The 60,948-nt window shown below is 53.7% G+C and overlaps 1 protein-coding gene across 1 annotated transcript; it reads right to left on the reverse strand.

Annotated features, from left to right (window-relative positions):
* Positions 1 to 30,721: 30,721 nt before the first annotated feature.
* On the reverse strand, positions 30,722 to 57,765 carry SUDS3 (SDS3 homolog, SIN3A corepressor complex component). Its single transcript, XM_056131032.1, has 12 exons — positions 57,571 to 57,765; positions 55,944 to 56,013; positions 49,974 to 50,029; positions 47,782 to 47,853; positions 47,140 to 47,159; positions 44,764 to 44,920; positions 40,481 to 40,576; positions 39,302 to 39,363; positions 39,118 to 39,139; positions 38,206 to 38,311; positions 34,123 to 34,207; positions 30,722 to 31,028 (listed from the first exon to the last, which is right to left on the reverse strand). Exons 1-12 carry the CDS (start codon positions 57,710 to 57,712, stop codon positions 30,930 to 30,932), a joined length of 987 nt encoding a protein of 328 aa, XP_055987007.1. The 5' UTR covers positions 57,713 to 57,765; the 3' UTR covers positions 30,722 to 30,929.
* Between the last annotated feature and the right edge of the window lie 3,183 nt (positions 57,766 to 60,948).

Genomic DNA, 60,948 nt, shown 5'->3' on the forward strand with positions numbered 1-60,948 from the left:
TCCTCTGCATAAGACGTGTTAGCAAAAACGTCTTCTCGGAAAAATAAATCCAGTGGGATTCACCAGCACAAAGACGTGCCTTAGAAGAGAATCGCTTTCCACTTCCTGCCAGTAGCTGAACCCCATGACTTAAAACACCACCCCTCAGGGCTGGAGTGATAGCACAGCGGGTAGGGTGTTTGCCTTGCATGCGGCCAACCCAGGTTCAATTCCCAGCATCCTATATGGTCTCCCGAGCACCACCAGAAGTGGTTCCTGAGTGCATGAGCCAGGAGTAACCCCTGTGCATCGCCAGGTGTGACTCAAAAAGAAAAAAAAAAACACCTCTCAATCACCCAATCTGAGTGCAGGTCTCCCCACTCAATTTATTACCCCCCTCCTTTAGAAGCCCCCAGATGCTCCTTCCTGCTTTCCCTCACGCTGCAACGATGAGATTTCCAGGGGCTCAACTGCCACACGGTTCCTGGTTTGCAGCAATGGGGCATCAAGCATTGCTGAACTCTTCTACAAGGCACCAACCATTTCTCCAACAGCACTTACACAGGCAAGAAGGATTATTATTGGGAAGTTTAATTAATATTTATCAGAGTTAATGCATTCGTTTTATGGTAAATTTAAGATGGAATTGTGTTTTTATGTGCTGCAGATATACTTTCACAGTACATTGAGAACCTTTTATAATTAATGGGTCCAATATATCTTGACTAGGGCCCGAAGAATGGTTTGTTAACTTATGTCTCCCTCTGAACACTCGCAACTGGTGGAACTCTGCCTTGAATCCATCTCTGATGGTCCCTTCTCTTCACAGTCCTCACCTGCTCTGGTCATTGACTTGGGGACACTCAGAGCATCCAAGGCCTTTGGTACCTTGACTGTCATGTCCTCACAGCGTAGCTCATGTACCACTCCTCACTTGGCAGACAGTTCCAAAGAATTCATCAAAACTACCTGTGTTCTTCGCTTTTTGTCTCAGCAAGTCTACTAGGAAAAACAGATCCAAAGGAATTTACAGGCATGAAAATCTGAAGATACCACAACATTCATGACTTTATTGGGAACAACAACAGAACTGGAATCAACCCAGATTTCCATTAGTCATCAGCTAGCTCGTGAATCTGAATCCAATGACGGGGAGCCATGACTGCTGGTGTTACAGGAATGGGTTTAGAATGATGCCTGTAGTCTATTGAGGAAGAAATGTTACAGAACAATACTACCCGAGATGAATACAGATACACTGATCGTTTTGGTTGGCTTCTTATTGCTGTTACTGTGTATGAGCCACATCTAGTGGCACAAAAGGGCCACGTGATCCCAGCAACTGAACTCAAGGCCTCCCCCAGGAGAGTCCTCTACCAGTTGGGCGACATCCCTAACCCCCTCCCCCTGCCAACACACACACACACACACACACACATACAGTTGTTTTGGTTTCCATGTTTGGCGTGTCTGGGGATTACTCCCCACTCAGCATCCATCATTTCTAGCCATGTTCAGATGACCAGATGGGACCTGGGGTCCAACCCAGGTCTCTTGCATGCAAACCATGTACTCCAACCCATTGAGGTATTAAGAATTAATATCTGAGATTTAAATGGGCTCTCTGGAGGGCTGCTACTAGAGAATTTTACTCCATCTGCCACGTTCAAGTTCATGCCGCCTTATTTTTTCTGTTTAAAAAGCTCTTTTCCTGGGCGGGAGTGATAGCACAGCGGGTAGGGCGTTTGCCTTGCATGCGGCAGACCCGGGTTCAATTACCAGCATCCCATATGGTCCCCCGAGCATGGCCAGGAGTAATTCCTGAGTGCATGAACCAGGAGTAACCCCTGTGCATCGCTGGGTGTGACCCCAAAAAGCAAAAAAAAAATAAAAGCTCTTTTCCAATTGGCTCCATTTGCCGCACTCCTTTTCCAGGTTCACCATCAATTCCCATCTAAGCACTCACCTCCTCTCTGCCCTTTCCCCAAATCCTTTTCCACCAGGCCAGGTTTTTCTACCTCTGAAGGGTTTCTCAACTCCTCCGCTGTTGCCCCTCTGGTCAAGGTAGTCTCCCCCACAGGCGACTCTGCCTCTCCTTCCACACAATGCCACGGATTTTCTTTCAATTCTTTCAATTTTCCTAGGATTTTCTTTCAATACTCAAGGCTCTGCACTCAGGAATCACTCCTTGCAGTGCTCAGAAGACCCTCTGGGATGCCAGGGATCAAACCCAGGTCAACCGCATGCAAGGCAAACGCCCTCCCCGCTGTACTATCGCTCCAGCTCCAACCACCAGGACTTCTCTACCATATGAAACCAAAGTATCTTCCTCCCTCAGCCCCAAACCTCAGATTTCCCAGACCCAAAAAGGCAAGTCTCAAACTCTCACCATGGACTCTGACTACAATTGGCCCTGAAGCTTTACGACACCTTAAGTTCAGGCTTAAACTAAACTACACTTTAAGCTTCAGGCTTCAATTAAGTCCCACAGAGTCAGACACAGCAGCATTAGTGGACATCCCGTATTTGAACATACATCTTCCCACTTCAAAAATTTCACATACTTTGGGGCCAGAGAGATAGTAGGGAGGGATCATTCTATCTGCAGCATCCCATCTGGTTCCGCAAGCCCACCAGGAGTGATCCCTGAGCAAATCCCAATAGATAACCCACTCCCCGCACAAATGGGTGACTTTAGAAGGCTTTAGTATTGATCCGTGGCGCTCAGGGCAAGGTCTGTCTCCCGCAGCTTCCACGCCTCCACAGAACCTCGTGTCTCACCCAAGGTCCCGCTGGGAGCCTGGGGGCCACAGACCTGACCGTTGATTACTTCGATATATGAAACCTGGGCTAGTACTTGAGCATACCTGGTGAAGGCGGTTTCCCTTGTTACTAATTTGATGTGTCGTTGGAATTTGTTCTTGCTTTCTGCCAAGCCAGCAACTTGCAACTTCCTTCCATCTGGGCTCTCTCGCCTGGCATGTCGTGCCCTTGGAAATACGAGCCTCATCCCTGTCTCTGATGCAGGCAGGAAGTTCCTCTGACTCCCTACGAGGGAAAGCCTGAGCTAGGCCAGACTCAGCCACACCAGCCAGACCTAACCCTTCCTCAGAAGGAGGAGCCAAAGCTCCCAGCTCGCCAGTCTCTCGCCAGCTGGGAATCTCCTCGGATGGCCCATTTGGCAGCTGTCTTAGATGCTATTCAAAACCCTTGGTTTTCAAGCGTGGTGTTGATCCTCAAGAGTGCAAAAGTCAAACAGTACAGGGTCCAAATGCACAGGTTGGGGGGTAGAGTGATGACAGTAGAGTCGGGAGGGTGTTTGCCTTGCATGCGGCTGACCCGGGTTCCATCTTTGGCCTCCCCTATGGTCCTCTGAGCACCACCAGGAGTAATTCCTGAGTGCAGAGTTAGGAGTAACCCCTGAGCATCGCTGGGTGTGACCCCAAAAGTGGTTATTGTGCTTCTTGTGTTTCTTCTGTGTATCTACTGGAGGCTGGGCAAGGGCCTCAGCCCCTTGGCTGCTAGGAGGTCTCGGTGCCTCTGGAGGCAGGAGGCAGAAACCAGTGAAGGTGGGGCTAGAGTATGGTGGGTACTATTGCTTGTATGCAGCTGACTCCCTGACACCCCACATAGGTTCCCTGAACCCCACCAGGAGTGACACCTGAGCACAGAGCCAGGGGTTGGCGCACTTGGCACAGTTGGGTATGAAATGAAAGCAGTGAAGGTCCTTCCAGCTCAAGATAAACCAAGTGTCCTTCCATTCCTCACCGCACCCCCCCCCACCGCTATCCCTCTCTCCCACACACACATACACGCACATGGGGGCGTGCATGGCCTTGTTCAAGGGCATCCACACCGCTCATCCTGGGGTTAATGAGCAAGATTCACAACTATCCATCCACTGTTTACTGCAGCTCAGCATTATTACAAAGAAAACACTTCCTGGGTTTCCACAAGCAACTAGATTGTCATGAAGAAATAGGACAAAAGGTTTTCCAGTTTGGGTTTGGTTTGGTTTGGGGATCACATGCTGCAGTGCTCAGGAGCTACTCCTGGCTTGGTTCTTGGGAGATCCTCATGGGGATTTGCTGGAGATCAAACTCGGGGCTGAGTCTCTGTTTTACACTACATTTTCTTCTCTTTTCAGCCCCAAGTGCAGCAGCATTGGATTTGGTCATATGCTGGCCTGTGGTGCCAGGCTGGGCAATGTCACCGTACACATCGGCTCTGATTTCCTAACTGCCATCGGTCCCCAGCTGCCTACCTAGAGCCTGAATCAATTTCCAGTCACAGTTTGCACATTTCATGCCAAAAGGATGCAGAAGAGGATACTAAGAGGAAGTGTGAAATCAGACCTTCAGACTAAGTAAGAGGTAGGTAAGAACCGTCTCTCTTTGCAATGGTTTTGGTCTCGGCTTACCGGAGGCAAAGTTAGCAGATTTTGTTCCGTCTCTGAATTTTTCATCAATTCATTCACTTGACAAATTTGCACTGACCGCTGACACTGGTCCAGGAAGCTGGGGATATGACAGTGAAGGCCTGGGGCTAAACTTTGAGAAGGAGACACCTCCCCCTTTACATGACAATGCAACTGGAAAATAGAATCTCTGTAGCAGGAGTGAGGGAAGCAGTCACCCGGTGAGGGAATGACTGGAAATGGGAGGGAGGGACACTTGGGCTGCATCCTAAATGACAGAAAATTTGAACAGGCTGAATTGTGTGTCCCCCACATTGACAGGTTTCAGGGATAACCCCCAGAACTTAGAATGCGATTATAATTTGGAGATCTGGGGCTCTTTTAAAATGATAATTGAGGGGACTGGAGCGATAGCACAGTGGGTAGGGCATTTGCCTTGCACGCGGCTGACCCGGGGTTCTATTCCCAGCATCCCATATGGTCCCCTGAGCACCACCAGGAGTAATTCCTGAGTGAAGAGCCAGGAGTAACCCCTGTGCGTTGCTGGGTGTGACCCAAAAAGCAAAAAAAAAAAAAATGATAATTGAAAGAAGAAGGGATGATGATGAAAATGATCACTCTAGACAAGAATTGAGTGCTTAAAGTTGATAAAGTTATAAAAAATAATAAAATTTAAAAATTTTTAAAAAATTGATAAAGTGGTTTACATGTAATAACCTTACAGTACCTGTACTGCAAACCATAATGACCAAAAAGAGAGAGAAAGAGAGCGAGAGACAGAGAGATAGTGACAGAGACAGAGACAGAGATGGAGACAGAGAGAGGGAGTGAAATGCCACAGAGGAAAGCTAGGGGTTGGGGTGGAAGGAGGGAAACTGGAGACATTGGTGGTGGAAAATGTACACTGTGAAGGGACGGGTGTTGGAACATTGTATGACTGAACCTCAATCATGGACAACTTTGTAACTATCTCATAGTGATTTAATTTTTAAGAATTTTAGCAAATAAAATTAAAAAGATAACTAAGTCAAATTGAGATCGTAGGATGGCTCCTAATCCAATGTGACCAGGACAATTTGCACACGTGTGCATGGACACACACTCACACACACACAATTGTGTGAGGACACAGGGAGAAAACTTATTACAAACAAAGGAAAGGCCCCAGAAGCTACCGACCTGCTGGCCCCTTCATCTTACCTGTCTAGCCTTTAGAATTTGGGCAAAACCTCCCCCAAAGTAGAAAACTAAAATAGAGTCAGCCAAACCCATTTCTGCCTTGCCGGGCGATGGGGTGAGGGCACAGGCTGGGTCTGCTCTCCAGCACCAGCCGGTTCTGCCAACATCACTGGCTACAGCTCCGGAGGCCCCTGAGCACACAGAGGTGACCCAGCTGGTCCCAGCAGAACCTCATCCTCGGGCCCTCATTCAGCCCTGCTGGCTTGGCCAGCTGTGTCACTGGGAGTGGCCCTGCAACACTCTGAGCACAGCCTGGAAAGCCCCTCAGATCCCATTTTTTAAAATAGGCTATAAAAATACATACATACATACATACTCAATGCATCAGGATCCTCCATGAGCTGTATTACAGATTCACTTCCAGGATCTCATCATTCTACAAAGAAGTGATCATCGATGTCAAGAGAGGGGTTCGGCAGGGTGATGCCATTTCACCGAAACTCTTCAGTGCCACCCTTGAGAACGTCATGCAATGACTGGAATGGGAAGGAATGGGAGTGAAGACAGACAGTCGGCACCTACACCACTCCACTTTGCTGATGACATCGTTCTAATAACACCAAACATTAGCCAAGCGGCACAAATGCTGGCCGACTTCGACCGTGAGTGTGGAAAGGTCGGACTACAGCTGAATCTCATGAAGACAATGTTCATGAGAAACAGTCTCATTCCTGATGTTCCCTTCGCTCTCAACGGAACGACCATCTCCGAATGGAACAGTTATGTGTACCTAGGTCAAGAAGTCAACATGACAAATGACCTGGCACCTGAGTTGCGCAGGAGGAAGAGAGCGGCTTGGAACGCCTTCAAGAGCATCAAAGAATGGGCTGGAGTGATAGCACTGCGGGTAGGGCGTTTGCCTTGCACGCGGCCAACCCGGGTTCGATTCCCAGCATCTCCTATGGTCCCCCGAGCACCGCCAGGAGTAATTCCTGAGTGCATGAGCCAGGAGTAACCCCTGTGCATTGCCAGTTGTGACCCAAAAAGCAAAAAAAAAAAAAAAAAAGCATCAAGGACGAAGAACCTCTGGCTCTGGGCAGAGGTTCCACTCTTCGATTCCACTGTTCTTCCTGCATTAACATATGCCTCAGAGACCTGGGCCCTACGAAAACAGGATGAGAATGCTATTTGGGTCTCCCAAACGGGAATCGAAAGAGCTATGCTAGGAGTATCATGTTTCACTCAAATGAGAGAAAGAATCTGGAGTTCTGACCTCCGTCAACGGTCAAGAATCAGGGTCAAGAATCTCGTTCCCCAAGCTGTCAAAAATCAGATGGGCTGGACACGTAAAGAGATTTGGAGACAACCACTGGACTAGACTGGATTCCGTTATTGACTGGATTCCACAGGACATCAAAAGACAGTGTGGCCGCCCACCTACGAGATGGTCAGACTTCTTCGTCAAGACCCTGAATGATCGGTTTGAGGCTCTTCACGTTCCTAGAATGAGCAGAAGCCATTGGGCTACACTAGCACACGACGGGGTCAAATGGAGATGTTACTGGCGCCTGCTTGAGCAAATCGATGAATAAAGGGATGTCAAGTGATCAAGTGATAAAAATACGTTAAGGAAAAATAGACGTGTTATTCACAGGACACATATGGTCCAAGGTGATCTCATATCATATCAGCTCTTAAAACTGTGTCCATTCATTTCACAAAACTTTTGCTGAGCACTGACCATGTACCAGACTCACCCTTGCCACTAGTTAACTGAGCAGCTCAGAGGGATTTTGATCCTCTTTGATCCTGCATCCCAACGTCCGAAATAGAAAAGGCCAGGCAGGTACAGTGGGGATTGTACAGTGGGGAGGACATTTGTCTTATATGTGGCTAACCTGGGTTCAATCCCCATATGGTCCTCTGAGCACTGTCGGGAGTGATTCCTGAGTCACTCCCAGGAGTATCATCAAGTGTGACCTAAAAAGTCAAGAGAGGAAGGAAGGACAGAAGGAAAGACAGAAAGAAGGAAGGAAGGAAGGAAGGAAGGAAGGAAGGAAGGAAGGAAGGAAGGAAGGAAGGAGAAAGAAAGAAAGAAAGAAAGAAAGAAAGAAAGAAAGAAAGAAAGAAAGAAAGGGAGGGCGGGAGGGAGGGAGGGAGGAAGGAAGGAAGGAAGGAAGGAAGGAAGGAAGGAAGGAAGGAAGGAAGAGAAGGGAAGAAAGGGAAGAAAGGGAAGAAAAGGAAGGAAAGACATGGCAGCTTGATCTCTCGGTTTGTTTTCTATTGTGCTCTTAGTCTATTCCAGGCTTCCTTCTCGCCCGTGGCCTTGAATACTTTTTCCACATTATCCATCCCACTGATCTGATCCCACTCGCGTGCCTTTCTGCCCTCCTCCCCACCGAAGAACTGAAATCAACTGATTAACCCAATGACCATAGGTGCGTCTCAGACCCTTATCTGCCAAGCCCCTGGTGGATAAGTGAGGTGAGAAACGTTAGCAGGGAAATGGGGGGCTGGAGCCAGGGCAAGTGGGGAAGCTTAGCAGGGGGAGGAAGCTCTAGACGCCAGAGGCTCTCTCTCAGTTCCCTCCCCTGCCTGCAGGAGCCGCCACCAAACCACGTCTCTGGGCAGAGGGAAGACGCAGCCCTCACACAGGCTGGGCGCTGTTCAACAGAAGGGGCGCCTGGCACGCTCTAGTCAACTCTCAGCCAGCAGTGACCCCCGCCCCCGAGAGCCACGCAGTCACCAACACACACCACCCCCTATGGCAGTCTTTCATGCTGAGCCACAAACTAAGGTGAAAAGGCAACCCTGGCAGGAATCCAGACTTTTATTTCTTCAAGCCCCAACACATCCTTTTTATATTGATTATTTGCCGCAGTCATCATTTGGATGCGCTGGGCCACATGAAATATAGCGTGAAAGTTGATTTCATCCGTTTCTCTTTTCCTTGTTAATGGGATTTGTTAGCATAACCGGCACATTTGGAATGACATGGACGGCTTCTCTTTGTGGCCTGCCTTCTATTTCCAGTGGACGGTGCCATCCCAGAAGGTCCCGAAGCAGAACAGCGCCCAGCTACCTGCAGTGGTAACCCACTCACCATCACACCTTTCTCCTCTCCACCTTCCTCCCCAACCCTGTTCTCTGGAATGGTCTTCAGTAAATCCAGGCATGCTTTGGGGTGCCCCGAACTGACTATGAACAGAAGCCCTACTTACATCTGCATTTCCAGATAGCCAATTTGTGTTTCGACTCCACCAAGAGACAAGAGACGCCAACACAGAAAAGGTTAAATACCAGATTTAAATAACAGAACAAGAGCTGCTGCGTTATCACCTGCCAAATGAGTCGTACAGCGGGGAGGCACCAGGAGCTTGAAGGGGAAATAAGTATTAATTATGGGGGGTGGAGTTGGGGAAGATTTCTGCTCAGCCCCATGTGTGTGGTCTAGCGGCCAAGGAGGGGTTTGGACAGGTGAAACTGAGAAGGACTTGGATTCAGGAAGGGCTTTGGAGCGGATGGAGTGTGCTGAATCCATCCCGCTAGATCCAATTCTCTGGGTTCGCTCCTTCCCCCTTATAAACAGAGCTGGAGCAGAGAGGGCGTGCCGCCAATTTCGGAAAGCTCCAACAAATATTTCCCAGAAAGGGATAAAACACCCTATTCTGTGCTTTGTGGCACTGAGATGAGTCCACGTCGGAGGGCCAGCCTTGGTTCCAGGAGCGGCATAAACCGTCTACCCCAACTATCCACTGCGTACCGAGAGTTCTGGAGAGGGTAGCACAGAATGCAAAGGGGAAACGCTTGGTAGGAAGCTGAAACAGGCCCCGCTTCCACTGTCGCCTGTTCTAAAGTAAGCAACAGACAAACCCAAACTGTGCATCCAGGAAATATCTTAAATGTCCTAAAGAACAGACACTTGGCAGGGGGCGGGGTAGAGGTGGAGCAATAGCACAGCAGGTGGGGTGCCTGCCTTGTATGTGGCAAGCCCGGGTTCAATCCCCGCATCCCATATGGTCCCCTGAGCAATGCCAGGAGCGATTCCTGAGTGTAGAGCCAGGAGTAACCCCTGAGCGTCGCCATGTGTGTCTTTGAGAGAAAGAATATAGTATACCAAATTAAGCTTTTTTTTTTTAACTTAGATAATAAAAATCAGGGTCAGAATGGCTAAAACAAAGAGATTTCAGGGACTGGATCACCAGGGACTGGAAGATGTGATCCAGGCTCAGATTCGTTCCAAGCTGAAGAATTCCCACTCAAAGTGTGTTCCTACACTCAGAACATTCCTTCTTAAAGTGGCTTCTTCTTATCATTCTCATCTTGACCATTAAGATGACAATATTGAGGACCAAAGCAACAGCACAGCTGTAGGGCATTTTGCCTTGCACGCAGCCAACCTGGATTGAACCCCTGGCATCCCATATGGTCCCCCGAGCACCGCCAGGAGTAATTCCTGAGTGCAGAGCCAGGAGTAACCCCTGAGCATCGCCGGCTGTGGCCCAAAAAGAAAACACGATTCTCTATTTTGTGTTAGAAATGAGTATCTCAGGAGCCAGAAAGATAGCTTGTTGGACAGGAGGACATGTTTTGCATTCAGGAAGCCCAGAATTGATCCTTAGTACCTGAAGTGACCCTCAAGCACTGAGCTGGGAGTGACGCCTGAGCACTGCTAGTGAGGCCTCAAAAGAGAACAAATGAGTGTCCCAAATAAATCAGACATAATTGACCAGTGACCAAACTTTGATAAAATATTACTCAGTGTGTGTGTGTGTGTGTGTGTGTGTGTGTGTGTGTGTGTAGGACCATGGTGGAAGGAACATGAAATACCAAAGTCCAAAAACAGATAGATAGACAGGCACATATATATACACATATATATGTATATGTATATGTATAATACAGCACTCCACTGTCCTCCCGTTGTTTATCGATTACCTCGAGCGGGCCCAGTAACGTCTCCATTGTGAGACTCGTTGTTACTGTGTTTGGCATATCGAATACGTAACAGGAAGCTTGCCAGGCTTTGCCGTGCGGGTGAGGTACTCTCGGTAGCTTGCCAGGCTCTCTAAGAGGAGCAGAGGAACTGAACCCAGGACTGCCAGGTTGGCCACGTGCAAGGCAAACGCCCTACCCACTGGGCTATCGCTCCAGCTCTGTATAATTAAGCTTAAAAAACCAAATAAATAAATAAAACCAATATAATTTATATACAGAGAATTAGATATATAGATATTGAGAGATTTAAAGAGAGTTTCCGCCATTATCATATTTATTGTGATAAATATAATATAGGCACAGCATCTGGTTTGTGGGAAGAGGGCGAACCTGGTGGTGCTTGAGGGACCAGATGTGGTACCTGGAATCAAAACAGGTAATTAGATGTGGAGAATGCATGTGGTGTCGGGCATTTAAGCCAGGTCGGCTGTGTGCAAGGCAAGTGTCTTGCCTGCTGTACTATCTTCCCAGCCATCTGTTCTTATTTAAAGATACGTTCTTTTAAAATGCATATAGTCAGAGTTAGGCCTTACTATCAATTCTGCTCAAACGGTGCTAAGGATCATTTCATTTCTAGGCACTAGAGATAGGACACTCACACTATCACACTGTCCTCCCGTTGATCATCAATTTGCTCGAGTGGGCCCAGTAACTTCTCCATTGTGACAATTGTTACTGTGTTTGGCATATCGAATACATCACAGGGAGCTTGCCAGGCTTTGCCGTGTGGGCGAGATACTCTTGGTAGCTTGCTGGGCTCTCCGAGAGGGGCGGAGGAATCGAACTCGGGGCGGCCATGTTGGCCACTTGCAAGGCAAACGCCCTACCTGCTGTGCTATCACTCCAGCCCAGAGATAGGACAATGGGGAGGACATTTGCCTTGCATGCAGCCAACCCAGGTTTAATCCCCAGCACCCCATATCGTCCCCCAAGCCCCCTCCAGGAACGATCCCTGAGCACAGAGTCAGGAGTAATCCCTGAGCACAACCAGATATTGGCCCCAAAACGATAACAACAACAACAACAACAAAATCATCTCTTGGGGCTGGAGCGATAGCAAAGTGGGCAGGGTGTTTGCCTTGCATGTGGCCGACCTGGGTTCAATTCCCAGCATCCCATATGGTCCCCCGAGCACCGGCAGGAGTGGTTCCTGAGTGCAGAGCCAGGAGTAACCCCTGTGCATCGCCGGGTGTGACCCCAAAAAAAGCAAAAAAAAAGCAACTCACTGATGATGCTCTTCTATTATGTAGCTGACTACAACTCCAATTGTCTCCATCAATCAGAGAGCAAGATCAGTTATTTAAATGAGACATTTTCAAATATCAACGGACAGGGCTGAACCAGGGGGAAACCATAGCCTCGTGGGGCCTGAGTACTAGGGTGGCCAGTGCCAGTCTTTTGGGGCCGGGGTGACAGTACAACGGAGAAGGTACCTTCCTTACATGTGGCCAACCCAAGCTCAATCCGTGACACCCCCTATGGTTCCCTGTTGGAGTACACGGAGCTTAGGTTTATCAGATTGTGCCCATCACAGTGCTCCCGAGTCACTCCCATTACTTTGTCTGTCTGTAACCTCTTCTATGATCTCTTCCCCAACCAATTTGTAAGGTCTCATCCTTCTTAGACACTGAAGCTGTACTGTAAGTTAATATTGTCTTTCTCCTCTCCTTATGTCTTTGAGCAGTTTACTTTAATGCAATGTCCTTTTGTATAGATACAGGAAGACAATTAATTAATATTATGCTTTATAACTCAGGAATTAATTGGCTTTGGATATTATTCACTCCTGGGCATCTGCCTTCTCAACTTAAGCCTCAGTTGCCCTCACTTCCTAGCACCCCAAGGGCAGGGTCCCGACGTGGGACTGGATGGAACCAGGGCAAACCGGTAAGTTATGTACTACCCTGGCATCGCGATGGGCCAGGCCAAGGTGCCACGATTCTTAACTATAAGTTAAGAGTTTGATCATAGGCAAATGATGTCATGATCCAATAGTAACGACGAGACTAGGGCCCTGCTGCTAGGAATAGGAAAGATATCTGGCCTGAGCACTGCAGTCTGAGATCGAGATGGCCCTAGGAGAGCAATTCTATAAGCTCAAAGTATTTCTTACTGTGTCCATACGAAATGATTAATATTATGTATGCTTATATGTTGGTTGGACAAGGAGAGGAGAAACATGTCCTGGAAGCAGTTTCCTGTGTGTCCTGACTAGCTTGGATGAGACTGCTTTTTTGGAGATGTAGATTCCAAGCTCTAGCAGACTGGTCTTTGTTGTGCTAATCTAAGTACTTGTAGCTTGTGAAAAGGTGAGGCCAGGATTACTGGCCTGAGGATATAAGGAAACAATGTATGTTTGCCTCCTCAGTGTTCTTTCTGTAACTCCTTTTGATGACATCATTATATTGCGCCCTTTAGAGGTACTATGATCTATATAAGGGAGATTTCAGGGCTCTCTGGGGGGACACGTGCATCAGAGAACCTGGGAAGATGGGGCTGAGGACAGAAGCTGAGAGAACAAAGGCGCACGTGCTTGAGGATTCCTGAGGCCTCCATGATAATACATCTCTTCCATGTAATAAACAGCTACTAAGACCAACCAGCTTGGCCTCGTTTCCTTCCTTCGCCTGACCATCGCCATCGACCTCCCTGGAGTGGGGAAGCGGCCTGACTGCCAGCCGTTTTATTTTTTGTGTGTTTACACAGTTCCCTGAATCTGCCAGGTGTGATCCCTGAGCATAAAGCCAGGAGTTATCCTAAGCACTACTGGGTGTGGCAAAATATTTTTTTAATTTAATTTAAATAAAGGGAAAAGTTTCTGCTCAGCCAATGTCTCTATGTAGAAGAATGAACACTGTCTGGCCATTACTCAGGAGAAGCTCAAAGCTCTCTTAATTTTAAAAAACAACCATGAAAGTGATTCAATTCCTTACAAGTTGCTAGGCAAGCCAGAGTCCATCTGCAGGGTGGAACCCACCCACAGACTTCAACTGTGCAAGCGGCATGTTTAGTACCTGACCACAGATACACAGTGTACAGAATGCCCCTAATTCTACCTCCCTGACAGGTCACTGAATGGCTCAGCCAGGAAGATGTGGGAGAAAGAGGCAATTAGGTTGCATGGGAAGACCCAAAGTCTGGAGACTCCTTTGGGGCTAGAATCTAGTTTGCACCTTGTCACTTGGCTGCCCTGAGAAAGTGTCTTACATTCTTTAGCCAATTACACCTCCTCCTTCACAGGACTGTTGTGAGCAATAGGGCTGGAGAGACAGTCCAGGGCTTAAGGCATGAGCCATGCGCACCGTCAACCCCGGTTCAATCTCTGGCATCACCAGGAGTGATCCCTGAGCACAGAGTCAGGAGTAATCCCTGAACATCACTGGGTAGTGATAAAAAATAGTAACCAAGCACTTACCCTATGCCGGTCTGCTAGGCAATTGCTCACTTTTGTTCACCTGCATGGTACAGAATGTCTAGTACTGCTGACCAGGATAAGAGTCCACCAGATGTGCTGTTAGCAGCCCCCCTAGAAGAGCAGGATACTGACCCCTGTTCAGGGGGCCTTGTGAATACAATGGAGCAAGGTGGGTGATGAAAGCACAATCAAGTGGGTTAATGAAAGAAGTGCCTTTGGGACTGGAGTGATAGTACAGGAGGCCGGATGTTCGCCTTGCACATGGCCGCCCCGACCCAGATTCAGACCATCTGGTCCCCTGGGCACCACCAGGAGCAATTCCTGAGTGCAGAACCAGGAGTAACCCCTGAGTAGCACCAGGTGTAGACCAAACCCTCCCCCAGCTCCAAAAAATAAAAAACAGCTTATTCGTTTTATACCTTTTTGGTTTTCAGGCTACATTTGGTGGTGCTGAGATGTGCAAATCAAATGCTATACCATCTCTCAGCCTCTTAAATAGTCATGTGGAACCAGGCTGGGAGACTGCCTGGAAAAAGGTAAAAGAGTAAAGACTGACTTTGTGATCCCCCAGTGTCTGTCGAAACTACCTGCCCCTGCCCTTTGGGAAGGCAACAATGGATCACACAGACAGTCAAGGGTGTGGCTGTGTGCCAACACAATTTTATATACAAAACCAGGTGGCAAAAGGTATCTGGTCTCTGGCTCAGATATTGCTCCTGTCAGACCTAGAATAAGAAGGTAGTGACTTCAACAGGGTGAAATGTGCAGCTGAGTTCAAGAAGCCAAACACACAAGCATGTCGGCCCCTGGAATTTATATCAAAATGCAAGTCAGTAGAATATGGGATGCCAAAATCAAAATCACAGACTCCAAGAGGCAGGGCATAGGGTAAGTCACTTGCCTTGCATGTGAATGAGTCTGGTTTGATTCCCAGCACCTTATGCTTCCCTGAGCACTGCTGGGAGTGACCCCCCCCCCCACACACACACACATAAATACACACAACACAGAGTCAGGAATAAACCCCCAACCACTGTCAAGAGTTGTCCAAATCAGTTCCTGTCAAAGTCAATAAGTAAGCTTAGTGAAAGCTCTACCCTCATCTGTCTGGATAGACCATGCCCAAATAATCCTGAACAATAATGTGCGTTGCACCTGGACTGTGCATTTAACTATGGTCCTATGCCGCCCTTGGAGGGGAAGGGTGTCTGTCCCTCTGCCTGTCCCGCCTTGCGGCAGCAGCATGGTGGCCTACATCTCTTAAGCCTAATGAACAGCCAGGTATGCGATTGCATTGACGAGGCACGAGGGGCCTTTTGGGATGGGGGGTGGAATCAGCCCTGCTCCCCACCATGACAATGATCCTGGTTGCCACCCTCAAATGCCTCCTCCGGCTTCTGAACGACCATGATTCCAGAGGCACACAAACCAATCTCAGAACCCAGGGGCTTTTGGCAGTAATCCCTCCAGGTTTATTACTAAAATATCAGAAATCCAAAATTGGATTGCCGCTATTGTGGCCACACAACATCATATACTCTTCATAATCAACAACAGAAAACAAATTATCTAATGATGTCTTTTTGGCAAGTCTGAATGTTCGGGAAAATTCCAAATAATAATGTTGGGTCTTTTGTCGTAATATTGAATGTGATCAACGTAGAGAGAGTAAAGCGGAAATTTGCCACACAGGCAGGGGGTGGGTGGGAGGGGGGTATACTGGGGTTCTTGGTGGTGGAAAATGTGCACTGGTGAAGGGTTGGGTGTTTGATCATTGTATGACCGACCGAGACTTAAACTGAAAGGCTTTGTGACTGTTCTCACGGTGATTCAATAAATAAAATAAATAAATAATAAATAATAATGTGCATTGGAGCGCATGGACTGAGGATGATGATTAAAGACCAACAAAAGGTGTCAGAAGGACAATCCAGGGATAAGGTGCCTGCCTGGCATGCTGCTGACCCAGGTCATCCCAGGCTCCAATATAGGATCCCTCAAGTTCCACCAAAAGTAATCCCTGAGCACAGAGTCACGAGTACCCCTGAACATAGGCAGTACAACCCAAAACAAAAACAAAAATTAAGTTAGAATAAAAGTCAACAGAAGTGCTTTGCTCATTTCATCTGGTATACCTACTACCCCACCACACCACATCTTTCATCGAGAGTTACCGCAAGGAGCACTGTTTGGAAACACTGTAAGACCTCATAACTGGGTCCAAAGAGAAAGACAGAGGTGATTGATTCGTAATGTCTGCCATGGATACTCGTGTGGGCAAGGAGTGATGAAGGTGCCACAAAACTGCCATCTCAAAAATCTTCCAGGCCAAGCCTAGTGCAAACTGCTACCCCCCACCCCCAACTCATTGTATAACCCCAAATATACGAATATTTTCAAGCTGGCAAAATACCACAACTCTCGGTGCAAAGAATGGACAAGATGCAGCCTTCACAGTCTCAATGACAGTGGACAGCAGGGCGTTGGGCGGGTCCCTTTGGACGGTCTCTGCAGCCCAGCAGGCGACACTGTGATTTTTCAGGACGCCTCATGGCAGGATCTCAGCTGCGTTCGCGGTGGCTTAGCCTCCCGCCACAGCTTTGCTTTGAAGCCATCATGAATATTTAAACACACTTTAAACTAAACATTTTTCATGCTTCTCGGTTCAGCCACAGTCCAGAGGTGGGTTCTGTTTGGCAAGGCTCATTTCTAAGATGTATGTAGGTGCCCATATAGGTACACACAGCCCCGGGCTGTGTGTCATAGACACACCTCAGAAACTTCCATTAGGAGCATGTAAATTTCTCCTGTTGAAATGCTGACAGGCCACTCCTGAGTCACAAGCTGCAGTTAAAGACCACTGACATGGCTTCAGGCACATGCCACTAAGCTCTGCACTTTGGAAGGAGGTGTTAATTATCTGAAAATGACCTGATATTCACACTCACACTCTGGCTTCAGAACAGAGTGATGACGGGAAAGCCCAAGTCCCTGCATTGTCTGGAGGATCCCAGCACAGAGGGACAGGTCAGCACGGCTGTGAGGTAAAGAGAGCTGCTTACAAACATGTACGTGGGCAGCCGGAGAGATAGTACAGTGGGATAAGGCTCTTGCTTCGCACACATTTCCCGGTTCAATCCCCGGGAAATGGTCCTTTGAGCATTGCCAGGAGTACTCTGAGCACAAAACCAGAGTAAAATCTGAGTGTCACTGGATGTGGCCAAAAGCCACTGAACTCAGCACAGTGGGCCCACACACAGCACGTGACGTTCACCTCGAACGTCATAACACCAAGGATCCCCTGAGGTCTCAGAGATGTTCAAAAGGCAGGTCGCCAAAAAATGTATACAGCAGGGGCTCAAAAATTATTTTATTGGGGCTGGAGCGATAGCACAAGCAGGTAGGGCATTTGCCTTGCACGCAGCCAACCAGGTTCTATTCCCAGCATCCCATATGGTCTCCTGAGCACCACCAGGAGTAACTCCTGAATGCAGAGCCAGGAGGAACCCCTGTGCATTGCCAGGTGTGGCCCAAAAAGCAAAACACAAAATCATTTTATTGGGGTCAGACAGCAGAGCAGGTAAAACTACACCTTGAAGGCAGTTGACCAAGGGTTGACCTGAGCCCTGCCAGGAGTGATCCCTGAGTGCAGAGCAGGACTAAGCCCTGAGCACCGCTGGGTGGGACCTAAAGTCAAAACCAAAACATCATCTGATTCAGCATCATTTCTTATAATGCTGATGAAGGGATTTTAAAAAAAAACCAGAGAGGGCCAGAGGAGGAGGCACTTGCCACTCACCTTGCTGACCCTTGTTCAACCCCCAGCACTACCCAGCTCCCCAGTCACCACCAGGTGTGACCTGGAGGCCACAAGCAGTACCAGGGCAATCTGGGTAACCGCTGGCAATACAAGGACCCTGTTAGGTCCCTAGGGACCCTGAGGGAGATTCCAGAGTTAAAACTCTATAAATTAGTAACTCTCCCTTTCCTGCCCCCTCCCTAACAGAGCTTTAGAGTGAAACTCTTCCCTATTGGAACGTAAATTCGGGAACCATTTGTTGGGCCCTCCTTATCTGTTACCTCCCTTAGGAACTCTTTCCTTATCCACCTCCACCGGAATGCAGGGCTGAGAATCAAAGGAAGCCAGGTGATAACTGTATGTCCCAGTTACCAGATGCCCACTAGCCACAATGCCTATGTACGTAAATGCTGATCTTTGAATCCATAGGCTAAGGAGTGATGTACTTTTAAATGGATTGGTTAAGAAAGTATATGTTGTTACAAATCTATTGGCTATGAAATGCGCGGGCTTTGCTGTAACGGCCAGTGAAGGCCTATATAAGATCCCCTTTGAAGAAGTTCGGGGTCTTGCCTCACCTAACTGACCTGCGTGTCTATGTAGGCGGCTTGACCCTGGCTAGCCAGTCTTACAATAAACCTTGCTTGCTGTTTGCAGTCTCTGGAGTCTCTTTGTCGTTAAAGGGAGATCACGATCCGCGCCCTAACAGACCCCAGTGCCATGGATCCAGTTGGTGGAGATCACCAGGGGATACATCTGCACCTCCTAAGTTCCAACTGGGGGCCCAAAAGAAAAAAAAAGAAAAAGAAAACCAAGCACTGCCCTGTGAGCGCACAGGTTTGGCCGCTGTCCCCACATCCCCATGGGTTTCTTTCTGGGGACCCTCAAACAGGCACAGTAGCTTCACGGCAGGTCCGCACTGACCTGTTGCAGTGAGTCCTGGACTCGGTGACCGCCCGCCCAGCACCATGCTCCAGAGACAGCCAGGAAAGGCAGCCTTGACAGCGAGTGAGTGAACGAGCGAGGACGGCTGAGTGGGACTTCCTCTCCAAGTGTGTCACTAGAAATTCATGCTCTTGTTCCTATCCCTCTGCCAATGGTAAATTAGTTTTGATATCTGGGGTTTCCCTGAAAGTTGCCATGAGACCATCTACGGATGATGCTGACCTTAGCCCCTTTGAAAGGGGGTTGACATCACTCAATCCTCTGGGAAATGCGAGTCCAAAGAGCAGGTATCCCATTGGACCTGTTCATCTGATTACTATCAGAGAAGAGATAAAGGCAGGGTGGCTCTGGAGAGAACGGCCCCCTCACTTTGCTCTTGGAAATGCAAACTGAGACAACCACCATGCAAAGGATCTGGAGCTTCCTCGGAGGCAAAAACAAAAGTTGCATTTCTGGTACTTGTGCAAAGGAAATGAAATCAACCCCCCAAGATCCCTGCACTTTCAAATGTAGCATTGGCCACCCTAGCCAAGACATTCATGCAACTAAAATGTTTATCAGTGGGCCACAGGTGTGACTCAGTGGTCAGCTCATCCTTGACTGCACGACGTGTGGGTTCAAGCTCCAGAATACACACACACACACACACACACACACACACACACACACACACACAATTCTATACTATGCAGCTGCAAGGAAGGAGGAACTCACAGAATCTGAGGATATGTTAAGTGAAGTGAGTCAGAAGGACAAACACCAACTGACCACACATTCCTGTGGTCTAGAAAATAACAGGATGCAGGAATGCCGGGTATCAGAGGGGCAGACACTAGATTACCCCGACCCTGCTTATAAAAATGGACAGGGAAGGAAAGAAATCGGAAGTGGAGTGAAAAGAGGTGGGTGGGAGGCTGCAGGGCCTGGAGCCAGGGGTCGGGGCATGTCAGTGGTAGGCTGTACTACAGACATATACCTAAACCACAGCGCCATCAACACTCATACAGAACCGCGTGCGGCTCAAGGAGGCAGGCTGGGGTGGGAGGGAGCCTGGGGACACTGGTGGGGTTGGTGTTGGAACATGATATGAAACTCATATAATAATTAACTTTGTAAATCACTTTGTAAAGACACTTGGGGGGGGCTCTTTATTTTTATTTATTTATTTATTTTGCTTTTGGGGTCACATCCAGTGTTACACAAGGGTTACTCCTGGCTCTGCACTCAGGAATTACTCCTGGTGGTGCTTGGGAGACCACATGGGATGCTGGGAATCCAATCCAGGTCGGCCGTGTGCAAAGCAAATGCCCTATCCGCTATGCTATGGCTCCAGCCCCCAGGCTCTTTATTTTTTGAGGGGGAGATCACACCCAGTGGTACTCAGGGCTTACTCTTGACTCTGCGCTCATGGATCAGTCCTAGCCGTCTTAGGGGACCATATGTGATGTCGGGGATCGAACCTGGGTCAGGCATGTGCAAGGCAAATGCCCTACCCTCTGTACTCACTCTGGCTTAAAAAAAATGTTGAAATGAATTCTAAATGCTCATCAGTGAATGAATGTGTTACACACACACACACATGCACGCATGCACACACACACATACATGTTTGTAAATGTACACACACAATGAAATATTCAATCCTAAAATGAAGGCCAGGCACGCGGCAAGGCTCACACATGCCTTGCATGTTGAGACTCTGGGTATAATTCTAGGCAGGGAAGGAAGGGAAGAAGGGAGTAAATAATGGAGGGATAGTGGGATGGAGGGAGAGAGGAGGGAGAGATAAGAAAGAGGGAAGGAGGAGGGAGAGAGCCCTACCATTTTCAGCAATACTGAATAAACCTTAAGAGCACTGGCTAAACTACGTTAGAGAGGAAAAGACAGCATTGTTTCGTTTAAGCATAAATTTTAAAAAAATACTTCAGAACTCATTAAAAAATAAAGACTGGTAGTCACTAGGGTCACTGAGGTCTAAGGCCTGGTGAAAGTTGTCAAAAGACACCAATTTCTACTATTTACCTGAATGCTGCTAAGAAAGTATGTCTTAATGTTTTGGGTTTGGGGGGGGGGGCGGATTTTTTGTTTTGTTTTGTTTTGGGGCCACACCCAGCAATGCTCAGGTACTTTGGGCTCTGTACTCAAGAATTACTCCCGGCAGTGCTTGGGGAACCATATGGGATTTAACTGGAGTTAGCAAATGCTCTACTACCGCTTGGGCCCCTGTCTTAACATCCTCGGCAGACCCACATGGGGTGATGGATGTCAAGTGGGAATCACACGACAATCTAGCAAAGCCAATTTGCACATCCCAGCATTGTGCAAAGTTCGACCTCAGTTATTTCTCAGTCAAACTGGGGGTGGGAGCAGCGGTCAACTCCAGAAATAACCAGGTCTCAAGAACCTGCGAGAATTCAGACTGCCCCGGTGCAGCACAGAAAGCTAGAAGTACTGCCTTCTACATCGGGACCGGAGGTCAGTTCCAAGGGAGAACCAAACCCACCAGCGCCAAGAACACTGGGAAGGAAACGATCAAATTCTAGAATCTGAAAAATACATTAAACAAGAAAAAAAAAGTTGAAACTGACAGTGCAGAAATCAGAAAGGAATGTATTAGTAGCAGGAGGGGAGCACCAGAGATGAAGGAGAAGAGGGTCCTGAGGGAAAGCAGAGGCTGTGGTTTCCAGGGCTGCAGAACACATGTTGCCGGGGCTGGATCAATAGCACAGCGGAGAGGGCATTTGCCTTGCACGTGGCCGGCTGGGGTTCAATTCCCAGCATCCCATATGGTCCCCCGAACACCACCAGGAGTAATTCCTGAGTGCAGAGCCAGGAGGAACCCCTGAGCATCACTGGATATGACCCAAAGAGAAAAAGAAAAAAAGAACACACATTGCCTGTGGGAGACCCAGGGGTCAAGCCCTGCACCGCAGGGTCCTCCAGCACCAAACTACGATGGACAGCCTCCAGACGAAAACAAGCGAGGGGCCCAAATTCTAGGCATTAAAAATGTACTTAGGGGCCAGAGTTATAATACAGCGAGGAGGGCGTTTGCCTTGCACGTGGCTGACCTGGGTTTGATCCTCAGCATCCCATAGGGTCCCCCAAGCACTGGAGTGATTCCTGAGTGCAGAGCCAGGAGGAACCCCTGAGCATCGCTGGATATGACCCAAAGAGAAAAAAAAAAAAAAAAGAACACACATTGCCTGTGGGAGACCCAGGGGTCAAGCCCTGCACCGCAGGGTCCTCCAGCACCAAACTACGATGGACAGCCTCCAGATGAAAACAAGCGAGGGGCCCAAATTCTAGGCATTAAAAATGCACTTAGGGGCCAGAGTTATAATACAGCGAGGAGGGCGTTTGCCTTGCACGTGGCTGACCCGGGTTTGATCCCCAGCATCCCATAGGGTCCCCCAAGCACTGGAGTGATTCCTGAGTGCAGAGCCAGGACTAGCCCCTGAGCATCACTGAGTAGCACTGCACTGTAGCACTGACCTCCTGTTGTTCATCGATTTCCTCGAGCGGGCCCAGTAACGTCTCCATTGTGAGACTTGTTACTGTGTCTGGCATATCGAATACGTCACAGGGAGCTTGCCAGGCTCTGCCATGCGGGCGAGATACTCTCCGTAGCTTGCCAGGCTCTCCGAGAGGGGTGGAGGAATCGAACTCGGGTCGGTCAGGTTGGCCACATGCAAGGAAAACGCCCTACACCCTGTGCTATCGCTCTAGCCCGAGCATCACTGAGTGTGAGCCAGAATGCAAAAAAATTAAATGACCAAAGAGAATGGAATAAACAATGTGCAGTCAAGCTTGAGTGGTCTCCAGAAGGTGCGCTTTACCAAAACTAGGGGCTAAGCGTAAAGAGGCCAAGAGGAGGAAGGTCAAGAGGTTGGGGAGGCAGCTGAGAAGGCTGGAGCTCATGCCCTCTGCTCAACCCCCCAGCACTGCACAGCCTGACCAGCACCTCTAGGTATAGCCCTGGTGGTCCCCAGCACTTGTGGAGGGGTCCCCTTGATGTAGGCAGGCAGGCAGATAGGGAAGGCCCCCAGACGATGACAGTAAATTTCCTGGGAAGTAATCGCTCTGGGCTGGAGCGATAGCACAGTGGTAGGGCGTTTGCCTTGCACGCAGCCAACATGGCCGACCCGAGTTCGATTCCTCCACCCCTCTCGGAGAGCCCGGCAAGCTACCCAGAGTACCTCACCCGCATGGCAGAGCCTGGCAAGCTCCCCGTGACGTATTCGATATGCCAGACACAGTAACGACAAAGTCTCCAATGGAGACGTTACTGGGCCTGCTCGAGCAAATCGATGATCAACGGGAGGGTCAATCGCTCTGAAGTTGCAAAGGCCAACCTTGCTGAAAACAGGAACTAAGGCCTGATAAGACCCTCCCCAGCCGCCAGCAACAGACCCAGAGAAGCTCCTCCAGAAACAAAAGGCCAGGAAAGGAATTTCAAAGACCATCACCACTCCCACCCCCCTTGGTAACCTCCTTAGCAACAGACTTGGACCTAGGCAGAAGCCCCATGTGGGGGCAGGTTGGAGAAACCCTATAAAGGCCACCTTGAACCTTGACAGGTGCGCATATGCTGCCCGAGCCCATGTGCTGCTTGTGTCCACTTGGCTGAGCACGTGTGGCACCCAAGCACATGAGTCGCCGAGCACATGCGTAGCCTGCATCTCCCCTCTTGAGATGTGGACTTTCATGCTTTCCTGTCTAATGCTGGGGTGTGTGCAGAGGCTCTCTCCGCCCTTGGAGAAGCCCAGGTTCTCTCTTGAGCACATTACTCTCCACTCTCTCCCACTTTCTCTCGTTCCTTCCCCTCCAAACCTCCAAATAAAATTTGTTTTACTTCACGCCTTGTCTACTCCTGAAGTTCTTTTGGGCAAGGCAAGACAAGAACCCAGTAACCCTGGGTCCCGGGTGGCAGAGGCAGACGGGGAGAAAGTGACCATCTTTCTCCTCCACGCTTCACATAAGTCACCAGTAGGGTCCCCCGACATCTTCCTGACCAACAACCACCATCATCAACAAACTAACAAAACCCCAAGGAGAGGTAAGGAGAAAAACAGGGCTGGAGCGATAGTACAGCAGGGAGGGTGTTTGCCTTGCACGCGCCCAACCTGGGTTCAATCTCCAGCATTCTTTATGGTCCCATGAGCATCGCCAGATATGACCCAAAAAGAAAAAGAAAAAAAAGACGGGTGAAGGGGGAGCCAAAGAGACGAACAGTCAGAGGGCAGGAGAGGACCAGGGGGTACTCAAGACAGCACAGACGGATCAAAAGGGGAGGCGGGGCGGGGGGGGTACATTCTCAGAACAATGTCACTAACAGAACCCCAGGCACAGCAGAATGACTAGAGGGAATTTAGATAGACTTGGTGAGGGCTTCAGGTCAGATCAGCAGCAAAGTATAATCGAAAACCAAGAAAACAACAAAAACGGGGGGAAAAAAATACAAGATAATTATTAGCTCCTGGGGGAGAAAGGTGCCAGGGAAGAGAAAGCACTCAGGGTGTACGACACGGCTCGGCGGAGGCTGCATTCTCCAGGCACCCTCACGCAAACACGGGCTAATCAAAATGAGGAAAAAAAACACAGCGAGGAGCAAGGCTGAACTCCACCATGGAGACTCTGCAGAGCCGGCCTCAACGAAAGTCTCTGACATCAGGTTGGCCACATGCAAGGAAAACGTCCTACACCCTGTGCTATCGCTCTAGCCCGAGCATCACTATTGCCCGAGCGCAATAGTACAGGCGTTTGCCTCGCACGCAGCCCACCCGGGTTCGATCCCCGGCACCTCATATGGTCCCCTGAGCACTGCCAGGAGTGATTCCTGAGTGCAAAGCCAGGAGTAGCCCCTGCGCATCACCGGGTGTGACCAAAACAACAAAGTGTCTCTGGCATCAGCCCTCAGGAGAGAGAGAAGTCAAAGATTGCGTGCCTAGGCTGGCAGTGATGCCTGGCCCAGGGGGGAACCAACTAGCCAAGGGTCCGATTCACCTGCAACTCACAGCATGCTCCACAGTGGAAATGGCTGCTTTAGGGAAGGCAGGTGGAAGGAAGACGAGCGGGAACTGAAGCTGGAGTCACAGTCCAGAGGTACCCCAGTCCACTTGGATTTGATCCCCAGCTCCCCATGTGGTCCCCTGAACCCCGCCAGGCTCATCCCTGAGTGCAGAGTCAGGAGGAAGCCCTGAGCAGCACCGGGTGCGGTCCAAAAACCAAAACAGAGAAGGCAAAGTGGGAACTGCTATATGCTCGGATTCTCCTGAACGGCCTACAGAGCACGTTGGTCTGAGAGCTCCGTACGATGCAATGAGAAACCCCTCAGCAACGACCAATTCTTTGTTCATTTTATACCAATTTCACGTGTCCCTATAGCATACCAGTCCCAGGAATTCCCGGGAACACCCCCGATGTCACCTGGGCCGGAAGCTGTGCTGTTGGCACTAGGAAATCTCCAGAGCACTTGAGGCCGCGGTGCTCACTGCTCCATCCACCTGCTGATGTCACATGATTTCCCTGAGGTCACACAGCCTCTGGGCAGCAGAACTTGCAGCTCAAACCAAGTCCATGGCCCTGCATGGAGCGCTGTGACCCCCCTGTCCTTCAACTCCTCATCCTGAGGGCGAGCAGCGGAGTGGGATCTTAGCCTGACCCTCCCCGCTTCCTGCCACCTGTTTCCAGATGCGGCAAACTGAGGGTGCAAGTTCTGATGGGGAGCCTCCTGGGGGTCTTAATTTCCATGGCTTTTATTTGGGTCACCCCCACTGGCGCTCGGGGCTCACCCGAGTTCAGGTATCGCCCCTGGCAGGGCTTTGGCGCTGGGTTCTCAGCAGGGAAGACCGTGTGCAAAGCAAGCGCCATACCTTGGGAGCCTCAGTGGGCTCGCTCGGGTCGGAAGGGAACAGGAAAAGGAAATGGTGAGTGTGGATCAGGGACAAACCCTCTTTTGTGCATCTCGGTGTCCTCCTGAGAGACGGAATTCTCAGGACGCCCAGCAACGCACAGGAAGGGTTGAAGGGCCCCTGGGGCCTGGAGCAAGAGTGGTAAATTTTTACCTAAGGACATCCCCCTCCCTAAGGCCTGGCCGCCGGTGAGCAGGAAGAGGAGTGATGAAGGCAGCAGGAGGGAGGGAATCAAACTTGTCTAACAGGTGTGTGCGTGGCCGCCTTTTATTTTGGTTTTACATACGACTTCGTTTGCGAATACTTTGAGGAGCATGTAAGTGTGAAATTGGAAGGCATTGCGGCAGGCTGCCACGAGCCACTGCACTGATAGGAGAACGTAGGGAGAGGGGCGGGGGAGGGGGGTGTGGTGGGGGGACCAGGGGAGGAGGGCGCTGGGGAGAAAGGGGATGCTGAGGTGCAGACAGACCGAGGGATGGCAGGTGAGGGAGCAAATGGGGCTCCAAGTTCATTTCTGTGGGCCGTCATGGCTGTGAGCACCTCTTGGGCGCATGGACCCTTGCAGGGTGTGTGAACCATCTGGATGCTGATAAAAGCTCATGTCGCAGCTTCCAGTAGGTAGTTTGGGGTCCCGGATGTTCAAGCCTCATGCTGGTGTCTCCTGCTTTGATCCCTCAGGCTCACCCTGATTCTTGCTTTCTGGCACTTTCTTTCTGTCTTCCTCGCCTGGCATGAATGCTCCATGACAGGCTCCAGAATTTGCTTCCCTGGCACCTGGAGGGCTCCCACAGGAAGTTACCGGGCAGGGAGAGATCAGTGACTGACACCATGTGGCCCACCAGCACTGCCGAGACCCCTGGAAGCCCCCCAATACTGCAGGGCCCAAGCAGTGCTGCATCCAGCGGCCAATGGCCAGGGGGACCCCTGTGCTTCCTGAAAACCGCTTGGGAGGTCCCAAAATAGAGAGGAAGTTACCTGGTAGGGTGGCAGAGGGGGTCTTTTATGTCTATTTCCCACCCGCAGCCATTTATTTTCCTGGTTTCCTCTTGGAGATTCCAAAGAGCCTATTAACTAGTGACCCACTGCCCCTGCACCCACGTCCACCCTGGGGTCTTGTTGGCAGCAGAGCAGGCCACCCCCAACCCTGCGAGAGGCTGGGAGTTCTGGCTGTGATCGGTAACTGGGAGAACTATGTCTTGGCTTCATTTACGTAACCAGCCGGTCTGCAGAACAGGGGTGCGGGCCCTCCCACCGAACGCGGGGTGAAAGGGAAGGTGCCTCCTCCCCCCGAGTCTGAGAACCTGAAGTGCTCAAGGAAGGACACTGACCTGGGATCACATGGACACGGCTTCACGGTTCCGTGCATGCCAGCACCCCCCCGCCATGAAGAGGTTCTTCTACAATTCTAGCAGACCGAGCCAGCAGTGGAGGGGAAGATGAAGACAGAAGTGAGCAGGGCTGGGCAGTCAACAGCAGCAGCGAGGAAGCCAAGGGGCTAGGAAGCCCTGAAAATGCTCTGGGTTCAGCCAGGGCAGCCCGCGCGCGCGCACCCACCCTGCAAACGGCTCAGCTCTCACTAGCGTGTATCCATTCGTGTTTCACTCGGGTATTTGAGCCACGCCCGGTGAGGCTCAGGAACCACTCCTGGTAGTGCTCTGGGATCCACAGGTGGTCCCGAGATGACACTGGGGTGGGCTGCGTGCAAGGCAAGTGCCTTAACCGCTGTCCTCTAGGGCAGGCTGGCGCTTCTGTCTTGTACACGGTGACCACCTCTTCGGGCTCTGCAGCCGATGCTCCGGTGGCCACCAGGGGCCAGCAGGCTGATGCAGTTGCCTGGGGACATGCCAGGTGCAAAAGGTGGGACAGCTCTCCCATGGGGCTCAGTCCTAGCTCAGGTCCACGGGGGGAGCATCCCTTTGGTTCTCCCTGGTTCGAGGCAGTGCGGGGCTGAGGGCCAGATGTGTTAGGGATGGGGACGGTGCCGGGGTCAGTGGCCTGCAGGCCGGCCAGCGCCTCACCCCGGGGATCTCGCTCCCTTACCTGGATTCTCTCCCCAGCTCTGACAAGGAGGGTGCCGGCATACCCCATTTCCAGGCCAACACCCTGACCCCTGACCAACATCCCTCACTCTTTCCTCTTCCCAGGGAAATGTTTCTACTCTCTGGCCCCTCCTTGCCCGCAGTTGCTGGAGGAAAAACCAACATCACCTTCATCGTTTATCAACTCAACAGCTACAACACAGACTACAGAGCTGTTTTTCTCGTTAAAAGTTTATTGTCATTAAAAAAAAAAAAACCCTATGCCTTAAAACATTTTACATTCACCTTTTAGAATATTTAATGGTACCAGTTAAGGATGTTATTTTACTTAAAAACACACACACACATACACACACACACACACAAAAAAAAAAAACACCAAAAAACCACCAAGAAACCAGCTTCTTGAAATTGCTGCAAATTTCTTTCACTGAGGTCTCGCATTAAAGTGGTTTGAACTCTTTGGGGGAAAATTGGTATAATACTATAATATTAAGTCAGGAACCTTTTTGTGTGTTTTAGCTTTGGAGTCACACCGTGAGGTGCTCAGGACCTATTCCTGGCTCTGTGCTCAGGGATCACTCCTGGAAGGGCTCGGGGGACCCTATGGGGTGCTGGGGATTGAACTAAGGTCACAGGTGCAAGGCAAGTGCCCTACCCATTGTACTATCTCTCCAGTCCCCGGAAACCAAATGTTTATATCAGGAAGAAATGAGTAAAATTTCCAGGCTCAAAGAAATCTGAACTGAAAAGAACAAAAATTAGTGTAAATTTTTGTGTAAAAACCCTCCCCCTTCCTAGCTCCAATGTTAGATAGAAAATTAAAAAAAAAAAATTGCAACCAACTCCACTCAACCCACACACATCTGTCTTAGAAAAAGTTTCCCAACTCTGAACACAGGGTCTCACACAGAAATATCTGTCCTTAGAGACGCAGGCCAGCTCCTCTGGGATCTTGCACTGCTCAATTCAATGTTATTAAAAAAAAAAATCATGTAGTTAAGATACTCATCAATACTGATACCCAAACACACAGACGCTGGGCTTTGGTATGGCTACTGAAATCCCACAGGAGGGAAGAGGGAGCAGAGGCCCGTGTGTGAGGGTGGGGGAGAGCACACAAAGCCCCAGGGGACAGATGTGGCCCATGGCGTGCCTCCCTGGAGGCAGAGGTCTCCAACTCAACACAGACAGGGCGGGGTCTAGCCGCCAAGCGCACGCACAGTAGGGTGGGGTCTGACTAAGCTCTCGATTCTGTCCGCGCCAGAGATCAGAATGGCCTGGACCAACCCTTCCAGTCTCCCCTGCGTGCAGGAGAATGCTCAGTGGTGGGGCTCAGGTCTATCTGCGTTCCCCACCAATGCAGTCGCTCCATCATGCCTCACTGCGGAAGCCTGTTCCCATGGGACCTCCAACACCCTCCAGAGTCAGAGGGAAACGGCCAACATGTCCATCCCTGGGCTTCCAGCAATGGGCGCTTCCCAACATGGAGCAGTGGTGCTGCCAGGAACGCTGGCAGCTTCTGAGTGGCCGTTCTGGGGGCCCCCGGAAACGGAGTTCATCCTACTGTCAGGAGGACGTAGATAAACAGAAAGCCCCCTGCAGTGACATGCACGACCTCCCCGAAATTTCTACGTTAGAGCCCTCAATGATGACCCATCTAGCTCCCTGACCAATGGGGTCCGACAGACCCCGGGGACACCCCCCCCAGGTGCTCCGGGCCAGTAAAGACACAGGAAGACACCAAAGGCAAAGGCCCTGCCCACCCCCAGGAGTGAAGACTGCAAAATCGGGAGGGACAGAGCTGGGCAACAGAACACTCACCTCGACAGTGAGGTCCTGGGTTCGATTCCTGACACAGCAAAAAAAAAAAAGGAAGAAAGAAAAAAGAAACCGCCTAATTTATGCTCTTCCCCCCCCCCCCCGCCCCAATAAGACACCAACACCAGAAAAAGAAAAGAAAAACAATAGAACAAAAATGTATCTGTACAATCTCTAAAGGAAGGTTTTGGTCACTGTTGAAGCCAGAACTTTGGGAAAGGTGGTACCTTTGTTACCACAGACCCCGCACCCCAAAATTTCTTGGGGTTTATGTACATCGAGAGACAACACAGAGAGAATCTCGGGAGAGCGAATGAGTCCACTGCAAACGCATGCGTGTGCTCGGTCTCCTGGGGGCCCAGAGGGAGGCTCACAGCAGCTCGGACCCCAGTGGCCCCACCACGCGGGTGGCACCTCGGGCAGAGGGGACCCCTCCGGCCGCACGGCCTCCACTTCCAGCAGAAGCAGAGCAGGCTGTGTCCGTCCGCAGGCTCGCTAGGAGGCGTTGGCGGGCGGCAGTCACGCGTTCTCTCTCTCCCGCCAGTCAGTTCCACGGGCTCACGGCAGCCAGCGTGCCGAGGACTCCGGGAGCCACCGTGCCCCCTGAAGTGCCAGGAGGTCTCCAGACCCCCGCCCCGCCCACCCACCCACTCAGCAGCACCTGCCACTTCACCTCCTGGGGGGACGGACGGATGACAAACGGCCGGTGCTGAAACGCCCGCTTCCTCCTCCAGCTGGGGCTCGCGCAAACATGTTTGGACCAGCCGCCCGAGCGGAACAACACTTCAAAGCCGAGTCTCGGGCACATTCCGAGTCCGTCCACTCTCCCGGCGCCCCCTCACCAGTCCCGCTGTCCCCCCAGCAAAGGTTCCTGTCGTTTAGCCAGCGGAACGGCCAGCGCGCCAGGTGCCACACGCAGCGTTTCCTCCTCTGCGTAGGAGAGCCGGGAGGATGAATCTTCCCCTGGCTGACGCCTCGGCCCCAAAGCGTCGGCAAGGAAGTGGGCTCTGAGGAGGGGAAGTCGCTGAGATCCGCGGGTCAGTCACTCCATGGAGATGTGCATGGAGCTTTCCGGAGGCCGGGAGACGTGAACGCACGCAGGCCTCTCCGCCTCCGAGGCAGCGCAGGGAAACACCAGCGCGCAGGCAAAAACCACGGGGAAGAAATGAGTGGATCCAGCTCCCGGGTCTGCCCGCTAGGTCAGGGTCTCGTGGTGGCAGGCGGCCGGCCGGGGGAAGTCGAGGCAGGAAAGGACGCTGAGACAGGACCGCCAAGGGGCCACGCGAAATCCCCCACGGGGTCCGCCCCGTTCCGAGGCCAGGGAGCCGTGTTCAAGTTCAAAGTTTTCTGGAAGGAAGAAAACGAAACGGAAGGAAACCCACACCCACTGGGGAAGGGCGGACGGGGAAGGCGCCGGGCCAGCTCAGGCCGCCGAGCGCCGGCGGATGACGAAGAGCCCGCGCTGCAGCTGCCCCAGGTAGATCCGCATCTTGGTGCTGTCGCTCGTCTTCCGCACCCAGATCTGGAGGGAGGAGGGACGGGGAGAGAGTGAGCGGGCAGACGCCTGCCACCAAGGCAGCGACCCCGGCCCCTCCGGGCCAGACCCGTGCTCTCGAGCTTCTGCTTGGCCTGATCCAAGGACCACCCCCCACTTGGACTTGACTACAGAACAGAGTCCCCAAGAACAGAGACTTTCCATCGCACCCGGGAATATTTTCCTTCCCCAGGAGACGCCTACATTAGAATCCTGGTTGCTCGCAGGTGAAGGGACAGTGACAGGCAAAGATCAAAAACGCAACCCAGACGCCTGGGAGCCAAGGAAGGCCCAGTGCGGATCCTGAGATGACAAGCCCGCTTAAGCCAGGCCTCCTCCCCCGCAACGATGCCCTGCTGTTGGGGGATGGGGGGATGGTGGGGAAGGCACTTTGGAGTCCACCCGGACACGGTCACTCCTGGCAGGGCTGGGCCTGGGGTGCTGGGGACTGAGCCCGCTCAGCCATGGGAAGTGCGGGGCAGCGTCCTAGCTGCTGAACTGTCGCTCCAGCTGCAGGGGGACGGTCGGGGGCGCCGGCCCCACCAAGGCAGGGGTGGGCAGGACAGGGGCTCCCCCGCGGGGCGCCGGCACCTTCGAGGGAGCTCTCCTGAGTCCTGGGTGCTGCCCTCAGGCTCACCCAATTCTCGCCTTGGTGCCCCTGCGCCTTGGCACCATGAGCCCTGGAACTTTCCATGGCAACAGGTAGGGGTGACATGCCTCGCCCCTTCCCAGGACTCACAGGATGGGAGACTTGCCCCTTTTCACCAGGACAGGCCTACAGGTTACCACCGCCGGGCCACTCCAGGGGGGAAAGGGTGCTGTCCTTTCACCTACTCCCTCCTGGCAGCTCGATGGGCGCCATCCTCCAGAGGTCACTGGACATCAGGTTTGGGCCCGCAGTGACAAGACATGCGGGGCCTCATGAGTTGGGTGTGGAGTCGGCCCTTTCCTCCCCACCCCAGTGAGACCCCCGAGTTGCTGCCCACAAGTGGCCTCTCTGGATCCCGATCGAACACTGCTTAACAGCCATGATCCCAGAGACTCAGGAACAAATCTCGGAATCCAGCAGGTTTTGGCAGAAATCCCTCCAGATTTAACTGTTAAAATTTCAGAATTCCAAAATCGCGAGACCACTACTGTGTCTGTGCAACATCATGTTATTCATAACCAGCAATGGAAAACAAATCGTCTACGGTTGCCTTTTCAGCAGATCCGAGTGTTGGAGTAAAATCCCAAATAATAATAATGGGTCTGGTGTCGAAATATGGAATGTAACCAAAGTAGAGAGAGACTAATGTGGAAATCATCTGCCCACAGGTAGGGGGTAGAGTGTGGGATGGGGCGTTTACAGGGGTTTTTGGTGGTGGAGAATGGGCACTGGTGAAGGGACGGGTGTTTCATCATTGTATGACCAAGACTTAAACCTGAAAGCTTTGTAACTGCTCTCACAGTGATTCAATAAACAAATTTATAAAAAAGAAAAAAGAAAAGGAAAGTAAGGTAGAGTTTATGTCCAATTCAATCAGCCTAATCAATGGCTGAATAAATAGCAATACTCCGAGAGAGAGAGAGAGAGAGAGAGAGAGAGAGAGAAGCAACAGCAGGGGGGAGGGGCACTTGTTTCTACTCAGAGGACCTGGGTTCGATCCGATCCCTGGCCCGTCAAAAGAGGGCCTCCTGAGGCCACCAGGAGCAATCCCTGAGTGCAGTCAGGTTTAACCCTGAGCACTGCCAGGTGTGACCTCAAACCAAACACACAAAAAAGATCTTCGAGGAGAGAAAGGGGAAATATGTGTGCAAGAAAGAACCCGGGCTTTTCCAGAGTGGAAGTAAGCAAGCCCTGAGACAAACGGGCAAGATTTGTGTGCAAGGGCACACACGGGTTTGAAGAGTGAGCCCACCGGGCAATTTTAACCTGCATTTTCCTGCAGTCCATCCACTGCTGGCAATAAATGAACTGGCACTGCTTGGCCAAGAATGGTGAATATTAAAGATCTTCTCACGAAGCCACACATGTTAGCAACAGAGAACCTGAAGTCAGAGATATGGGCTGGAAGAGATCTCCTACGAAACCAAGTGTTTACTGGGCTTTACTGAACCACTGGAACTGAACACTGGCCCCGAGACAGGGCGCCAGTCTGCATCTGTCTCCCTGAAAAGGCTGCAGGGCCCAAGCCCGGCCCCCTGGTCCTGAGTCTGGGTCCCAGGTGGCCCTCGTGGCGTGGCAGTGGTCCACACAGCCAGGCGCCAGTGCTCAGTGGGAACCCCGACCCCCTGCTGGGGGAAGCAGGTCTCCTAGCAGCCCTGGCTGGGCACCATCTCGGCAGGAGTGACCCCGCGACCATGGCCCTGAGAAAAACGCCACTCACGCTACTTTCCCACCTTCCAGGGAAAACTATGGGTTTTGCAAACCAGCCACATGTGAGGACATTTTCAGCTGGGGGTGCTGGGAGACTAGAAGAGGCGTAAGTTATCCCATAGGCCAGTTTCCTTAGACGCACTGTGCCCTGGCGCACATAAGTTCCAGAGGGCAGACACGTATAAACCAGTTTCTCTGCAGACATTTGGGAACTGATGAAAGATCAGCCAACCCAGCTATTTAAGCTGTGAACGTTTTTCTTACACTGCTAACATCACAGGGCCGATGCATACGCCTCCCGAGAGGAGCCCAGGAGAAGCCCCAGGTGGGGAGGGGCCTCTGGCTCCAGCCACACTGGGACAGTCCCTGGGGTCAACGGCCCAGGGCTGCTCAGAGGCATGTGGGAGCTGTCAGGTGAGAAAGGCAGCCTTCAGGGAAATGACTAGCGGGGGCGGGCTGGGGGGGGGGGGGGGGAGGGCGGGGGGGGGGGGGGTAAGCCCTCTGATGCCAGGACTTCGTGAGCGCAGACTCTGTGCCACACACAGTGCCACAGGCCCCTCCCGCCATACACAGCTCATCGGAATCCACCACAGCCCCTTAAAGTCTTGGGGACCTGGCGTGGCGGAGACGAAGCCCCCTCACGGGAGGTGTGGGTGCCCAGGAGCGGCAGGGCAGGAGGGCGGGGAGGGTCCCAGGACTGGAGGGGGGCGGGGTCCACCCTACCTCATTGGCGCCGACAGAGCTGATGACACAGCTGAGCTTCTGGCTGTCCTTGGACTCCAGGTAGATGGCCTGGCTCTTGTGGTACCTGGCAAAAAGAGGACAGCGGTGATTCCTCTTGGTCACTCGGCGGAGGTGTGGGGAAAGCAGCTTAACTGGTCACGTCACCGGGGCTCGGGTGAGAAAAGGCCAGGAAAGCCCGCCACGGGGTCCAAGGCATGAGGAAAGGCCAAGGGGTTCCCAGCAACGCCCGGAGCCACGTGTCCTCTGTCAGGAAGACAGGGTGTCACTCAGAGACACTGCCCGTGATCTCCCGGTGTCCTGAATACAGTGGCTCCCACATGCATCCTAGACCCACCAAAAAGCTGGCGACATTAGACAGTGAAATGTCCATACGCTCTATTAAAATTTTATAAAACTCTAAGATCTATAAACAACGCTTTCCATGCATTTCAGTTATTCCAGAATTGAGAAAAATCTCATTCGTTTCGTGTGGATGAAAACGCACCCACCACAAACCTGGGGTAGAAAGAGCACGTCGATGGGGCCAGTCACTGCAGAGAGGGAGGGCGTTTGCCTCGCTCGCTGCTGACCAGGGTTCAACCCCCAGCATCCCATGTGGTCCGAGCCCACCAGGAGTGAGCCCTGAGTTACCGCTGGATGTGACACCGCCCCCACCAAGAGAACATGCCAGATCTGTTACAGACCCAGCTCCAGAGATGCCAACACGTCTCATTTCTGAGAGGAGTGGGGCCAGAAGCAGGAGGGAGCAGTGGGAGCCGACCTGGGCAGCGCCCCCATGGCCCTGGGCCCAGGAAGAGGGGCTGGAGCCTCCACGGCAGCCTGAGGCAGCCAGCGCATGCCAGCATCTGGGGATCCGAATCCCGGAGAGCAGATCACGCAGCAAAACCAGCCCCATAGAGCTTCGCCAGCAAATCTGGGCGCAGCCCCCACGTGACCCCTTCAGGGTGTGGCCCCAACCCCCCCCACACACACACACACAAATTAAACCCAAGAAAACAATCAATAAGTAACTTACTAAAAATGTACTGATAAAATTCCTGGTACTAACCTCGGCCATTCTTGGGTGTTAGTCTCCTGTTTTGTTTTGTTACTTTATGTTCCCCAGATGAATGCAATCTTTCTATGTCTATCCCTGGAGGCCAACCACACATGCTAGGGGAATAGGGAGGTCAGATAGAGAAGGGAGCACCAAATAGAGGGTGTTGGGAGAATTCTCCCAGGATGGGAGAAGCATGTGGAAAGTAGACGATAGACCAAACATGATTGCCACCCACTGCCTCATTTGCAAACCACAACACCCAAAAGGAGAGAGAGAACAAAAGGGAATGCCCTGTCACAGAGACAGGGTGGGGTGGGAAGGATGGGAGGTGGGAAGGTTACTGGGATCCGTGATGGTGGGAAATGGGCACTGGTGGAGGGATGGGTACTCGATCATTGTATAATTGAAACCTAAGCACAGAAATTTGTAAGTCTGCAACTGTACCTCATGATGTCTCACTAATAAATAAATACACACACACACACACATACTGATAACTATCACTTTTTTTTTTTGGCCAATCGACCCATTTTATAAGCTACAACTCAACTCTGCTAAAACAAACAAAAAACACTTTGAAGAGCCTCAGAGAACAGACTGGCCCCCAGCTAAACTGACTTTTACTACTTTCTTACTATGGGAACTCTGACCTGGGAATTCTGACAATCAAGCTGTCAGACCTATTGGCCCACCATGCCCCCAATGGCGGCAGGAGGAAGCTATTTCCCCCAGAGCGGTCACAAAGTGAAGCTGGAAGGGACAGAGTTAAGTTAATGCTGTAGTCCACTGGAAACCCTGGTCTAAACATTCCATTTCCCAAAGCGGCCCATGCCTAGTCATAAACTGTCACTCTTGAACTTTTCCGCAGTCACTTGGGGGTTGGGGGGCTGAATCCATTTGAGTGACTGGGTGACACCATTCCTGATTCACATCAGCTGCTCTGGATTCAGAGGGAGAAGAGTTCTCACCTACCAGCCACTGCCACGGTGCTTGCTGAGAACCGTGCACATTTCATCTACGTCAAAATGTGAGCAAATCTGACAGCCGGACAGGAAGTGCCTTCACCTTCTCAGCACAGGAGGCCAAGGGAAGGTGCTTTTCCTTCCCGGCAAAATGCCAGAGCTGCTCCTGCCACAACGCAGCCGCAGTGACACCTGCTTTGCTGAAGTCCTTTAAAACCCAACCACACGCGTGGAGCCGGAAACACCGGCGCAAACGCCCACAGGCGGCAGGTGCGAGTGAACCAAGAGGACGGAGCGAGGCTGCAGCTCAGGCCCCGGCTCCCGGGAGGCAGCAGGATACCGTGGGAGCACCTGCCGACAAGTATTAGGACCCTCAAAGGACCGCCATGCGGCCCACACCCCGCACCTGGTGGGGGGAGAGTGCTGGCACGGGCTGCCCCGCCAGCAACACCCCCCGCTGTGGGTCCCTGGTGAGAACAAGAACCCCCCATGCCCGCGTCCTCTTCCCCCCACCCCAGGGCAGGACCCACACGGTCTCCGGATGGAGCTTCAGAAGCAGAAAGAGCTGAAGCCACACAAATTACAAAATGAACACCGTGTGAAATATCACATGGATTTAAGGCGCAGAGATCCGTAAAAATGTTAGTGATAAATCTCATCATTTTTGAAGACGGTTCTTCGGTGTGGGCTTGATCTTTAAAGGTTATTTGGTTTTCATTATTAGAAACATTTTTCATCTGATTTTGGCCCTCGGCGCGGTGGGCAGGGCAGCCCTGCCATCTAGTGGGGATGGCTGTGAGGTGCGGCAGGAGGCAGGCTGGCCGCCACAGCGGCCACCAGACCACTCTCTCGCCAGGCCACCAGAGCGGCTCTAAGACGGAGGGTGGCCTTAGAACGAGCCGGGGGCACCGGGGGCCCTTCCGTCCCTGCTGTGGCCTCACCGATGGGGCTGGCTGGCTGCAGACTTGCTAGAGAGGGCAGCATTTTTACCACCTGCCAAACACAGACTGGAAGGTATCCACAAACATGAGGTAGAGCTTTGGCTTTTTTTTTCTTTTAAGCCTCCACAAATTCAAAATTAACCATGACATTTGGAACTTTCCGTTAAATTGAGAGTTATTATCATTAACCATCACAGACCGCGCCCAGTGACTTGGGAAAGGTCTCAGCATCGTAAGGGGCACAAACACGTGTGTGCCTGTGTAGGGACAGAGAATGAAGGACAGCGGAATGAAGAGCGTTGAGCACAGGTGACGGAGCACCTGGATGAGGCCAGGGGATGGCTCAAAGGGCAGGGTGCAGGCCTCGCATTCGGGTGGGCTGGGTTCCGGCCCCAACAACACGGGGTCCAACGCGGGGTCCTGATTTTAGTCCCCTGAGCACTGCCACAGGCAAGCTCCCAACGCCAAGCTAGGAGTGGCCCCTGAACACTAATGGTGTGACCCACAAACAAAAAACACCAACATGAGTCTTTCAAGGTTCTTTCATTCTGCCATTTCAATCCCAATAAAAACATGGGTGGCATGAAAGTGTCAGGAAGTATCTGAGAATACGGCTGGCCCCAGCATGGCTTCTGAAACCCTCGGCAGCAGACTGATGTAGAAACGGGTCCTCGACCCAGCAAGTGGCACCGAGCAACAGCTCAGCCATTCAGGGCAGCCAGCTGGTCGGGGGCACAAAGAAACCAGGGGGATGGCCCCGCCCAGCCCAGAGCTTATTCCAACACAGAATCTTTGCCCAGCCCAGAGCTTATTCCAACACAGAATCTTATGAACGTGAGTACCCCCGTGAATGTGAGTCCCCAGGGGCAGAGTGAAGAAAACAGGGCTGGGGAACAGGATGAGAGTGGGATGAGCAAGACCTCTGCCCCCGCCTCCCAAGGACTCGAAGGTGTCAGGCTGTCACTTCTGGATGGCAACAAGTACAGTGAGAGGGGCCTCCACCGGAACACCCCACCCAGGACTAGCCGTCAGAGGCCTAACGAGGAGGCCCCCGGCGCGCCTGATGCCCAGTTAGTGGGACCCCCTTCCGGTGCCGCAGCAAGCGCATCCCCGGGCCTACCATCGCTTGTCGTAGTAGAGCTTGCCGTCCTCTATCCGAGCTTCGAACCGCTGGGCTGGAGACTCTGCAGGCGCAGCAGGCAAGTGCTCGGGGGAGGACGGGGATGCTGGAAGAACCAGAGAGAGTCAAGGACTACCACGAAACCAACACGCATCGACCAGCTAATGGGGTCTGGCTGAAGTGCTTGAACGGGACTGAGGAGCAACAAGCACGCAGGAGGCCAGGGTTCAAATCCCCGGCACGGCACAGCCCTGAGCAGAGTTGGGAGGATTCCTGGTGCAGCCCCAAAGGTGAAAGAACAGAAACGCTGCTGTCAAAGGTGGTGAATGAATTTGAGTACCCCCTGTGAATGTGAGACCTTGACCGCAAGGCCTCAGCTACAGGCAGCGAGAGCCTCACAGTGAGCGGGAAGGCAGGAACAAGCCTCTGCAAACAGAACCACAAGGCTCGGGCAGCAGAGACGTGGCACAGGGTCGCCCAAACCCTGGGCCCTCTGGCAGTCCTGTCTTGTAGGACAGGAAATCAGAGGGGGGCTGGGCGTGCCTGAGGTCTCCTCTTTGGGTTTTTTTCCCCCCTTTTTGGGGGGTAGGGGGGCACACCTGGCTTACTGCTGGTCTGCACTCAGGGATCACTCCTGGTGGGCTCAGGAGTCCACGTGGGGTCCCAGGGATCAAACCCAGGTCAGCCGCATGCAAGGCAAGCGTCCTACCCACTGTGCTATCTCTCGGGGCCTCTGCTCTGATTCTCAGCACCACCCTCCGGCAGACAACGGGCACTTTCATTTCTGAAAAGCGCCAACGATCCTGGTCAGGTATCCCCTCCTGCCTCTCCAGCAGCTCGGTAAAGACCTCACAAACACAAACGCTAGATAAAGACCACCCAAAGGAACGCTAGGCCACACCACGCTCTTACCTGGCCTCTTGGGGGACTTAAGCTGTAGGAAGGGAAAAAAAAAACAACTTAGCAAAGACTCATTTCAGGTGCAACTTAAGTCAATTAAAGCTATCCAAATGATCAACAAGTCACAGGAAATCAGCAAAGCATAAACCCATGCCAGACCTTAGTTCTCAAGTAATTTAACACAAACAAACCATACCTTGTTTAAAGTTCTCAGATCCTCCATGATCTGTTCGTCTGTTAACAAATAGTTTAACTGAGGTGCTAGGAGTTAAAGAAATGAAACTGCAAAGGATGGTTTCCAAAAAAACACAAGTCAGCGACAGGGCCTTAGAATTACCATGGGCGGGCAAGGGCTTGCCTTGTGGGAGTTTATGGTTGCCCTACAAAGGGCCACGTGACCTTATGTCATGGGAAGGTGGAAGGAGGTTTACTAGGTGACCACCACACCGGACAGAACCACGGGGACACACGAAGCAGAAATCCACTCCATGTGCTTCCGTCCCCGGGATCTGGAGAGACGGGACAGGCATGCACGTGCACACACGTGGCGACACACCATTCCTGCATGTGGCTGGTTTGGCCACCAGAGGACACGGCAACACCACACCCCACCCCACCCAGCCCTCGGCCCTCCCATTCGCATGATTCCATGGGCTTCCTGCTGCCTCACTGAAACCCCCTTAGCCTGACGGAACAATGGTTGGCAAGCCACTGTTTGAGGGAGACAGAGATTAGGCAGGAACGGCAGCCATCACCGTCGTCATCTTACAGGTAGAAAAATGGGACTGAAACATGCTCTGCGTGGGAGAGACCCTGAGCTGATTCTCGGCACCCAGGGTCCTCTGAGCACTCCTGGGAACAAAGTTTCAAGCACTGCGCTGGGAACAGGCCCTAGCACTGCCAGGAATGGCCCTAAAATAGGTGGGAAATTAAGGCCCACCATTGGGCTGCTGCAGAATGAGCATTAAAACCATGCTGGCGCTGCTGACGGGAAGTGCCTGTCCAAATTATCTCTAAATCCCTCCCATTGAAACTGCCAATCAAGGAATTCCATGAATGAAAAACAATGGGGGCCAGAAAGCAAACAAACGACAAAAAAGCAGAGGGTAAGGCCTGGCACAGCTGACCCTGGCTTCATACCTGGCACCACACAGGGGACCCTGGGGACCGCCAGGCGTGAGCGCTGAGCACACAGCCAGGAGCACCTACCTGAACACCATGGGACAAGGCCCCGAACCCCACTCCCGCCCCCCAGAAGGCCAACGCTAGCTGATGGATGCATATGGGACCTATGCCCTCAAGGGCAGAGCCACTTCCTGCAGGCCCAGGAGTAGAGCGTGGACAGGGGCCCAGAGGCGGCCAGGAGGCAGGATATCAGGAGCGGGCTTCCTCCGCTTGTCGGGGATGGGGACAGGGTCGTTGGGGCGCCGCCGCAGCTTCCTCGTCATGATGGGTTTCACCTCCATGGAGTCTGCGTCCGAAACGAAACAAGTTAAACTGGCCTGAGCCTGACGACAGACCGGCAAGTACTTCAGAGGAAGAATACCCGGCTCCCGGCCCCGGGGAGGCTGGACACTTGGGTTCACGTCCCTCGAGCCACAGCCCCCCCGGCTCAGAGCAGAGAGAGGGGCCCCACTGGACACCACCCCAGAAACTCAGCTCGGGCCAGAGCGCCAGACAGCAGGTAGGACTCCGGCCTTGCACGGCCCATCCAGGGTCCGCCCCCAGCACCCCGCAGGCTCCCCCGTGCTCCACCTGAGCACAGAGCCAGGAGAAAGTCATAAGCACCGCCAGGGCTGGCCCAGAAACCAAAGGAACGTCCAAACGCAGCCAGCCGTGCACCTGCCAAGCAAACAGGGGTCCCCCCCCCCGCCTCCAACAAAGATGAGAGTTGGAGGCCCTGAGGCTGAGGGCCCTCAGGCTCCCCCGCTGATGCACCCCTGCTCTTCCCGCCCAGGCGGGCACTGAGGGCCATCGGGTCACAGGCCCCTCCAGAGGCCGCTGGTGCAGGTCCAGCACCGTGACAGGCTTTCACGCCCCACTCCCCCGGACTTGCTTCCCTGACTGGCGTTGGGCACCAGTGACCCCACGGGGCAGCCAGGCTCCCCGCAACCTTCCGGACTACGCTGCAGGCTGACCCCGCAGCCAAGCCCATCCCATCCATGCCTGGCCCACCCCGCTGCCCACTGGCCACCCAGGCATCCTGGACACTGGCCCGCACCGGTCCTGAACCCGGCTCCCAATGACCCCACGCAACTCGGGCTCCACAAACCTGCTCAGCCCCCTCTTTGGGCGCTGCTCCGCCCCCCTTCCAGACAGGCCCGAGCCCGCTGCCGCCACTGCACTTCCTTCACCCAGCAGCCGAGTCACCAGGCCGTGCCGGCTGTGCCCTCTGCCTCCCCCATCCCTGTCTGTCCACAGACATGCCCCGCAGAGATCCTAAGGGTCTCATCCACAGCCAGTCTGAGGGACACCCCAAGACACGAGGCCGGCCGTGCTGCATGGTGCTCCTGCCGACAGCTCCCGCAGCCCCCGTGCTCCCGGCCTTCCTCAGCAAGCACTTAGCTCCCAGTACGCCTCTGTGCCCAGCAGCCTCCTAAGCCAACCCGCCCAGGGCCAGTCCAAGGATGCCGCTGCCCTCCCGAGTGACCCCAAACATTCCTACAGACCCAGGGACCATGCCTCCACAACAGGGTGCCGGAAATCCCAGCCTGGAGCACTGGAGGAGGAGCAGAGCAGGGGCTCCAGGGGCCTGAGCCCACCAAGTCCAAGGAGCTGCAGGAGCTGAAAGAGGGAACGAGGCCTCGAAGCCAACTCCTCAACATCCAGTTCAATGTTTTCCCTCGTCTAACCTTCACATCCACCTGCCCAAGAGGACGGGATCCGTTCCTCGCCAAAGAGGAGGGTCCACCAAGGAGCTGGAGGCCGAGCAGGGCGGGACTGTCCAGGCTGCGCTGAACGCCCTTATGCAGACGCACCCACCAGTGCTCAAAAGTGACTCCCGGCTCTGCACTCAGGAATCAGTTCTGGAGGGTTCAGGGGACCATATGGGATGCCAGGGACTGAACCCAGATGGACAACGTGCAGGGGAAGCACCTTCCCACTGTGCTATGGCTCCGGCCCCAATCCTGCTTCTCCTAAAGGAAACTCAGTCACCACTGAGGTAAGGAGACGACTCCCTAAGAGTCTGGGGGTTGGCGGGCGCCCCTGGAGAGGCAGGAACTGACAAAAGATGGAGAAGCAGCTCAGAGCAGCTCAGGGCAGAAAGAGGGCCAGGAAGAGGATGAACTGGGATAGGACCTCACTGGGAAAACTCACGAAGGTCCGGGACCGTTCTGGTCACTGACACAGGACCTTCAACTTCAGAGCAAACTCCTGCAGAGCTGGGACCTCTCTCCAGGCAGCTGCTGCCCTCAGCCTCTACACAGACCCCAACCCATCCCCAAACCACAACCTGCATCTTCTCAAGACCTGCACCAGACTCTGGCATACCCGGGGGAGATGGGGTGGAATGATGGGGCTCAGTCGGGCTGCTGGGCGTAGGTGCACCTTCCTGCCTGCCTCCCCCGGAAGGTCCCCGCAAGGTCTGGCTGGGAATGGCCCGGGAGGACTCCAGGTCCTGTGGGGATGGGGCAGCGGCCAGTACTCGCGCCTCCCGATTTACATCCTGGCTTCTCATCGGCCTCTTACTCCCCTTTGTCTGTTTTCTAAGAGATCTTCACGGGGAACCAGAGAACTGGATTTGAAGACAGGACGAAGCCAGGTGGCAGCTGGGCCTCAATCCACAAAGGTGAAATCAGTCACTTGACTAGAGGAAGGAGACGGGCTGTGAGCCCGGCTCCAGCTTCGACAGGCTCATCAGCCCGGCGCCATTCTCCCACACTGGATCCTACCTCGGCAGCACTTCCCCCTGCCAAGGGGACTGAGGGGCTGGAGGAAGGACATCGCTACCTTTAATGCCTATGGCCAGCGCCACACTCTCTGGCGATCTGTTTTGGTGCACCTCAAACGACTGCCTGCCCTGCATTTCTTTGTCTTGTATTCCCGGGCAGGTTCAGCCCCAATTTCCCGAGGATGCCGCTCTAATTCGGGTTAAAGCTTCCGGCTGTCAACCGGCCTGGCCCAAGGACATCAGTCATTAGAACACCAAAGCGAGAGGGTTGGTGGCACCCCCTAGCTGCAGATGGAAGGGGACCAGAGAGGAAGCGACGCACTCTCCCACTCGCCTAGTGAGGGCTCGGGAACATCTAGGAGGCTGGCAGGCAGAGGCCCAGGCAGTGGTCAGGGCATGGGACAGAAAACAGGCCGGCGCTGCTTCGAGCTTCACCAAAACCCATTCATGGAGCTGCTCTCAGAATTCCTCAAGGCACGATTCCCTGCGGCCAGGTCTCCACTGAGGAGCCCTGAGGGACGAAGCCTCTATTTCCACCCCACCCCCCAGGGGAGAGCAGCCCCGTTTTGCTGGAACCCTCCTGGGTCCCACACACCCCGGCAATTCCCAGGGGCTCTCCTGAAGCCTGGGGCCTTGGGTCACGATCCAATAAGCAACCAAAAAGGTCGAGAGAGAGAACCCTCTTTTCCAACAGCCTATGTGAGGATGCAAGACGGTCCTCTTAGCTAAGCCGGTAAGACACCTCTGGGAAGCAAACAGGAACCCATGGACACTTCGGAAGAAACACAAAGACCCAATTTCCCTTGAAACGCCACCCCCATCTTCAAAATGAGCCACACTTGGTCCGCTGCTAAATACCTGCCCACAAGAAGGCGAGTTTCTCTTCTACGTGTCACCACATCTTTCTATCTGTGCGTCAGGTCATCGCTCAGTATTTTCAGCACCTAGGACCTGCCGCCACGGCTCGTGCCTCTGACCCAGCTCCAGCACCTCTCCAACCCCGTCTGTGTCTGGGGAAATGGCGTGAGAGCAGTGGCTTACTCACTGGCCCCCGACAGCTCAGTGACACAGAGCCCGGAACCTTCCACACGCGACACAGAAGCTGAATCTGGGAGATGGTTTGGCGGTCGGGGCCCGGCCCCAGCGTGGATGCCTGTACGCGGAGAGATCCCCAACACCTCCACTTCAGCTGGCTGGGTCACCGCACCCCATGGGCATGGTGTGGGGCTGCTCCAGAATAAATCTGGGGGTGCCCGGGCCAGCGACTAACTCGCCTGGCAGTCTCCGCTGACAGGAACTCGCCCAGTTCCAAACCAGCTCCTGCAAGTCAATTCCACGGCCCAAGCCGCTGCCCACACCTTTCTGGAAGTCAGCCCACTCTGCTTCTCCCCCTGCCTGCCCGTAGTGACGGGGATGGCGAGGAGGAGGAGGACGGGGGGTGGGGGGGGAGGGGGAGGGTTGGGTTCAGCCCTGCTCCCTGGCGTCCCCCCCACAGACAAGCACAGGCGCAGCAGACACTGCAGCCACGTGGCCTCAGCTTCTCCCGCAACATCCACCGTGACGCTCGGGGCGGGCGAGGCCTGGAGCACCTCTGCCTCACACGGAGGCCCAGGGACGGCTAAGGCTGAGTCGCCAGCGCAAAGCCGAGGGGCTGAGGAAGCAACGGGGACCTGGCCCTGGCAAGAGGGGCCGCGACCCCCCGAGGCCGCAGTGCCTACACAGGACGACCTTCCCCTGGACCCGGCCCTGGAGCCACGTGCTCGTACCTCCCGTCAGCTCCATCGTGAGCTTCTCATTTTCAATCATTTTCTTCTTTTCTTCAAGCTCGGCAATCAGGTTCTCTTTCAGTTCAACCTTCTTGTCTTCAAATTCTTTCACTGCTGCCTTCTTTTCTTTAATGTAATTTCTTTCCACTTGTTCGGTCTGAGCAGAAAAAGAAGAGAGAGAGAGAGAGAGAGAGAGAGAGAGAGAGGCTGGAGCAATAGCACAGCAGGTAGGGCGTTTGCCTTGCATGCGGCCAACCCAGGTTCGATTCTCAGCATCCCATGTGGCCCCCCGAGCACCGCCAGGGGTGATTCCAGAGTGCAAAGCCAGGTGTGACCCAAAAAGCCAAAAATAAATAAATACATAAAATAGAGAGACAGACAAGCTGGGCACAGCCGGTCCTGGCATGGAGGATCCCAATTGAAATCAGGTTGTACACACAAGTGCAAACACCGTCAGGAGCGCTGCTAAGGGCTTTGCCTGGCTGCCCCCCACACCCACCATGTTCCCCTGAGCACCAGCAGAAAGGGGTCATCCCTGAGTGGAGTCAGGAATAGGAGCAACCCCCAGCCCCCTTAAAAAGAAACTATCTCTGTGAGAAAGACTGAAAGGGTTTTGTTCTCCTCTTTGGGAGCAGAGCATGAGGGTATAGTCCTTCCGGCATTTGGAAGGACATAAATAAGGCACTACACGTGTGAACGCACGTAACGGCCACTCCCTGCGCGTGGGTGTAAGTGAGTGAGACGACCTGGCCTCGTCTGGCCTCTATGAGACGCTTCACAGGCTCCTCGGGCGGCTCCGATCTCCCACATTTTACATTTCACGGTTTACATATTACAGGAAGATCAGATTTCCACAGGTAGTAAATGGCTCCTTCTAAGGACACTATTTCGAAGGACATCAGGACATGGCAGATGACGGATCTCTCTTCTGAACGGCAAGATCCTGCGCCCAAGGGACGGTGCCATTACGGATACTTGGGTACTAGCAGTGAGACCAGACCAGCGTGTGCGGGCTATTTGCTCGGTGCCTGGAGCCCAGCAGCCCCCCAAACTCTCCCCGGTGAACACGCACGGGGGCCACCTCACTGCTGTGCTCGGAGCTGGGGGCTGGGCCAAGGCCAGGGGCTGGAGAGTGCCACAGGCCTCGCAGAAGAGCCCCCAGTTCAACCACGGGGCCCCTCTGATTGGCCCACACTGAGGGCTGTGGCCAAAAAATAGTCACTTTTTAAAAGGTTTTTGGAGGAGCGGTGGGTGATGGGGAGTGAATTTTGAATTTTGCATTGCTTCAAGCTGGCTGTGGGGGTGGGGGGAGGTTGTCGCTAGTATGAGTCTAGAACAGACCCCCACTCAAAAGACAAATAAGGAGCTAGAGCAATAGCACAGCGGGTAGGGCGTTTGCCTTGCACGCGGCAGACCCGGGTTCGATTCCCAGCATCCCATATGGTGCCCCGAGTACTGCCAGAAATAATTCCTGAGTGCAGAGCCAGGAGTAACCCCTGAGCATTGCCGGATGTGACCCAAAAAGAAAAAACAAACAAACAAAAAAACAAAATCACTGTGTCCGCCCACCACTGAAATCCACTTCCTTTAAGCAGAAAGTGACCCCCAACTGCACCCAAGGCCCAGGCCCCATTGCAGCACGCCTGTGGGAACTGCAGCTCCAGAAACTCGCTTCTTAAATGGGGGGTGGGGGAATCCCACAGGCTCACAGGACTGAATGGGGGAATTGCTCTGCTTGTGTGGGGGGGAGGGGCACCCAGTGACCCACAGGAAACTGCTCTCCGTGGTGCTGGGTGGACCCCAGGTTTCTGCCGTTGTGGACAATCACTCCAGTCTGTGGAGCCGGCTCACGGGATCTTGTTTCAAGCCAAACTTCCTTCCCGTCTGTTACGGGTACGTGACTTGTACGTCGACTCTGTATACTTAGGTACCCGGGGGACACCCAGTCTCTTGAGGAGGGGGCTGTGGGCAGGACACTTTCCAGAGACCCGGAGCTCACCAGGGACCGCCGCCCCCATAGCACAGAGGACAGAGGGGCTCGGGGAGAAGCGGCCCAGGGACAGGGCAGCTCCGAGGCCCCCAAACTACGAGGCCGGGAGAGCTCGGACACACTCACAAACAGCACCTCTGGGCTTGTCTTTCGGGGCCATGGGAGGGAGCTGGGCCCTTACCCGTGCCAGGCGATGCCCTCACCCTGAGCCAAGCCCCCAGCCCCACGGGGTGTGAGCGTGAGATCACAGCAGGCAGAAAGTCCCAGGGGGCCTGTGGTCAGCAGGGGCTGCTCCCCCTTAAGCCCCCCCACCCCCGCAGGCTGCAGGCAGCGCCGGGGCGGGGCAGTCTGGCCTTGATGCTGCGTGGCAGGCGTGTGGTACTCACTTCCAGCTGGAGGAAGAGCTCTGAAAGAGAGGGAGCACCGTCAGCGCCAGGCTGCCCGATACCGCCCCGCAGCCGCCTCCCACGAGCGAGCAGAGCCCTGCGCTTACGTGAGCGGCACTCGCTCCACCCCACCCTTCCCGCCCTCGGCCGTCCTGGCGTCTGCCGTGGCAGCGGCAGGCAGAGGAGAGCCCAGTCACGGGACCCGCCCTGCTCAGAGAGGACGAGACGGAGCAGGCCCCTGGCCCCCAAACACAGAACAAACCGCCCCGCGCCCCCTTCCACCCCCCGCCCCCGCCGCCTGCAGCAACTGGGGGGGAGGCAGTGCACCTTCCCCGCACCCCACTACTTCGAGCCTCCCTGGCCCCAGGGGCAGGGGCAGATGGTGCTGGAGGGGAGTGCTCAAGGCCAAGTGCCAGGGACAGTAACAAAGGGAAACTTTTTAGGGCTGGAGAGTGCTGGGGTCATGGTACTTGCCGTGCTCTGCAGGCAGATCCCTGATTCTCCTGCCCCAGCACTTCTGGGAGCACCGCCCCTGAGCACTGCCCCCAAGCACCGCCCCTGAGTACCACCCCCGAGCACAGGCCGCCAGGGAAGGGGCGGGCGAAGAGTCGCTGCGATTTATTTCCGCACACGGAGCCTGACCTGCGTTCCGGATCCGCTCCTTGTACTGCTGGTCCAGCTTTTTCATCCTCTTCTGATATTCCTGCAATGTACCTGATGTTGAGCATTTACAAGATAAAAACGTTACTTTCAAGATTAATCTGTTCTACATTTTGTTACCCCAAGTCTTCGAGCCCAGGGACCTAGTAACATCAGGGAGAAACACCAACGCCCCGGACACCCCACGGTGCTCACTGCACTCAGCTCTCCCCCACAGTGCTCACGGCGCTCGGCTCTCCTGCACACCCACCCCTTCCGAGGAGGCCGTGCGCTCCGGCAAGTGACAGGAGCAGGAGAACAGGCAGAGAGGTGACTCCAATCACATGCTGCTGCCGCTGGAACCAACAAGCCTCCCTTCCTGCAAAAACGCAGTGTCCTGCCGTGGAGAGCAGCACTTCCCAGTGAGCGATGACAGCCCAGAGGGCACCAGGACGGGGGAGAAGGGGGAAGGGGCCGGAAGTAGCCCTGGGAAAATAAGGGGCATATCCAGGAGCGGGGGAGACAGCTCAAAGGTCAGAGCACATGCTCTGCTGCCTGCGGCCCGGGTCCATCCCTGCCACTGCTTGCTCTCACCCCAGCCTCAAGGTAAGAATAGCCCTTGGGCACGGCCGGGGTGGCCCCTGAATCAAAACAAACCAACCACAGCAGCTGAGGGGCTCGTGTTCACCTGCTGGGGAAAGGGGCGTGTCCAGAAGGGTGCTAAGTGCCCTCTGCTCCTCCTGAAAAGGGGGCAGTCGGCCAAGAAAATCTGAGAACCTCTGGTCTGGACCGACGTCCTCCAGAAGAAACTGCTCAAACACCGAAAATGCTCTCAAACGCTCTGCCCTGTAGGGCAGCCACGGGCCCGTGCGGCCAGAGAGCGAACAGAAGGGAAGCCTTTGCTTTCGTTCCAGTTAAAAGGCTTCACGTGGGTGGGTCAGAGAAATATTACAGCAGGTAGGGCACCCGCTTTGCACACGGCCAGTCTGCCTTGGACCCCTGGTAGCCCTGCAGGAGTGATCTTTGAGCACAGCGCCCGGAGTTAAGTCCTGAGCACTACTAGTGGGGGCCCAAAACCAAAGTTTCTAGAAAAAGTAATAAGATTAGGGGCCAGAGCACTACAGCAGGTAAGGCTGACGCAGGCTTGATCCCCGGCACGTCACAGGGTCGCCCGAGCCCTGCCAGGTGTGATCCCTGAGCACAGAGGCAAAAAGCCCTGGGAGCACCACTGGGTGTGGCCCAGAAACCAAAAAATGGAAAAACAAAAACAAAACAGGATACTGGATTCACACTTGGAGGTGAGACTTGAACCGTAAGTTCATGACCTACATGCCAAACTGCTTTCGGCAGCAACAGGCAAGCGCCAATCCATTTTAGTCATGCAGGAGTCAGGACAGGAGATGGCGCGAGAGGGTTGGGTGCAGGCTTTGAATGGAGAAGCCCCGAATTCAATTCCTAGCACCACGTGGACACACGTTCCCCACTCCCAGCACCAACAGAAGCAACCCCAGAGTAATGTCAGGTGTGAACTGGCAAAACAAAGTATGGGGGGAAGGAGGGACCAGTAAGGCCAGCACACCACTCACAAGCACTCAGGCTGACCCCATTAGCACTGACTGTCACCGTCATGCTAGGAAACCTTAGGGTGAGGGGCGAGAGTGATAGCACAGCGGGGAGGGCCTTTGCCGTGCACAAGACCAGCCCAGGTTTGATCCCCAGCATCTCATATGGTCTCCCAAGCACCGCCAGGAGTGACCCTTGAGTGCAGAGCCAGGAGGAACCCCTGAGCATTGCCAGTGTGGGCACCCCCAACAAAAAAACTAAAACAAAACATTAGGAGAGGCAGAGCGACAGGATAGCAGGCAGGCCGTTTGCCTAGCAAACAGCCCACCCGGGTTCAAACCCTGGCACCTCCTTCAGTCCCCCGAGCCTACCAGGAGTGGGCCCTGAGTCCAGCAGGGTGAGAGCCCAAAACCAAAATAAATAAAAAGTAACAAACTTCAGGGGGAAGACCATCAGAGAAGCTGGACGCCAGACACGCGGGGCTTCCAGAAAGGCTGTCGGTGCCTGCTGGGCCGAGCAGGGAGAGGGAGACCCACGCAAACACCAAGCCAGGGAGGAGGCACGGAGACTGCGGGGCGCTAAGGCCTGTGACATTAGAACATCTGGGACTGCAGGGGAAACCCCGCACCCACCTTCTTGCAGCTGCTGCAGCTGCCTCTTGAGAGAAGCCAGCTTGTCCTGGTACATCCTGCAGAGGAGAGAGAGGCGCGTGAGTGAGACGGCCGGCAGGACCCGGTGCCGGAACAACCCCACACCAGACTGTCCCGGGGGGCCACTGGGGACCTAAAGGAGAGGACGAAATCCCCACCCACTGGCCAGTCTCAAGCGCACCAGCGCGCGCAGGAGGGAGGCAACATGGGCCAAGGACGGGCTCCGTGCTCATCATCCTGACTCCGCAGCATGTGGCATCGCTACCGCTGGACAGCCCGGGTAAGCCTCTTGGACCCGTGTCACTGTGGGTGGCACAGTGCCTGGGTCAGCCTCTCTATAAGTTTGGAACTTTGTTTTTGAGTTTTTTTGGCTTTTTGGGTCACACCCGGCAATGCACAGGGGTTACTCCTGGCTCTGCACTGAGGAACTCCCCCTGGCGATGCTCGGGGAACCATATGAAATGTTGGGGATCGAACCTGGGTAGCCCGCATGCAAGGCACACACCCTCCCAGCTGTGCTATCGCTCCAGCCCCCAGTTTGGAGCTTAGGAAAGTCAAAATCGGGGGCCAGACCCAGAGTACAGGGGGGAGGGAATCTGCCTTGCCCACAGGCAACCTGGGTTCAATCCCACACATATACAAAATACAATGATACTGTTAAAAAAAAGTCAAAACAGTTACTCTTAGAATAATTAAAAGAACTTAGGAAAAAAAGAAAACGTGATGCCATTTTCCTGCCTATCGTAACGCACAAGGGGACTGAGAAATGGCACCAAACACAGCTCTTCTCGCAACTCCCCGATTAAATCGCAAGTTCCGAAGGAGCTGATCATACCTTCGGCACAGTTTTCTACTTAGACAGCATAGCTGCGCAAGACTAAGTTAATGAACGTTGTCATAGCTTAAAAGCACTGTTCCTTTAGGCTCAGAGGAGTACCAGAAGTTAAATACGCAGCTTTATTTGAGCCCAGCTGGGTAGGCGCGACCCACGCCAAAGACCCAGGCACCAGCGACCTTCCCCGCAGCCACGGGCCACAGGCCAGTCTGGCCCCACACGAGCCTGCCAAAGTCCCGATTCCAGGGACTGAAACAGGCCTGTGGAGCGACAGCACAGCAGGGAGGGCGCTTGCTTGGCACCAGCCAGAACCAGGTTCGACCCCCCTATATCGTCCAGCCGAGCACCACCAAGAGCAAGTCCCGAGTGCAGAGCCAGGAGTAAACCCTGGGCATCGGCGGGTGTGGCCTGGCAGCTGCTGGAAGAACCCGGGTGGCAGGGCAGGTAGCAGGCACTATGGGGGCTAAGGAACAGTCTCGCCCTGGAACAGAGTCCCCAGGGCAAGGAGCCCTGCAGTCGACTCATGCTGTTGCGGGGGGCGAGGGCTGATTCTTCTGGGGAGAAACTGGAGGTGCTCTTAGAACCCATCCTCGCTCGCAGAGATAAGCCAGTCAGTGCAAGGCTTATCTCCTCTAACAAAAGTAGAGGGGCGGCTTTTGGAAAACAGTATGGACGAGTCTCAAAAAATTAGAAATTAAGCTCCCATCTGACCCAGTAATACCACTCCTGGGATTATATCCCGGAGACGCAAAATGTATAGCTGAAATGACATCTGCACTTGTATGTTCACTGCTGCACCGTTCACAATAGCCAAAATCTGGAAAACACCCGAGTGCCTGAGAACAGATGACTGGTTAAAGAAACTTTGGTACATCTACACAATGGAATACCATACAGCTGTTAGAAATGATGAAGTCATGAAATTTGCAAACAAGTGGTTCTACATGGAAAGTATCACACTAAGTGAAATGAATCAGAAAGAGAGGGACAGACATAAAAAGACTGCACTCATCTGGGGAATAAAAAGTAACAGAATGGGAGATGAACACCCAATAGTTGAGATAGGTACCAGGAGGTCTGCTCCATGGCTTGGAAACTGGCAACACATGCTGGGGGAAAAGGAAGCTCAGATAGAGAAGGGAACACCAAGTAAAGGGTTTTTGGAGGACTTGCTTGGGATGCGAGATGCATGCTGAAAGCAGACTACAGACCGAACATGATGGCCACTCAATACCTCTATTGCAAACCACAATACCCTAAAGAACAAAGAGTGAGCAAAAGGGAACGTCCTGCCACAGAGGTTGGGCGGGGTGGGGGGAGCATGAGGGGGGTGGAAGGGCTACTAGGTTCATTGGTGGTGGAGGATGGGCACTGGTGGAGGGATAGGTACTTGATCACTGCATAACTGAAACCCTAGCACGAAAGTTTCTAAGTCTACAACTGTACCTCATGGTGTTTCACTAATTAAAAAAAAAAAAAAGAGGGACTGGAGCAATAGCACAGCAGGTAGGGCGTTTGCCTTTCACGCAGCCAACCCGGGTTCGATTCCCAGCATCCCATACGGGCCCCCGAGCACCGCCGGGAGTAATTCCTAAGTGCACAGTCAGGAGTAACCCCTGTGCAACTCCTGGAGTGACCCAACAAGCCAACTAAATAAACAGGGGCACAAACAAACTGGAACGAGTTTCTCTAAAGAATACGCCACGTGAGCACGTGCTGCCCGCGCCCAACTCTCCCCTCGTGAGATGTGGATTTTCACGCTTTTGTGTCTAATGCTGGGGTCTGTGCAGGGGGGGCCCTCTGCCCTTGGAGAAGCCCGCGTTCCCTCCTGAGCCAGTTACTCTCTCTCGCTCGCTTTCTCTCCCTCCTCACCTCAAAAACCTCGAAATAAAATGTTTTACTTCAGAAAAATAAAAGAACACTTCCACACACCAAGTACGGGAGAGGGAACGGCCCGGCAGATCACTCATGAGAAAAGTCACGTCTGGGCAAAGCGTATTTCACCCATGCTGGATGTGCCAGACACGGACCTGGAATCCTAAGTGAGTCTCCCAAAGAGAATAGGAATGAACTGAAGAAGCAAACGGGGGAAAACAAAAAACACAGATTCGCAGACTGACGGGTGGGGGAGCCAGTCTGCAAAAATACGTCTACACGCGGGGCCAGAGCGACAGCACGGTAGCAGGGGGTTTGCTCTGAGGAGACCCAGGTGGGTCGCTGCCACCCCCCACCCCGTGTAGTACACAGAGCCCTGCCAGGAGGGAGCCCCGAGCCGCCAGGGATGGTGCAAGGAAAAAACACAAAACAAAACAAAAGCAGACACCCCAAAATACACCTCGACATCCATCAGTGAAGAGGCTGAAGCACGAAGGCTGGGTACAAAGCGAGAGAGTGTGTGGAAACCTCCAGTCAAACTTGGCTGCGGGGGGTGGGGGGAGCGGCAGAGGATACTCTGGAGGGGAGGGCGTTTGCCTTGCACACGGCCAAACCAGGTTTGAGTCCCAGCATCCCATAGGGTCCCCCGAGCAACGCCAGGAGTGATTCCTGAGTGCAGAGCCAGGAGGAACCCCTGAGCATCTCCAGGTGGGACCCAAAAACCAAAAACAAAAAACAAACTTGGCTGAGCAAGAGCTGTGGGTTTCCAAGGCCCAGGAGGCCACTCTGCCGGCCCAGCACCTGGTCACCTGCCCGCATGGCCCTTGGCTCCATCTCCAAGACGCCAAGAGGCCCTCCTGCCCCGCAAAGCCCGGGAAGAAAAGATGACCCAAGGAAGGTCACGGAGCACCGGGGAATAGCAGCTAAGGAAAGAGATGGCCCCTCTGAGGGAGGAGGGACTTTAAGCCAAACACGGATACATGGCTGGGGTTTCTCCAGCCAGACTGGGTGAGGGGAAAGTGCCAGACAGTCCGTGTGGCTGAGAGAGAGGGGCGGCCCTCGGGGTTCCCCAGGCCTCACAGCACGGGCCCCCTCTCATCAATGATTCCCAGAGCTTTAGAAAGTGAGGAGCACAAGCAATAGGAAATGAGTGATTGAGGGGCTGGAGCGATGGCACAGCGGGGAGGGCGTTTGCCTTACATGCCGCCACCCCAGGCTCGATTCCCAGCATCCCTTATGGTTGCCTGAGCACAGCCAGGAGCAATTCTGAGTGCAGAACCAGGAGCAACCCCTGTGCATCGCTGGGTGGGACCCAAAAAGCAAAAAAAAAAAAAAAAAAAAAAAATGATTGCAGGTCTGCCATGGGGGCAGGGAGACTGGGGTTGGGTTGGAATATTGAATGCCCGTGACAAATCTCCACGAACCATTTCATAAACCACAGTGTTCATATACAGCGTAAGGGGAAATTCACATTACGTAGGTCCTACCTATTCCATGTAAACTCCAAAATATATTAACACAGAAGTGCTTTAAAAGTGTTATTAGTCGGGGCTGGAGTAATAGCACTGCAAGTAGGGAGTTTGCCTTGCAAGCGGCCTACCCAGGTTTGATTCCCAGCATCCCATATGGTCCCCCGAGCACAGCCAGGGGTAATTCCTGAGTGGAGAGCCAGGAGTATAACCTGAGCATTGCCGGGCATAACCCAAAAAGCCAAAAAAAAAAAAAGTGTTATTAGTGACAGGTGAGACACAATTATTAGCATAACGAGATCCAAGTAAAATATAAAATTTAATGAGATATACTTTATTTTTTAGATTTTATTTGGTTTCCCTTTTTTGGTCACACCTGGCGATGCACAGGGGTTACTCCTGGCTCATGCACTTGGGAATTACTCCTGGTGGTGCTCGGGGGACCATATGGAATGCTGGAAATTGAACTCGGGTCGGCCATGTGCAAGGCAAACGCCCTATGCGCTGTGCTATCACTCCAGCCCCTAATGTGATATACTTTAGATTCCAGACCTGAAAACGTACATGTAAAGGAGAATGCGCACTTTTATACTGTATTAAATGTTTTTAATTTTCTTATTTACATAGGCCAAAATCATATAGTAATCATTAATTTAGCCCTTACTGATTTCTTTTCTGATCATTCTACTTGCCAGTTCTTAAAGGTTTGTTGGAATAAGCAACATAAAGTAGATTTGTCCTGTGCCTAAGAGGACAGGTTGGGACTGGGAGGCAAACTGGGGATATTGGTGGAGGGAAGGTCACACTGGTGGTGTTGGAACACTAAACGCTTGAAACAACTGTACAACGAACGACTTTGCAAATCAGTGCTCTTAACAAAAATCAATTTAAAAAAAAAATGAGAAGCAGGGGCCAGGAGGTGGTCCAACTGCAGTGCATGACTGGCGTGAACCCGACCCAGGTTCCCGGCACCACTAGATGCCCCAAAGCATCACGAGGGGCGACCCAGGAGTCCCCAACACCACATCCTCAGGCCCGTGACGTGGACAGCCCAGTTGGCGGATAACCCTCAGCGGCGCCACAGGACCCCTACCCCCATCCCCACTGCACTCACAAAAAAAGGGAAGGTGGGACTAGGAGGGAGGCCAGCAATAGGAAGGGGGGGTGAGTATTTGCTAACCCCAGTGAGACCCCCAGCACGGCACAGAGTCCCCAAAGCACCACGTGAGCACCACCAGGTGAGGCCGGACACCCACTCTCCTGGGACCCTGGGCCGGAACGACAGTTCAGCAGGTAGGTGCAGGCGCACAGCCAACCCAGCTTCAGTACAAGGCAATGTGGACCCCTGAGCACTATCAAGTGTGTGCCCCCTCCCACACACACACAGTAGGAAATTGGGACTGGGGAGGCAGGGGCCGGCTCACCAGTGGAGAGCAAACACTTCACATGCAGGGAATGGGGGGTTAATCCTCACGGCCACCAACACAGCACTGGGAACGACACCAAGAATCGCTATGTATGGCCCCAAACACATGGAAAACAATCAGTGTGGGAAACAGTTCTCTCCCGGGCCTTGCATGCCTGGGGTCACTTCCCTCGGGTCCCTTCAACCCAAAGCTCAGAAGATTCTGGAGCAGAAGACGCAGACGGCCAACTGTATACACGTGGACGGTCTTTGGGAACATGGGTTCAAACCACACACACCAGGTGACCATGAACATTTCCCTGCTGGCTCTGGGGCCTGAAAAACTGATATTGGGAAGTCCTACTCACTGTTCCTTCATCTCGACGTAGTCTTCCTCGTCATGCTTGGCCAGGTCAGTCTCACTGGCATCCTCGGTGTCTGGACAGAGATGGGGAAGAGGATGTGTTAAATTCGCCACTCACTGGTCACCTTTGCCAGTAACTTTGGTGTCTGTGAAATGAATTTCTGCTCAGGACAGGTTCATGTGTAGTCACAGAACAAGATGACAGAGTCCCACACAGGCAGCCTGGTGCCAAGGGTTCATCTCAGCCGAGCCAAGAGCTATCTGCCCCACACACAGCGATAGCAGGAGGCCGCAGGGATAGTACCGCAGGTAGGGTATTACCCTGCACACAGGCGACCTGGGTTCAATCCCAGCATCCCATCCCCAGACGGCCCCTCCGAAAACTTCTGGCAGTAGGCCCTGAGCACAGCTGTGACCCCATAAATAGAGCAGAACAAAAAAAACAGGCAGCTGGGGTAAAGGTCTAGGCTGGTACACTCAGACAGGGGCAGTTTAGCTAAAGTGGGTGGGGGGCTGGCAGCCAAAGCAGCCCACCCTTGCTCCAGGCCACCCTCCATCTCAATTAAGTTGCCCGCGGCTGCATTTTATATCATTCAAGGGAGACTCCAACACAGGGAGCTGGTTTCAAGAACTGAAGTTATCTTCAAAGTGGCAACTGAGGCGAAGGCAAAGGAAACAAACAGAAACTGTTTCCAAACATTTGAAACATTGTTCTTAGGATAAGTGAGGGGTTTCCAGACTAACTTCAGCCCTAAGCAAAGGGCGGGGTGGGAAAAAAAGTAAGTTTTGCCTCGTGGCTCCCCCTGGTGGCTGCTAAAGAGCAGTGCAGGGGACTCCCACAAACACAAGCAGTTGGAGCCCATCAGCTCCTCCAAGGGGCGTCTGCACACACAGCGGCCTATTCGTTACGTTGGGGGGCGGGGCGGGGGGAGGCACCTGGGTAGTGCTCGGGGGCTACACCCTGACACCCAGCTCTGTGCTCGGGGCATCCCAGGCCGTGCCAAAGGGCAGAACCCGGGCCTCCCGCACGCAAACCGGGAGCTCCGGCCCTGCGCCGGCCTTTTCATTCCCTTCTCGGCCCTGGAAAGCCCGTTTCGGACCCAAGTCTCCATCCAGAAACAGCTGCCTTGTTCTTCAGGCCAGGGCCGTCACTGAGACCCCGGCACACGCCAGCTGCCCTCCTCTCGCGCCCACCCGCCACCCCGCCCGGCCAGGCACTTGGGCAGCAGAGACGAGTAAAACGCTCCCCTCGCAGGCCGCGGGCCCGGCTTTCGGCGCCCCAGGGGACGCCCCCCGACACACACGCACCCCGACCTGGACGGTGTCTCTGGGTCTCCCCGCCCGCTCCCACCCCGCCGACACCTCCCGGCTGCCCGGCCGCGGAGCCCCGTGGGAGGAGCCGGGCTCCGGGGGGCGAGCAAGGCCGACTACACCCCAGGGGGCGGCCCGACCCCCAACCCCAGTCCCCGCGCAGCCCGCCCCACCGGGGCGGGGGGCGGAGGGAGGGGGTGGGGGTGCGGGAAACGCCCGGCGGGACCCCGGGCGCGGGCGGGGGCTGCAGGCTGCTGGGCCCGGGGGTCGGGGAGCCGGAGGCGGACCTCGGAGGGGGCCCCCCGACCCCCCGCTCGCACCTTCGTCCGACTCGCGGCCCCGGCAGCTGCGCTCGTCGTCCTCGGCGCTCTCCAGCTCCTCGTCCTCCTCGGGGTAGAACTCGGGCGCCGGCGGCGCGCCGGCCGGGGCCGGGGCCGGGGCCAGCAGCCCCGCCGCGCTCATGGCGCACCCCGCGCGCCGCAGGCCAAGTCGGGCAGCGGGAGCCGCGGCAGCCGCGCCGGCGCCCCCGTCCCCGTCCCCGTCCCGGTCCCCGCCGTCCCCGTCCCCGTCGCCGCCTCCGCCGCCGCCAAGCTCCGCCCCCTCCCGCCCGCGCTCCGCAGCGGGGCCTCGCGCCGCCGGCCACTTCCGGGTCGCGGGCTGCCCGCCGCGCGCCCGACCCCGCGGGGCCCGGAGGGAGGGTCGCAGCCGCCCGAGCGCCGCCGCCTCTTCGCCGCCTTGCAGCCCGCTCCTGCGTCGCCGTCCTGACACTCTCGACCGGCGGTGTGGCGGGGCGGAGGAGGGCGCGCCCTTTCGGGGCAGGCAGGCGTCGGGCAGCCCCGACCGCGGCGAGGACCCCCGCGGCGAGGACCCCGCGGCTTTGGCGGAGAACTTCCGGAAACGGCCGCCAGGCGGCGCCTGGAGCCGAAAGCCGCGGCTAGGCCGGTGCGTCCTCCGAGGCAGAGGGCGTGAAGGGTCCTTGCAGGTGCGGAGGGCGCGGATGGAAGCGGCTGAGCCGCCCCCTCCGTCCCGGTCCCCCCAGAAAGGCAGCCTGGCCCTTTCCGTGGGTCGCGATCAACCCGGCAGGATGGGGCCCGCAAAGACAAGGATGCTGCCGCTGCATCCGAAAGGGGGTTCTCCCAGTCGGCGGGTCCTTTCAGCTCAGTGGGTTTACTCTAGCGACAGGGCCTGCCCCCTTTTTCAGATGACAAGAGTTGTCACTTGCCTTTTTAAAAAGGTGAAGGATACTACAGCAGGTGGGGCGTTTGCCTGGCACCTGCCCGACCTGGGTTCAATCCCCAGCACCCCGTATGGTCCCCCAAGAATAAGCACCTCCAGAAGTAAGTCCTGAGCATCACCCATTGGGTGTGTGTCTAAACAGAAAAAAAATAAGAAAGAAAGAAAGACAAAATTAATTAAAATGTTTAAATGGTGAGTCAGAGAGACAATACAGCAGCCAGGGCACTTGCCTTTTTTTTTACACCCAGTGATGCACAGGGCTTCCTCCTGGCTCACGCACTCAGGAATTACTCCTAGTGGTGCTGGGGGACCACATGGGATGCTGGGAATCGAACTGGGTGGGGCACGTGTAACACAACCGTCCTACCCGTTGTGCTATCTCTCCAGCCCAAGGGCCTTTTACCAAGCCAATACCAGTTGGATCCCCAGCACCCTGTATGGTCCCTGAACACCTCCAAGAGTGATCTCTGAGCACAGAGCCAGGAGTTAGCCCTGGGCATCTCAGCTCTGGCCGTAGACTGCTACCATCCTGGTGCTACCGGGCTTGTTTAGGCTTCAGATCCAGCCCTACTCTGCAGTCCGGTAGACTCTTATTCCTTCGAATGTTGATTCGCTTCGTTTGGTGGAAGGGGGGGGGGACAAACCCCACAGCAGGAACGAATAATCATCAGACTAAGGCTCACACTTTGCAGGAGGACTGGATTCATTCCCCAGCACCCCCAGGAGTGATCCCCAGTTTCGATCCACCAGGAAAAATACTCCTGAACACCACCAGGTGTTGCCCAAAAAGCAAAAATAAATAAATAAATAAAAGGCGGTTTTAGTGCCGTCAAGTGCTAAGTAACTCTCCACCGAGCAAATGGGGCATCTGCCTCCAGGAAGCATTGGGCAAATGGAACGAAGGTGCTGTGTGCACGGTGGGAAAAAGAAGGCGATTTTCTGCCTTAGTTCACGACTGCTTTCCTCTGCAAGGACAGGGAACAAAGAGAGGGGGGGCCTTGCCAGGTGTGTGCAGCAAGAAAGAGATTTAAGAGCCCAGAGTGTTTGGTGACTTGTCCAAAGCAGCCCCCTCAGAGCTGGTTAGATGGCTCCGAGGGCTGGAGCACGTGCTTTGCTTGTGAGGGTCCCTGGGTTTGGCCCCCTGGGACGACAGCATGGCACACATAGACCCCCGCCTTCACCCCCGCCCTGGAGCTGTGATAAAGTAAAACGATAAAAGTAACCCTCAGCTCTGTGGTGCGAAGTGGAACGCTCCTTAAATCCGCTGTGAAATGTGTGCTCTGAATCTTTGATTTTTGTTTTTGTTTTGAGGCACTGGTGGGTCTAACCCAGGCGCCCATCAAGCTGTGGGCCTCATTCTGATTCACTAATCTTTGAGGCACAAATATATCTGCATTGCCCACCCCCCCCACACACACACACACCCTGGAGTGATAGCACAGCGGTAGGGCGTTTGCCTTGCGAGCTGCCCACACGGCAAAGCCTGGCAAGCTACCCGTGGTGTATTCAATATGCCAAACACAGTAACAACAAATCTCAAAAAAATGGAGACGTTACTGGGCCCGCTCGAGCAAAACGATGAACAACGGGAAGAAAGTGTTTGTTTGTTTGCTTGTTTGTTTGTTTGTTTGTTTGTTTTGCCCACCCCCTTAGAATCTTTTCACAGTGTGGGGCCGAAGCAATAGTCCAGCAGGAAGAGCGTTTGCCTTGCATGTGTTGACCCTGGTTGAATCCCCGGAATCCCAATATGGTCCTCCGAGCACAGCCAGGAGTAATTCCTGAGTGTAGAGCCAGGAGGAACCCCTGGGCATCGCTGGATGTGACCCAAAAAGAAAAAATAAAAAAGAATCTTTTCACAGTGAAAATAAAAATATGACTCGGGTTCTTTGTTTTTTCCCCCATTTCTACACCATGTTTCCTCTTTGCCTTCCTGGTGTTTGCTGCGATGATTAGGGTTCTTGGGTGGCCCTTAGGGGTACCCTGAAGGGCCAAGGCCTCTCTAGGGGGGATGCCTTCGTCCCCAATGGCAGAGACCACAGGATGGCACAGTGCCAGTGGGAGTGTCAGGCTCTAAGGCTGGGCTTGCTTAAGCCTGTAACTGCCGCTCGAGCGGACCCAGTAACGTCTCCATTGGAGACTTTGTTGTTACTGTGTCTGGTAACTGCCGCAGTCGGCCTGAATACCAGCCTAACTGACCCCATCGCTGTTTACTTGATCAGATTGGGGGTCACAGCAGTGCTCAGGGCTTACTCCAGGCAGTCTTGGGGGGCCACATGGAGAAGGGGTAGCAGGGATCAAACACAGGTTGGCGTGCAGGCAAACACCCTGCCGCTGTAATATCGCTGCGGCCCCCTGACCGTTACTATGTGCTGGCTTCTGGGCTCAACTAAAGCAAGCCCTTAGCACCTGTCTGCCTCTGCAGGAAACTGCCATCTTCCCCCTGACTACACGTGAATCCATCT

Source organism: Sorex fumeus, unplaced genomic scaffold, assembly GCF_029834395.1.
Source record: "Sorex fumeus unplaced genomic scaffold, SorFum_2.1 ptg000083l, whole genome shotgun sequence".
NCBI lineage: Eukaryota > Metazoa > Chordata > Mammalia > Eulipotyphla > Soricidae > Sorex > Sorex fumeus.

Excerpts from the sequence above, each read along its gene's own strand:
- SUDS3 (XM_056131032.1), bottom strand. The coding sequence starts at position 57,712 with ATGAGCGCGGCGGGGCTGCTGGCCCCGGCCCCGGCCCCGGCCGGCGCG. Across the intron at positions 44,921-47,139 it reads AGCTCTTCCTCCAGCTGGAA|ACCGAACAAGTGGAAAGAAA; the intron begins GTGAGTACCACA and ends TTTTCTGCTCAG. Across the intron at positions 31,029-34,122 it reads GCTCTGTCGGCGCCAATGAG|ATCTGGGTGCGGAAGACGAG; the intron begins GTAGGGTGGACC and ends TCCTCCCTCCAG.